Source organism: Notolepis coatsorum (genome assembly GCF_963971535.1).
Source record: "Notolepis coatsorum genome assembly, chromosome: 20".
NCBI classification, from domain to species: domain Eukaryota; kingdom Metazoa; phylum Chordata; class Actinopteri; order Aulopiformes; family Paralepididae; genus Notolepis; species Notolepis coatsorum.
This window is the reverse complement of record NC_140184.1, coordinates 35384410-35456498: the sequence shown is the minus strand read 5'-3', so window position 1 is coordinate 35456498 and position 72089 is coordinate 35384410. Positions and strand designations below refer to the sequence as shown.

Sequence of the window (72089 nt, the reverse complement as noted above, 5' to 3'; positions counted from 1 at the left end):
CCCACACAAGCGTGCCAGTGTCCTTTGGCTATTGAAGAGGAGAAATATTGACCTTGCTCTCCTTAGTGAGACGCATTTAATGGTAGGTGACGTGTCAAGACTGGCAAATCGGCAATATCACGTTATCTCCGCATCCTCAGCCGATGATAAGACGAAAGGAGTAGTCATAGTTACAAGACGTAACCTTGATATCAAAATCTTGGATGTATGGTCGGACACGGAGGGAAGGATTACTATAGCAAAAGTTGAATTTTTGCATAGGAAGATGGCTATAATAGCATTGTATGCTCCTAACACATTTGATTCAGCGTTCTATAATACAATCACGAAGAATATGTTGGAACTTAATGGATACGCTCTCATTGTGGGTGGCGATTTTAATGCGTGCTGGGATGCGGAGATGGATAGGTCTGGGCCCTCTGAAACGAGCGACCAGAAACGGGCCTCTAAGGCCCTCAGGATGTGGGCCAAAGACACGGGGCTCTCAGACCTCTGGCGCTTATGCAACCCCACCCTCAGAGATTACTCTCACCTGTCAGCCAGACACAAAAGCTTCTCTCGAATTGACTATGCATTCGCGTCCCCTAATATGTTTGATAGTTTCGATGTCTCATTGGTTCCCTTGGCTCTCTCAGACCACAAGGGGATTTTCCTTACGGCAACCTTTGGCAGGCTCTCCGCAAGAGCTCCCAGATGGCGTTTTAATTCGACCTTGCTAAAGAACGATGACTTCTGTTCTGAGTTCAGGAGTAAACTAGCTGAATTTTTGCAGATCAACGTTGGCACAGTAGAAGACCCTAGGGTCCTGTGGAACGCATTGAAAGGATTCATCAGGGGTCATGTCACACTATTTGCCTCCAATTTGCGAAAATCCCGGTCAAAAAAGCTAGAAGGACTGGAATCATTATATGCGGACCTATACGCATCCTTGCAAACTGACTATAATGAACGACTAAACACACAACGTAAGATAGTCAAAAAAGAAATAAACTCCATACTTAAACAACAGTCTGAGTTTTTGATACACAGGACAAGACAAAATTACTATTTTCACGGCTCCAGACCTAGCCATCTATTGGCAATGAAAATACGATCAAATGATCATTTCTCAGATATCCCCTCGATTAGGACGAGCCAGGGTGCAGTCACTACTGATTCGAAAAAGATCAATGACACTTTTAAAGAGTTTTACTCACAGTTATATAGCTCAGAGGGTAATCTGGATGACTCTAGATTTGAATCGTTCATTGGCGGGCTTGAGATACCCCACATTTCTGAGGAAGAGGCCAAGGAACTGGGGAGACCGATTACTCTCGCAGAATTGAGGGAGACTATTGTTGAAATGCAGAGGGGTAAGGCGCCAGGCTGGGATGGTATTCCACCCGAAGTGTATTTAGCTTTCTGGGACCAACTGGGTCCATTGATGCTCGATATGATCAATTACGCTATCGAACAAGGGGAGTTCTCAAGAGATGTCAATATGGCGTTGATTTCTTTACTTCTCAAAAAGGACAAAGATCCCAATGATTGTGGTAGCTATAGACCCTTGAGTCTTCTCGGGGCCGATTTAAAGGTGTTTGCCAAGGTGCTGGCCCGTCGCCTGCAGAGATTTATGTCTGTATTGGTACACTGCGATCAAACTGGTTTTATCCCGGGGCGTCTGGCTGCAGATAATCTTAGGAGGCTGTTGCATGTAATCGATAACAGTAAAGACAATACAACTCCATCCACAGTTCTGTCTTTGGATGCCATGAAGGCGTTTGACAGACTTGAGTGGTCATATCTGTGGAAGGTACTTGAGGTCATGGGTCTTGGAAAGAGTTTTATTCATATGATTAAAGTCCTGTATGCCTCGCCGTCTGCGATGATACTGACAGGCAAAAACTGTTCCACACTCTTTCCAGTCTCCAGATCTTCTAGACAGGGTTGCCCTCTGAGCCCGGGACTGTTCGCGCTTTCCCTCGAACCTCTGGCCCAATTTATTAGGCAATCGGAGGACATCGTCCCCATAATGGTCAACAATACTCCACACAAAATTGCTCTCTATGCGGATGACCTGCTGATTTTCATGGACGACCCCTCCCGGTCGGCCACAAAATTATTGAGGATAATCGACGACTTTGGTAAATTGTCAGGTTTTAAGATTAACTGGAACAAATCAGCCTGCCTACCTCTTAATGAACTGGCCAAGGCGGTACGACTACCAGCTGATATCCCCATAGTAGAACATTTCAAATACCTGGGCATAGAGATATTCCCCACGCTGAACCAAACTACTAAGTACAACTTCACGGGTACTTATGATAAAATACGCCAGGATCTAGACAGGTGGTCGTCCCTTCCTAACTCCTTACAAGCCCGGGCTTCCATAATCAAAATGAACATCCTGCCTAGGATAAATTTTATTAGCTCAATGCTCCCCCTGCCCCCTCCAATAGACCACTGGCGCAAGGTACAATCGATGGTATCTAAGTTTGTCTGGAATAACAAACGCCCGAGAATCAAAAGGGCTACTACTCAACGTAGGAAACAAGATGGGGGCCTCGCAATCCCTGATTTTAAACTGTATTTCTGGTCCTTTTCACTGAGACCTTTGATGTGCTGGCTAGACCCTGTAGAGGCTGTGTCGTGGCGCTCCTTAGAAGCGGCGGCGGTGTCTCCGCTAAGATTACAGGATGTAGTGTACTCCACTGTCTCTATTGCGAAATGCCGGCTGAGGTATGGACCGATCATAACTCACGTGATCCAAACGTGGCGTAATGTACAGAGGTCGTGTGGGGTTAAATGCCCTTGGCACCTGGACTCTCCAATTTTTAATAACCAGCAATTACTTGTTGGACACAAGCCGGTTAATATTCCTCAATGGCAAAGGAGGGGAGTGCATACTCTGGAGGATATTTATGATAAGAACGGCCTCCGTGCGTTTCAGGACTTAAGAGAATTTTATGATCTACCCGGCGAGTCCTTCTTTCTTTACCTTCAACTAAGGTCAGCACTGAGGGCGCATGGCGTACCGTGGGCTCAAGCCTTGCACCCACACCCCTTCCTCAGGCTCATAGTGGACAGGACGACATCCAGAGGGTTTGTCTCCGACTTTTATACGCTCTTAATTCAATCCACGTATAAAAATTTATCATTGGATACAATCTGGCGTGTGGATATACCGGAGTTGGACCCCGAGTTTGACTGGGATGATGTTTGGGCAAATGTGGCATTATCTTCCCGCAACCCCAATCACCAGCAAATTAATTTTAATTATATTCATAGGACCTATCTTACACCTAGGAAGCTATTTGCTATGGGACTGATAACCGACTCTCGGTGCACTTTGTGCTCTCAAAAGGCCACTGGCACTTATATGCATATGTATTGGGATTGCCCACCAGTGGCCCGCTTCTGGAGGTCAATAACGGACAAACTTTCAGATCTGTGTGGCTTAACTATCCCATTCACAGCTGTTACGCTACTCCTGAACGATATAACGACACTACCCGCGTCCGTACAACTGAAAAGGGTTGTCCTAGCGGGCGTCACAGCAGCGAAGAAGCTAATAGCAATGAGATGGAAGGAGCCTGAGAAGCTTACAATGATTAACTGGTCCCTAACTCTATTGGATGTGATTTATCTTGAGATATCCACGGCCCGGGTGATCGGGGTAGGGCAGGCTGGAATTGACCTGTGGTTCGCAGCAGCTGAGAAGGTAAAGACCGCAGTGTGCGGCTGAGCGGGGTTGGGGCGCTTGATCGGGGGGGTCCGGCGGTCTCTGGGGAGGGGGAGGAGGAAATGTCTTGTCTGTCTTGGTTTTTGTCTTGTCCTTCTTAACTTTGACTGGGGGGATTTTAGGGGGGGTTGGTATTTAGCTATTCTGCGCTATATGTCAACTCACATGCCATCTCCCCAAGAGACTAATATTGACAGACTGATTGACCTGTCAACCAACTTGGAGGAAGAATTTCTTTCTTCTTACACTTTACCTTCTGCAAGTTTGGCAGTCTTGAACATGTGTAAGGGACCTAGGCTATCTACAGTAAATCTGCGGCAACACTCTCATAAACAATCTTTTAAGTCACTCCACTTTGTAAAGGTGGGGAAAGGTTGCCATGTTTTGAAGACCCTTTTTGTTATTGAAGTAGCCATCTATATTTGATAGGTTGGACGCTGTTTCTTTTTCTTTTTGTCTTTATAATTTATTATTCTGTATTATTATTGTTTGTTATTCTCCTGTGAAAGTTATGTTTTTTGTTACTGTGGTTATTGTGTTGTCCTGTTTCATGTAATTAATAATAAAAAAAATTTGATCAAAAAAAAAATAATATATATATTTTTCTTTTTATGTCACTCAAACCTACATTTCATTGTGGTAAACCTCATATTTTTATATTCAGAGGTAATTATATAGTTTACACTGTTTATTTTTCTCATATTTCTCATATAAGCTGTCGGGTCATCTCACCCGTTCCTGGCGGGAATTAATGGCATTTTCTCCATGGCTGTGCTAGTGTTAAGGTGAGTGTTTGTTTAAAGTGAGTGTGTACATGTGGATGTGTGTGCACTGTGCAGTGAGTGTAGATCATAGGTGTCAAACTCATGGCCCGCGGGCCAAATGTGGCCCGCCACGTCATTTGATGTGGCCCCCAAGAGCTCTGGCAAATTTTTTTTTTTTTTTTTTTTTTTTTTAAACATTAATCTTGGGTTAAAAAATTGCAGCGTTAAAAGAATTGTGGGTTAATGCGTTAATAAAGCTTTAACTTTGACAGCCTTAGTTATTACACATTCTTACACATACATGTATGTTGAACATCTGAGGTATTGATGAAGTAACAAAGGAAAAAAGCCAAAAGCACTTACTCCTCAGACATTCTTTGACAATTTTACAGCCCAAAATACAAAAAAGATCCAGGCGGAATAGGTAACAAAGGGTTGAAGAAATATTGTCTGAACTGTCTGATGCAAACTGGCTGTGTGACATAACCAAGCATCTCGCTCAATTGAATAAGAAGCTGTAGGGACGCAAACAAGTCCCACCCAAAACTTGACCAATATAGTTGTGAACTGAGACAACCCTTATTTTGTTATTTTTTAGTACAGTTACAGTTGTGTGTTCATGCAGACACATAATAGCAATTTCATTACGAATTGAAAATGGGGGACCCTGATGTAAACAAGTCGAAAGTCTTTCTCTGGTCTGCATCCCCATAACAATTGTGTGTATTGGGCGGCTACGTGGCGTAGTGGGCAAGGCGCTCGCCACGAAATCTAGAGGCGCTGGGCTCGGCTGTTCGAGCCCAGCGCTCCACATTTGCTTTCAGTTTAGCTGGTCGTCCGTACTAATACACATTGGCCGTATTAGGGGGTGGGAAACTGATGGGTGGGGATCGGGCGTTGTGGACAGCGACTCCTACAGGTCGGTTGGTGCGCCTGCGCAGTGGAATCAGGAAGTGTCGGGGGCAGCGTGAGCCTCCCACGCGTTACTCCTCGCCACTGAGAGATCGAGCTGCGCAGGTGAAAAGATGCGACTGCTGTTACCTCAAGTACCGGAGGGGACTTGTGCTATGTATGACTTAGTCCACATTGCAGCCGGCTTGTGGGAGGCAAGAAACAGCGTTCGTGACAGGGGAGGGTTGAATTGGACGATACGAAATTGGGATGGGAGAAAATATATAGAAAAATGGGAGAAAAAGTGGATAAAAAAAAAACAATTGTGTGTATTGAGCTGTACTGTACTGTACCCATTCTGCAATCTGTTAATTAAAGTTAATTAAACTATCTTCCATTAGTTGGATGTATGGCCTCTGCAAGGTTGTGTGCAGCCATTTGTTTTTGTAACATCTGCTACATCTGTCCCACGTGTTCTTTGCAGCTCAGTTGTTAGTTCTGCCCCTCTTGACTGTGACAAAAAGGTTTTGAACAAACTTAATGTCATAGCTTGTATTTGATGATATTCTTCTTTGTTATTTACTTGAATGGTTTGATCATTGATTGATGGAGTATGGGGTTCTGATAAACTAAAAGTATTTGTTAAAATAACATAAGCTAACATATATTTTTACATCTATGCAAATGCATATGCAATATGTATAACTTGAATAAGTAATAAATACAGAAACAACATGTTTAACAATATGTAAATGAGTAGCTAAATTTATTTTACATTACATTAACATTTATACGGTCTTTGGCCCTTTGAGGGCAACCATAATGCTGATGTGGCCCTCTGTGAAAATGAGTTTGACACCCCTGGTGTAGATGATGGGTTGTTACATAGTGTCATTGAGCATCCTGATGGCCTGGGGATATAAGCTCCTTCTGAGTCTCTCTGTACTGGCCATGAGACTCCGGTAGCGCTTGCCTGACTGCAGTTCAAAGAGGCAGTTGTTTGGGTGACTAGAGTATTTGGTTATTCTCTTAGCCTTGGCCCTGCAACGCTTGTTATACATGTCCTGGAGAGTGGGAAGCCCACCTCCAATTGTGCGTTCGGCTGAACGGGCCAGTCTCTGTAGTCTGCTTGTGCGGTGCTATTCCCAAACCAGGAGGTGATGTTACCAGTCAGGATGCTCTCTATAGTAGAAGTTCTTAAGGATCTTCTGACTCACTTTGAACTAAGGAAGTAGAGGCGTTGCCGTGCCTTCTTCACTACACTGTCAATGTGTGTGGTCCAAGTCCTCGGATATGTGGACTCTGAGGTACTTAAAACTGTTCACTCTCTCGACCGGTGCCCCGTCGATGCTGAGGGGGCTGTAGTCCCTGGCCCCCGACCTCCTAAAGTCCACAATCATCTCTTTCGTTTGGCTGACGTTCAGGGAGAGGCTGTTCTCCCGGCACCACAGAGCCAGGTCCTCTACCTCTCCCAGGTAGGCCCTCTCGTCGTTTGCAGAGATCAGGCCCACCGTCAGCAAACTTGATAATTGTGTTGCTGTTCCGCTGTGCCACACAGTCATGCGATTAGAGGAGGGGGCTCAGAACACAGCCCTGGGGGGCCCCTGTGTTGAGAGTGATGGATGAGGTGTAGTTACCTGCTCTCACCACCTGGGGTCTTCCTGTCAGGAAGTCCAAGACCCAATGGCAGAGGTCATAGTTCAAGCCCAGGTCCCTGAGCTTGGCTACGAGTTTGGAGGGGACTATGATATTGAGTGCTGAGCTGTAGTCTTTTGTCCAGGTGTGATACTGCTGTGGTGTTGGGGAGGAACAGATGTAGCCCTTCACAAGCCTTCTCAAAGCACTTCATGGCTATGGAGGTGAGAGCTACAGGGCGATAGTCGTTGAGGCAAGTGGGCGTGGATTTTTTGGGTACAGGGATAATGGTGGACATTTTCAGACAGGTGGGGATGACAGACTGTTGAATATGTCAGTGAATACCAGGGCCAGTTGGTCGGCACAGACTTTTAGGACGCGGCCGGGGATACCGTCCGGTCCTGCTGCCTTTCTGGTATTCACTTTCTTAAAGGTCCTCCTCACCTCATGTTCTGTTATCCTGAACACTGAGTCTCCATCGGCAGTGGCCCTGCTCTCCATTGCAGTGGCCTGTAGGCTGTTGTTGTTATTCACAGCCTCAAACCTTGCATAGAAGGTATTGAGCTTGTTTGCCAGGGAGATATCATTGTTCAGCATGGGGGGGGGGGGTGCCTTTGTAGTCTCTCATTGTTCTGAGTTCTGTTTACCCCCAGTTTTAGAGTGGCAGTATCTCATGGATGAACTGAGAATTTGATGATTGGTCATTACAACATAATTGTAATTTATTTTTAAATAAATGCTGTTTATTGCGTTGATTTCAGTTGGACTTTAAAACTAAGGTGACAATGAAAATTATTGAAATGTTTACGTCTTTATCTTGTGATACAATTGTCATGGTCCTATTTCATTCAAAACAATAGTCTATTTTATTTTACTTATTAATACTGCTACAATTAATCAACTTAAAAATATAGAGTATGTGCATATATATATATATAAATATATATTTATATTTATATAAGTATTCCAATATTAGCTAACCACCCAGTTCTCTCTCTTACCTGATTCACATTAATTTACATACATATGGAATGACAGGAAACCTGATTTAGTTAGTAAAAAAAATACAAGTGTTCTTGCGAGAGCTGGTGGCGGTGAAGCTCTAATGAATGGGTCTTTCATCACTTACAGTGGGTTGTTTGTGGCTGTCACTTGCACAAATTGAGGTGAGATGTGGGGAAAGAGGGAAGAGCTCGGATAAAGCAGCTCAGCGGAGCTGCCAGCAGGGGGTTTTTGAGCTGCTTCAGGAGGGGTAGGGGGGATTCCGGAGGCACGGCTGAGAGTAAACACAGTATCTCGTAAAAAGAAAAAGAAAAAAAACACAGGACTCTTAATCATGTAGCTTTATTGAAATGCAAAGCCTCACTCCTTCAATTCCTCATGAAAACCCAGCACGATTAAAAGGAAAATACATTACATGCACAATTACACCAGCTAGATTCCATGTTTAAACACCAGCCAATATTTTACTTATTAGATTATATAATGAAGCATTATTGGTGTCATCATGAGATATGGCACAAGGCTGGTGAAGCTGGGCAGATTAATGACAGTATGTGAACCACCAGCTCAGAGACAGATTGAGGATGGCTGTTAGTATTCCATCCAATGGTTCCCATCCATCGATCGTCTCTTTAAATCCCAAACACTGGCTGGAGTTAAGCCTATACCAAACAGGCAGTGTGAGTGAGTATATCTTAAAGGTAGAATCTGTGCTGCTGCCAAACAGCAACCTCTAGGCAAAAGGGCCCCACTTGTTACCCGCACTTTGTTAAAAATGTTTTGCTTTGGTTTGACATTGTGGGTTTGTTGAGTGGAGATAGGGGATGGGTTGCTATTGCTGGCCACACCTCAATAATAGGTTACTACATAGCTATATATAATACATTAAAGCGATACAGTATATACAATATTATATTACAAATATATATATAGTAAATTATAGTATGAATTACTTATTATATTGTTGACGTAGAAAAAATTACTTGCCTTTATTCAGCATTGCTAGTTATAGTTTTGTATGAATAGATGTTTTCTTTTGAGGCTACTGTACTGTAAACCATAAATAAAATGAGATCCCCAGGTCTTAGTCATGCTAAGTGCCAGATAACCATCAGCTCATCACAGACAACCAACAAGTTTCACTGGGATTTTCCTTTGTCAATGTCATACTCCAAGCTCTCTACCACTGAGCTACACAGGACCACCAATTCAACCCATGCCATAAACATAACCAATTATAAAGGATACTACTGCGGTGGATTTAATTGAAATTGAATATTGTTTTAAGAGTCTCTAAAAGGCCCGGGCGGCTAGGTGGTGTAGTGGGCAAGGCGCTCGCCACCAATGCAGGAGACGCTGGGTTCGAGCCCAGCTCTCCGCATTGCTATCAGCTTGGCTGGTCGTTTATACTAATACAATTGGCAGTATTAGGGGGTGGGAAGCTGATGGGTGGGGATCGGACGCTGTGGACAGCGACTCCTACAGGTCGGTTGGTGCGCCTGCGCAGCAAAATCAGGAAGCAACGGGGGCAGCGTGAGCCTCCCACGCGTTACTCCTCGCCGCTGAGAGATCGCGCTGATCAGGTGAAAAGATGCGACAGCTGCCTCCTCGTGTACCGGAGGGGACACGTGATGCAAGGCTTGGTCCACATTGCAGCCGGCTTGTGGGAGGCATGGCCTAACAGCGTTCGAGACAGGGGAGGGTAGAATTGGACGATACGAAATTGGGATGGGAGAAAAATAGAAAAAATGGGAGAAAAAGTAGATAAAAAAAAAATTAGTCTCTAAAAGGCCAATACAGGTTCAACAATATAATCAGAAACACATCAGTCTTTGCTTCTCTTGGTGACAACAGTGCAGAGACATTCAGCAACTTACAATAATCACCACACAAATATTTCATACTATACATTACACATCATCTGATAATCATGATTCATTGAACGAAGGTATTAAATGGGGTATAAATGGTAATTCTTACAATGATAGATGAATTATGTGTTAAGCTTATAAGCATCACCTCTGAGTTGAGAAATACCCCCACTGACTGTTGGAACAAGACTACAGATGACACCAAGCAGCACCAACACCAACGACTTGTGAAAACAACCTCAGACATACTGAGAAGTTTTCGCCGCCTCCGGATCTCAGTCTTTACTCAGCAGGCAGTGAAATAGAGAGACTGCTCATCTCAGGCCATCAGTTTCACTAAATAAGACCACCACCAGGGTCTGGCAAGGGTTTGGCTCCAATCTAGCACTCAGCTAAGCCAATGAGAGATCTCTCGCTCAAAGACTTCACATTACATTTGTGATATTTAGTTTAGCAGCTATCTGGGCCAGGGCCCAGGAAAAACACAAAGAATTATTTGTGCAAAGAATCCCTTTTGGAAAAGGAGGTGATCTCATTGATTGGCAATTAGATTGGCATTAATATAATGTATAGGCAGTCATCAGTTTATCTAAGGCACAAAGCTGAATTGTCAACATAGCATTTATTGAGTGAATAAAATAACACGTTCGTGGAACAGAGGTCCCTGGGACTACTTTCAGAAAATATCGACCGGACAGGATGGAGAATCTTTCTAGAGTACAACTAATCACTGTTGGTGTTACAGATGTTCTACTTTCTTCCTAGCAGACACCTCAACTAGTTTGTAAAGTACAACTATCTGCTGTACAAGGCGTATGGAGATTATACCGTTTGTAACCACAACATATAAATTAATTACTGATAGATGAGTTTGTATTTTAATGTCCCTGAAAAGTGATTAAAATATCCAAATCTACATATCTCAAGGGTATCTTGAATAATTCTTGATTAATATTAAGCAAATGGCCAACCTTGTTATAATTCATATACACACATTATTTCAATATTCATGTGATTTTGAGTAGGGGTAATTTATCAAGGCTACTGTGATCTACTGTTCTCCATTATGTGAATGATCTTTGTATCAACCTGTCTAATGCTGCTTACCATTTCTATGCTGATGACAGTCATTTATTGCTCATCTCCCCGTGTCATGCAAACAATGGAGTTCTTGCAATCTGCCTTTGATATTGTTCAGTCCCATTTACCCAGCTTGTGTTAAATGCTGACAAGTCAAAGTATATGCTCTTCTCAAATGGGAAGAGACTCCCAGCTGATCTTCCCACACTTGTTACTGCTGGAGGGACTGAAATCGAAAGAGTTGCTTCCTACAAGTATCTAGGCATTACAGTGGATGAGAACCTTAGGTTTAAGTCTCACATAGACAAACTTGTATCGAAGCTGAAGCTTAAACTCGGTTTCTTTTTCTGAAACAGGTCCTGTTTTTCACTTAAAGTGAGAAGTCACCTAATGTCGACCACCTTCTTACCACTACTCGATTATGGTGATTTACTTTACATGCATGCACATGATCAGTACCTCAGAAAGCTGGATACTGTGTACCATTCTCTTACTTACTTACTTACTTACTTACTTAGGCCCATCGCTCCCAATGGATGTACCATTCTGCCTTACACTTTGTTACGAGATGTGGCAATCGAGTGCACCATTGCACCCTATATGCCATTGCAAGTTGCCCATCTCTACAAACATGCAGAATTTCACAATGGCTCTCTTGTGCACAAAGCTCTGCTTAGGCTGGTTCCCTCATACCTAAGCGTACAAGTATGCCCTTCGTTCCCAAGATGCTCTGAAATTGGATGTTCCCTATATGAGAACTGAATTGGGAAAAAGGGCTTTTAAATATGCTGCTCCTTCATCCTGGAACAAGCTACAGGAGGACCTAAAATTGCCAGGACTGGTCACCCTCTGAGAATTTAAAACCATCTTAAAAACCTATGAATTCAGTTCCCTCGGACAGTGCAACTGTGTTTGATAACTTGCCTGAAATTGGATCTTGCTGTGAATGTTTTATCTGTATTTTATTCTGATGTTATTTATTATGTTGAAACTTCCTGCTTCCTTGCTTGGCCAGATCGCTCTTGAAAAAGATATTTTAATCTCAATGATGCTTATCTGGTTAAATAAAGGATTTGATTGATTGATTGATTGAAGGCTCGTCTTGAAAACCAAAACCCATTATTTCATTGTCTCCTTTTCCCAATGCATGTTTAAGTTGTGGCTGAGTTGTACAGGCTTATTATGAGGATAAAATCTGTGAGAAACGACAATGATAAGATGATAAGACTTCAACATCAAAATGCAGCTGGAGTTGTCTGTGGTCCTGGCGTAGGAGGCCAAGGAGCCTACAGTACAACCCTCCACAAGTGTGTGCAGGGCGATGTGGCACCGCAAACGCTGGGACCGGCCTGCTTGCCTTGGGCCACGCATTTTTGTATTTACCTTGATGTGTGAAAACAGTATTGCTCGTGTGGAGGAGAGAGATTAGCAAAGAAGGTCCTCATATAGGCTATAGCTATATATTTGTAAAGATTGTAAGATGCCACAAAATCCATTGTGAGAAATAGCCCAGAACATTGGTTTGGACACCTAGGAACGCGTAAAAAATAAAAACGTTCCGATTAAATAAACCAGAAAAGAGAAGCAACAAGGCGGGAAATCGACCATGTATCATTCACTCTCCTGGCTGTCTCTCCATATTAAACACCAGGACATGGATTGCAATTAACACAATGACAACAAGGTAATTATAGCAAGCTTCGATCACTCCTCCAGCTGTCTCCATGTTTCCACATGCACACGGAGCTATGAACGCTATAGCCCCTTTCGGGACTGTGATGCACGCCAACATGGTTGGTCGAGTGAATACACCATCCCTTATACGACCATTGAACCACCACTGTCTCGCTTTTCTCTATCAAAACGCTTGTCGTACAGGTGTCGCAAAAAAATTTCAAAGGTACTCACAGTTGCACAAGGGTTTCGGACAGACAAACGCTAGGGTTTGAAAGCTCAGCGTTGCTAATAAACATTTAAAAGATCTTTTTTAAACTGGTCAACACGGCTCGAAACGGCTTTATTTACGGCTTTGGATGATCACAGCGCACTAGCGCAGGTGCATCAGGCACCCAAAGCCGGAAATAAAGCCAGTTTGAGCCGTGTTGACCAGTTTATAATTTTTTTTTAAACGTTTATTAGCAACGCCAAGCTTTCAAACCCTAGTGTTTGTCTGTCCGAAACCCTCGTGCAACTGTGACTACCTTTTCTTTGCGACACCTGTACGACAAGCGTTTTGATAGAGAAAAGCGAGACAGACTTAATTGTAGGATTTTCAATGGCCATATAAGGGACAGTGTATTCACTCGTCCAACCATGTTGGTGTGCATCACAGTCCCGAAAGGGGCTATGAATGCTGCATCCTCGCAAGCACCTCTGACACTTTGTCACAGAACAGTCATTTGGTCAGTGATTAGTAGAACTTTATAAATCTTTTCAATATTTACTATGTTGAACATTTCAACATTTGTAAAGTTGTATGTTCATCAACCTCAAATATTTTACTTTTGAAGAACATGGATACCATGTTAAACAACAGATTTAAATGGACAGCTCTTAAACAATACTGCCCCCTGCTGGTAGAAGCTGTAATGAAAAACCTGTGTGATGAGGAATGGCAGAATTAAATGTCAACAAATTTGTATTGAAATAAAGGAAATAATCAGCAGTGTCCTCTTAAGATTCTTTATTTAAACTATTATAAATACATTCATCTACAAACACAACATCTCTCCATATGTAAAAGCTTAAGGCAAGCATAACTATTTACAATGAACATTCAATAACTCTCAAAAAAGAGCCCCAACATACAATCAAGCCATATACTATGACACACTGACACAGTATGAAAATATCTACTGCTCTCCACTCATATACTATAACACAGTATGAACATGTCTACTCCTCTCCATTCATATTTTAATAATGATTGTCATATCAACTGAAGGTTACTTGGAGGAATGGATTCCAGTTGTAAGAGTCACAGGCCAGCCTGAGGTCATTGGGATATTTGGCTGGGGTCATTGGGGGGTGCAGGCTTGATCTAATACCAGGGCTGTCTGGTCGATTAATGGTCATAGGATTTTGGAAGTAATTTGGTTGACTAATCGATGAGTTGATTTGACAATTACTGTATATACAATAGTGTTTCCCATATGCAATCATGCAGGACTTCTTTAAACACTGTGCTTGCCAGAGATGTGCTTATTATTATTCTGAATATAATAAACATAACGATTACTAACTGACTAATAAAGTAGTGGCCGAAGTACTGTATTTCATTCCTCCACCACCTTTGAGGAGCCTAGCCATGCTGGTAACATCAAGATGGCAGCATGTAAGCAAGCCTGCCACAAAGAGACTGACCCCCTACAAACCTGCCACAAAGACTGACCTGCTACAGACCTGCCACAAAGAGACGGACCCCCTACAGACCTGCCACAAAGAGACTGACCTGCTACAGACCTGCCACAAAGAGACTTACCCCCTACAGACCTGCCACAAAGAGACGGACCCCCTACAGACCTGCCACAAAGAGACTGACCCCCTACAGACCTGCCACAAAGAGACTGACCCCCTACAGACCTGCCACAAAGACTGACCTGCTACAGACCTGCCACAAAGACTGACCTGCTACAGACCTGCCACAAAGAGACTTACCCCCTACAGACCTGCCACAAAGACTTACTCCATACAGACCTGCCACAAAGAGACTTACCCCCTACAGACCTGCCACAAAGACTTACTCCATACTGACCTGCCACAAAGAGACGGACCCCCTACAGACCTGCCACAAAGAGACTGACCCTCTACAGACCTGCCACAAAGACTTACTCCATACAGACCTGCCACAAAGAGACGGACCCCCTACAGACCTGCCACAAAGAGACGGACCCCCTACAGACCTGCCACAAAGAGACTGACCCCCTACAGACCTGCCACAGAGACTGACCCCCTACAGACCTGCCACAAAGAGACGGACCCCTACAGACCTGCCAAAGAGACTGACCCCCTACAGACCTGCCACAGAGACTGACCCCCTACAGACCTGCTAAAGAGACTGACCCCCTACAGACCTGCTAAAGAGACGGACCCCCTACAGACCTGCTAAAGAGACTGACCCCCTACAGACCTGCCACAAAGTGACTGAACCCATACTGACCTGCTAAAGAGACTGACCCCCTACAGACCTGCCACAAAGAGACTGAACGGTTGAACCCATACTGACCTGCCACAAAGAGACTTACCCCCTACAGACCTGGCACAAAGAGACTTACCCCCTACAGACCTGCCACAAAAAGACTGACCCAATACAGACCTGCCACAAAGAGAATGTGTTACAGATGAGCATCTGGATGTGAGTCCCCAACTGGCCAAACATTAGGTGTCTAACTGGCCAAACATTAGGCGTCTAACTGGCCAAACATTAGGTGTCTAACTGGCCAAACATTAGGTGTCTAACTGGCCAAACATTAACTGTCTAACTGGCCAAACATTAGGTGTCTAACTGGCCAAACATTAGGCGTCTAACTGGCCAAACATTAGGTGTCTAACTGGCCAAACATTAGGTGTCTAACTGGCCAAACATTAGGAGTCTAACTGGCCAAACATTAACTGTCTAACTGGCCAAACATTAGGTGTCTAACTGGCCAAACATTAGGAGTCTAACTGGCCAAACATTAGGAGTCTAATTGTCCAAACATTAGGTGTCTAACTGGTCAAACATTCTTGGAGTTGCAGGCTATGTCACAGGTCACGTAGATCTAGTGTTGCCCGAGACATGTGATCTAGCACCAAGACACCCCTGTCTTTAGAGAGAAGGCTGTCTCTGTGTGTGCTGAGTGGGAGGATGCAGGATCTTGGGCAGTGGTGTACAAGGTTTGTTCAAAACCCATCATGGAGGCTCTGCTCTTGCCATATTTAATATGTCAACACTGACTGACAAGCAAACTATTTTGAGAGCTGAGTAGCAGTCAGCACTGTGACGGGAGTAGGCGGGGCTGTTGGGTGTGTGTGTGTGTATAGGCAGTGGTGTGTGTGTGTCACTGTCAGAGGCAGTGGTGGACGTTGATGGTTAACATTTTCATCCACTGTTACAAGTGTGGACTAGGTCTGGCAATGCACAGTCTGTTGTTGATTATTTGGTTGAAAATATACCTATTGATTAAAGCTGCTAAGAATAATTATCCTCTCAGGTGGAAGTGGCCATGGATCCTATCAACAGCCAATAGTTGCCTACAATAACCTAATCGCTCTATGATCATAGTTAATTAAAATATCAATCCCTGACCATAAGTAAATGGGCTATAATGTATCCTAGTGTTTAGATGTGAAGCAGCTCTATGACCTCTATGTCACTAAAACTCACTCACAGCTGTAGCAGCTGCTCACTAACACGAATGTCTGTCGCTGAGTGATGACACGATTGGGCTGCTGGATCAGGTGACCAACTGGTAAACACAGAAGTGGAATTGGCCACAATTTCGAACATTGACCATACAGACACGGTCCAGACATATACTAGGTTTTAACCTAGTCTTGTTGTATGTTGTTGCATCTGTTTTTACTAAAAACTGAACTCCCATTTGAGCACCACAGCTCAGGCCGCTGGCCAGCAGATACTGTGGCCTGACATGTGCTCTCTGGTGAAGGACAGGAAGACCAACTGTAAAGGTAGAACTGACCCATACCTTTTATGGACATCAGTCAAAATAGCCCAAATGATAATATGCCATGTCCAGGTTTGCAGGTACCGCTAGAGCTGAGCCCATTTACTAAACCGAGTGACATTGGTCCGTGACAACAGCAATATGGTTCAATTAAAAAAGTCACAAGTGCTGTATTTGACATTCCATATTTGTAGATGGCTTGGAAAGAACATGTGAAACGCACAGAAAGGTTTGAACTGTCTTTTGATGACCAACAACTCACAAACCTAAGCCTCTGCATCCTGTTAGTCATCTGGAAGAATGATACTGTTGTGCAACTCCTAGCTAAAACAAAAGTCCAGACCTTGAGGCTTCATACTTTAACACAGTAGATATGAGCTAAGAAAACAGAGAGAGCTTGACTGGTGTTCAGTAACCTTCAGTTGCTTCCGTAGAGAGTGACCCATGACAAAGCTGTGGTGTAGGATCCTAGGTCCCTAGCTAATTCAGTTCCTCTATCTTACTCTTAGAGGCTTTGGGTTTGGGGCCATTTGCCTCTTCGGGTTCTGGGGAGCCAGGGGGGTCGCTGGGGGTATTATCCACATCAGCCTCCGGCTCCAGGGGCAAGGGGGGGGCTTTGGTGGCTCCTGCAAGACAAAGAAACATTTGGGTTGGAACACCTCATGCATATACTGTAGATGATTATGACCCAGCGCTTCTGAATGGCTGAGAGAAAAACTGATGGCAACATGAACATAAATGTTGATAGAACATCTTTGTTTTGCTTTCACCTTGTATCACCAAACTATAAGCCATCAGTGGACTAATGGAACTCCTGACAAAACACGTGTGGTCCTGTGTAGCTCAAAGGGTAAAGTTCGTCATGCCCTAAACATGGCACTAACACTGAGAGGGTTAGTGGTTCGATGTCCACTGGGGCCACCCATACTGAAAAATATATCTAGTCATTCCGTTGTTTATGAAAGTGCTATAGAAATGCAGCCTTTCATTCATTCAATGGTAGTAGTGTGTTTGAGATGTTAGTAGTGAGCCGCGGGATCTACCTGTTGGCAACTGGATGTTCTTGTTGTAGCCTGCAGCTGAGGACATGGCCTGGCCGAGGGCCTGGTTAGTGCCCAGGGGAGTCCCCGGGGGTTTGGTGGAGGCTGCTGAGCGGGGCTTGGACTTGGGGTCTTTGGCCGCCTTGGTCCACACCAGACGCTCCACCACCTGCAGGGCATCACCCATCCTCTGAGCCATATCCACCAGCTGAGAATGACAAAAACACAGGGGTAAGATTAGGCAACACGCTTTCGTTAGAAAACATAAATAAAGTACTACCACAAGAAAAAAGGGACATAATGTACGTTATGTTATAGTATTGTACAAGTGATATATTTACATTTCGTATCGGCAAAAGTCCAAAACAAACACAGCGACCGGGAGTTGAACCGACCGCATGATTGTGGTGGCGGGCGAGTGTTCTCACCACTAGACTAAGCCATCCACCCACCTTGATACAAACACAGCAATTACTATGATGGTTCATTTGAAATATTTAAAATGTTTTATTGTTATCTTTTTCCCCCTTCTTTTTCCATTTTTCTCCCATCCCAATGTTAGTCGTTATGCCAATTCCCAATCCCCTTCCTGGTCGTTGCGCACTCTACCCCCTACCGTCGGTCCGGGAGGGCGGAGACTATCACATGCTTCCTCCGACACATGTGTACCTAACCCAGCCCACCGCTTCTTTTCACCTGGCAGCGCGGACTCTCACTGGGAGTGTAACGTGTGGAAGGTCACACTACCTCTCCTAGATCCTTCCCTTGCTGTGCAGGCGCCCCGACCGAACTGTAGGAGTCGCTGTTTACAACGACCAGTACCCACCCTCGCCGGGTTTCCCACCCGCTAACACTGCCAATTGTGTTAGTATGGACGGTCGGCCAACCCGGAAGCACCACAGCTGGATTCGATCCCACTGTCTCTGTGGTGGTAGACAGACGCTTAGTCCGCTGCGCTACCCGGCGGCCCTTCATTTGAACATTTAATGGTTATGGTTAAGATATAAAGTTAGGGTTAAGGTTAGGGTTAGTTTGGGTGAGGCAGAAAAGTGTGTCTCGGTAGTCTTGAGGTAAAGGCACTTGCCTCCCATCAGCAAGTGCCCCGGTTTAGCTTCCCAGCAGGGGAGCTAAAATATTTTCTGAAAACTTTACCAGTTTATCATTTTGGAATATGTAATATATGTACTTATTTATAATACATACATATTGTACATTTTCATAAATACGTCAATATATTACTTGTGGCTATAACATAACATACAATATGTACCTTTTTCCTGTGGTCAATTAGTACTTTATTTACATTATTTATGTAAATAAATAATTTTATTATTATTGGGCTGGATTAGGAAACTTGTTATGACAAGAGGACCTTTCTAAAAATACGAAACAGCTGAGGTACTGGCTCAGAGTGGATTATTCACTAAATTCATGAATCTGTGCATCTGTCGAACACACATTTGGCTTAGGTCTGATTTTATTTTAAAGAAGCAATCGGGTGTCCAGTACCTCGGGATCGAACTCCACGTTGCTGTCGGTGTCTCTGAGCAGGTTGACTTTCCTCTCCATGTCCTGGTACTGCTCCAGGGCAGCCTTCTTGTCTCCATGGTTGTAGAGTAGGATGGCAAAGTTCAGGTTTACCAGAGGGTTGGACCTGCACGCGGTTTGTCAGCATTGAGACTCAATACTTCAACATGGGCTTCAACAAGATTCACTTCATTTCAAAAGAGAAACTGAGTGAAAGTGAGACTCACCCATCCAGAGTCACTGCTTGTTCGTACGATCTGGTGGCGTTCTCCACGTCATCCAGGTTGGTCAGGGCCACTGGTGAGAATGAGTTACAGAAATTGAAATAGAAATGTTTAACTTTGAATAAAATCAAATAAATGCTGGCTAGTGTAGTGTACAATGCTGTTAAAATAGAGAGTGGCATGCTACTGGCGGGCATCGCTTTTGGTTTTGTGACAGAGCCTAACGTACAGTAGGGAATCTCAGCTGCTGAGACCGAACCCATTCCTACAATTTAGGCTTACATTTGGCCTGATTTGTTATTCTTGGTTGAACAGGAAGAATCTATATTAGTCTGATTCCCATGGCTGGGTGACTTGGTACCTGCTAGTAGCATGTACAGCTCTTCCATTCGGGGGTTGAGGTTGATGGCTGCCCTGAGGAAGTGGAAAGCTGAGGCATACTGCTGCATGGTCAGGTGCACCAGACCCAGGTTGTACAGAACCTTCCAGTCAAATGGAGACAAGTAGTTGGCCCGCTTCAGGCAGCTGATGGCCTGGTAGAGGAAGGAAGATATGGGGGACAAGTCAATTACTGTGGACTGTGGGGCATATGAGCCATACAGTATTTAGCCATCCATGCTAATCAAAACATCGGACCATGCACTAGTGACATTTCCAATCTGATCCCGATGGACAGCAGGCCATGCAGGGCTAAATTAAAGGTGACGGTTACATTTCAGTAGCAGATTAAAACTACAGGCCATTTCATAATCTAACATGCAGCAACTTTTAACTGCTCATTCATACACCTTCATTTAGTCCTAAATACACAAAGGCTTAGTAAATTATTGACAGCGTTACTCACAGCTACATATTTCTTTTTGCCAAAGAAGCACATGCCAATGTTATTCCAGAGAGGGGGACTCTCAGGCACAGCGCAGGCTGCCACGCGGTACTTGTTCATGGCCACGTCATAGTCCCCATGGGTCTGCATCATACTGCCGGCAGCCAGGATAGCCTGGGAATAAATAACTACATGTCATATCATATCATAATAGAAACCTCACAAGACATACAGTGAGACAGGTGGCCCTGCACCACAGGAGAGTGGCTGACTTTTTCCTGTTTTCATTAGGAGTCATTAGCCCAATATAGATACAGAGTGTATACCACAGCTTGTTGGCTGTTCAGTTGCCCACTTACCGTATAGTTGCTAGGGTCATAAGTAAGAGCATTCCCCAGATGCTCAAAAGCTTTTTGGTACTTCCCAAACTGTGGAAAAGGCATAGATTAGCAGATAATCCATTACTTTTTTAATGCCTCTGTCACGTAAAGGTTACAGCATCTGTTAACAATGAGCTCCATGACCAATGTAAATACAGTGCTCGTGACCAATAGCCCACCATTATATTTAGCTGAAAAGGGTCATTTAATGTACACAGATAGAAATCAACCTACCTGTAGATACAGCAGACCCAGAGTAGTCAGCAGTTCCGTATTTTCCGGAGAGAACCTGTGAAGAGAGTAAGATTTGCTCATTGTCATCTATGCATGTAATCACACATAATGACTGGACTTAAACCTGTTTCATGCTTCTTGTGGTCAGTGCGGTCCACGCGGCGAGTGGCAATTGCGGCCTGGGAAACTGCATGTGGAGGGTCCGTGGAGCTCCGCACCTCTAAGATTTTGTAACAATATGGACGGGGGGCCGCACAGACCGTGTTGCAATGATTGCCGTTGCTATGGTGACAGAATGTGCACCATTCGTGCCGCCCCAAACAGTTTAGACCGTGTTGACCACAAGAAGCATGAAACAAGTATTAGTCTTCGGGGAACATGGTTGAGATTCTTGGAATCTGTGGATTATTTAGTGGGGTTTGATTCAGCATAATTATGGAACATTAATTGTGATGTATGGGAAGACAATCTGGCATAAAGAAATACCAGAGAAGAGGAGGAAGGGAAGAGAGAGAGTGAGAGAGCAAGAGAGAGAGAGGGTGAGAGAGAAACAGAGAGAGAGAGAGAGAGAGAGAAAGAGAGAGAGAGAGAGAGAGAGAGAGAGAGAGAGAGAGAGAGAGAGAGAGAGAGAGAGAGAGAGAGAGAGAGAGAGAGTGTTGGAACCAGTGTTGGAACACTTGATTCATTAATTTACTCCCAACAGGAGACAGTCATAATGAGCACACTGACTGTCACCCCTTATTTACAGCACTATTCAACACAGGAACAGTACTGTAGAAACATGACGTTTTGTGGTGTGTCAAAATGGCCCAGGTGTAAAAGCGCCAAGTTAGAATTTGTGAATCTGAGGAAGAGCACTGATTGAAATGAGCGCTAATGACTAGAAAACTGATTTTTTTTTAGAAAGAAAGAAAGACACAAAATTAAGAAAGAAAGCCAAGGACATTACAAGGAAAGTCTCCTTGATTGAAAGGTTGCCTTATCCTCTTGCTTTATAATGAAAAAGCCATGCCCTGGTGATGTCTTGAATTTTAATAAAATGTTCATGAATGATAATCATTCAAATGAATCCTTCTACAGTCTGTGTCTACCAGGATCGCTTAGAATAATTCAACATGCTATGAATTTAAATACAAATCACAATTGTCATGCTTGAGTGGCTAGAATGCCTTTTTAGACCAAATGTAATTCAAGCATCTGCTTTCAGAGAAGTGTCACTTTTCAACATAAGCCTGTTTTCCACAGACCCTCTGAACATAATCCAGATGATTCTAGCTCCTACTTACTCCACTGCACTCTTGTACACTTCGATGGCCTTGTCAGAGTCACCGGCCTGCAGATGAACCTTCCCCAGTGTCATGAAGGTCCTGTCATGTTTGTTCAACTGGAGAGCCAGGTTCAGATGCTCCTCTGCCTGGGAGAGAGAGACGAGGTCTGTCATAAAGTAACTGACCAGTGGGAAAAACTGAACAAACAAATAGTGTGTATATTGTTGTGGGAATTCAAACTACTCACATTTCTGAAGTCTTTTAGGAAAGAATAGCACACACCAAGATTATGGTTGATCTCCTGAGGGTGAGTAAAGGGTAAAATCAATGATGAGGCTGCCCGTCACCGAATGCTTCGAAGCTTCAATCGATGCCAAAATCAAGAATTCTTCTCAGATGAGGACATTAAAGTCATCACAACTTTCTGTGTTTACCACATTTCTACCACATAGCTCTCATTTAAAGACTGCATTGAAGAATTAAGCTTTGATTATTCGCTGATAATTACTAATGAAGCTTCGAAGGCCAACACTGGTATTCAGGACAGTCCTGGGGGCCCAGACATGGTGCGCCAGCCAACACGGGCATCAGGTTAACATTATTTTAGTTACAGGGTGGCTCTGTTGAATACTTGATTGTGATTGGCCAAGAGGTACACATTTATAAATTAATGAATGTATGTATTTTAGTTAAAGATTTGTGTTATTTACTGGAATACTGATATTTCCATTACATACTCACTGGGATGAGAGCGGTTGTATTTCAGGTATTAATCAGACCCTCAGGTGTTACTGGGGGAATGAAAATACTGTATTGCAATAGGTTTGGATTTTGCACAGCTAATAATAATATATAATAGCTAACATCCTAATTAATACACAGCACTTTTACTAAACTTTGTTGTTGTTGCCGCGCCATTTTATAAGTTAGAAAATGTACTTGCGCAAGGCGCTCGCCACTAACGCAGGAGATGCTGGTATCGAGCCCAGCTCTCTGCGTTGCTACCGGCTTGGCCGGCCGTCATACTAACACAATTGGCAGTGTTAGAGGGTGGGAAAGCCGGTGGGTGGGGATTGGACGTTGTGGACAGTGACTCCTACAGGTCGGTTGGGTGACGCCGGTGCGGCGGAAACAGGAAGTAGCGGGGGCAGCGTGAGCCTCCCACGCGTTACTCCTCGCCACTGAGAGTTCGAGCTGCTGCGGTGAAATGATGCGACAGGCTGCCTCCTTGTGTACCGGAGGGGACACGTGATGCAAGGCTTCTATCCTCACTACAGCCGACCAGTGGGAGGCATAGTCTAGCAACGTTCAAGACAGGGGAGGGAAGAATTGGAAATACGAAATTGGGATGGGAGAAAAAAATTGAAAAATGGGGAGAAAAAGTGGATAAAAAAATATGTACCGGTACTTGGCCATTACATTCTAAATGCAGTTGAAGGTATTGCTCAGTTGCAAGGCTTGACACCTAGCTTACAAACGGTAGGCAGAGCAGCAACCTAACATTCCTTACCCAGTCTTTCTCATTGAGACTTGCTGCCTGATGATAGACCTCAATGGCTGCCTTGTGCTTTCCAAGCAGAAAACTAAAGAAGGTTTTGAGAACAACAGATCAGATCAATAAACCCAACAAAGTCATGGTGAGAGTTAAAGGTCCCATGTTGTGAAAAGCTAACCTGTTCAGTGCTTGTAAACATACATGTGGGTCCCTGATGGGCCTACAGTACTAATACTCAGTACTCATACACTACTAATACTCAGTACTCATACTCATTACTGCACCCAGCCCGTATTCAGAAGCTGTTCCTGAATCTTCTCTTTTCTATCTAAAGTTTTTTTTAACCTAAAATATGTTTCTGATGACATTTTTAGTGGTAGGTTTGACATGATATTGCTGGATTTTGAGTCATATTCGTTTGAATGGTACAGGCTCGTACAGCATTGCTAGATGTATGATAATTATCGCATTTGAACGATGAAGGCGGCTCGCTCATTACAGACACAGAAACAGCCTATTGAGAACAGGACTGAGAACAGCCGGGTATAGAGTGCTAGAATGCATCATTTGAGTGGAGGTCTTTTCTTTCAGCAAAAAACGTAAAAGACATGTTTAGGGGACCTCAAAGACCTTAACTTGTTGAAAAGGACTACAACACAGGACCTTTAAGAAAGTCTAAATGTCTTCTAAGCATTAGCGGAAAAATAGTTATTAGTGGTGGTCATTTTACCTCCCAATATAGAAACCCCTACATCAACAGCCTTTTATCATTATATCTGTACTTCAACTCCTGGTTGCGTCTATATTAATCCCAGCCCAAGAGTGCTTCGCGTTTCTCTGATTGGCCACGACGCCCATGTGACCGCGGCGCGCGGCAGAGCGGAAATAGGCTGCTGCTCCGGCGAAAGAAAGACAGGCATTCTATTGCCATGCTCTGCGACAAACTCTAACCTTAACCAACTCCGAAAGAATGCCTAAACTTAACCCTTAACCTTAACTAACTCCGAAAGAATGTCTAAACTTAACCGGCGAAAGAAAGACAGGCATTCTATTGCCATGCTCTAACCTTAACCAACTCCGAAAGAATGCCTAAACTTAACCGGCGAAAGAAAGACAGACGCTAGTTACGTTTATATAGAGAGATGATAAATTAATTAAACTTAAAAAAAAGAAAAAAAAAATGTGATTCGAACTTGTCACCAACGCACCGCAGGCTCCACAGCAAGCTGAGGAACGAGTTGAGCTAACCATCTATGTTAAAACAAGGGGGATTACGGCTGCATAATGCCGCAGCAACTATGCGCTCTGCCGCTCCGCTCCGCTCTGCCGCTCTGCCGCGGGGCGTGCTAGGCGTTGTCGTGGCCAATCAGGGAAAACGCGGAAGCACTCTTGGGCTGGGATTAAAGAATAGGCCTCCTGGTTCCCTCCCCTTGTTAGACGATCAAAGGCAGCTGCTGCACCCTGGGCTGTGTAAGAAGGAAGGTACTACTAACAGTGATCTGGCCACTTGTTTCAGGTTGTCAGCGTTGCTAGGATTTAGGATGGCACAGCTCTGGAACAGCTCCAGGGACTCCTGGATTTTACCCTCCAGGCGCAAGATTAGTGCTGTGGCAAGAGAAAGAGAATAAGATGGGCTTTTCATTTGCATGAGGAAGAGGAATTAAACAAACACATTAAAAAATCTAAGGCACAGCAGTGGGTCCATATTTTGGGAAAGTAATAATGCGTTGGCAAGCTTGGGTTTTAAGTGGGACAGTGCCCTCTATTGTAACTGCAGTATGGTAATTTTACATAGTGCATGCTAAATATGTGAGGAAAATAAATCTGTGAGGAAAAACAAAGAGTAGGATACACACGTGGCTTACCTTGAACATATATGGCATATTCACACACACCATTGGTCTCCTGCAGCTGGTCTTTGATGATTGCCTAGGTTAACACACAAGGAAAACATGATTTCTATAAGTCAAGTATGAATCTTTTTGTAATTGGTATATTGAAAAAATAAATTGAGAAAGGGTATCAAGCTGGTTGAGCTGCACATCTAATGACTACCCACTAGTAGCCCTAATTTGAATAGTCACCCCAACTCAGGTCAGAGATGACACTGTGGACAAAACAGGCCTCGTTAGACATGAGGAGGAGGAGGAGGAGGAGGAGGAGGAGGAGGAGGAGGGGGAGGAGGAGGGGGAGGGGGAGGAGGAGGGGGAGGAGGAGGAGGGGGAGAAACTCTCTTGCTGCCAAACATTCACCATCTTCAAGCTGTCTGAGTGCATGAAGAGGTCAGTTCAACCAATACTGAACACACTCAAGCCAGGGAACAACAGAGAGGCACCACAGGGAACAACAGAGGCACCACAGGGAACAACAGAGGCACCACAGGGAACAACAGAGAGGCACCACAGGGAACAACAGAGAGGCACCACAGGGAACAACAGAGAGGCACCACAGGGAACAACAGAGAGGCACCACAGGGAACAACAGAGAGGCACCACAGGGAACAACAGAGAGGCACCACAGGGAACAACAGAGAGGCACCACAGGGAACAACAGAGAGGCACCACAGGGAACAACAGAGAGGCACCACAGGGAACAACAGAGAGGCACCACAGGGAACAACAGAGGCACCACAGGGAACAACAGAGAGGCACCACAGGGAACAACAGGGAGGCACCACAGGGAACAACAGAGAGGCACCACAGGGAACAACAGAGAGGCACCACAGGGAACAACAGAGAGGCACCACAGGGAACAACAGAGAGGCACCACAGGGAACAACAGAGAGGCACCACAGGGAACAACAGAGAGGCACCACAGGGAACAACAGGGAGGCACCACAGGGAACAACAGAGAGGCACCACAGGGAACAACAGAGAGGCACCACAGGGAACAACAGAGAGGCACCACAGGGAACAACAGAGAGGCACCACAGGGAACAACAGAGAGGCACCACAGGGAACAACAGAGAGGCACCACAGGGAACAACAGAGAGGCACCACAGGGAACAACAGAGAGGCACCACAGGGAACAACAGGGAGGCACCACAGGGAACAACAGGGGGTGAGGTTCTTACTTTACAGGTCTCATAGTCTTTGCGGATAAAGTGTAGGTGGATGAGCCAGTTCCTCCTCTCCATGATGGGAAGCTCTGGAGCTGAGGAAGAGGAGAGTAAACCGTGAAATCCCCAGATACTTGACGGTTTACCTAAAGTCATTTAATTTGGTAGACAGACCTAACATGAAGGGGATTCAGGTTTGTATCCATTCCCCTGTACAAAACAGATGTCGGAGAAATCGATAGGTCAGTGTAGCCTCATTAAACCAACATATAGTAGACCACCATTATGCAGAAAAATTATCTACATTTGTTTTTATTCTATTTGATAGCCTAATCCTAAAAAACCTTTCCAGTTTACGGTACATATTTTCATCCGACACCTAATATTTTCCCCCACAAGCTAATTATATTTAGCATAATAAATGTAATGAATTGACATGGCACACTGTAAACATCAGCATGTGAGCTAGCAAGCTATATAGACAGACAGACAAACAGACTGTCTGACAGGAAGCAATCGAATACAGAAACAGCTTTAGAAGGGTGAGATACAGTAACTACAGGAAGAGGGCAACAATGCTTGGAGTCTTGCTCTATTGTATTTCAGCTTTTGTTATTCTAAATCAAGTGACTTCAATTCCAGTTAATCCTGTTATCATGTAACACTACTTTCCCCAGCAACTAAAAATAAGATACAACTCTATATGAAATTAAGCTGAACTAGGCCACTGCCACTGATATTGGGGGATATTGTGATTAACCGCTATAGTGTAGAAATACAGTGTGATTTACACTAAAGCTGCCCTCTGTTTGCCTCACAGCCAGATAGACAGAGCTGTCTCTCCATCCGCTCCTTTGCTGAGTGGTAAACTGCATGGTCCTCCTCACACATATTTCCCGCATCAAGTTTGGGAATTGGGCCTATTGGAAAGGACTTAATCTGCTTTCCTCCTGCTGAGACAGCAGTAATATTCTTGTCTCTGGGTTTCAGCTGTGGCCTTGTGGCACTACAAAGTCCACATTTACAAAGCTGGGCAGATTTGGAGAGCAGGAGGGAGGGAAGGAGGGGGGTGCACATGTGTGCTCATTCCAGGGGAGTAGAAGGCAGCTAGGAAGAGGAGCACAGTATGGAGTCCCCCAAATATAACCCCCTGAAAGGTTTCAGCCCAAACATGGTGCATTTCTCTCATTGTTGCGTGTGATCTGGCTAATGCTAAGACAGATTGGCTTTATTCTGTTTACTACAACAATCTGGTAAGAGAGGATGAAAGCAGTTTTAAGGGAGGGAGTGCTGAGCTTCACACAACACATGGGGAGAATATCCAAACCACATCAAGAGATGGTTAGCTGGAACTTTCTGGCAACAAAGACTCTGTGACATGACGGAAGAAAGTTGTGGGGTGAAGACCAGGCAAAAAAACAGTGTATGCCAAAAAAGATTATGAATTATTTACTGTGTAATAAATGTCACATTTTCACACAAGGGAGGGAACATCTGGGAAACGGCTCCACAGTTCAAACATAGTAAACCCAGAGCGCCCTCTGCAGGATGGTGATGGTGAAGCCACCCTGTTGGCATCCTTTACTAGAAAGAGACTAGTATGGTTTTATAGACCACTACACTTCCATGTTACATTGAAATCGGGGAGGAGATTGCGGGGGGAGCAAATTAATGAATGTGGATGAGAGCCGTGATGTAAGTGGTTGCAGATACGGCTGTGGGGGTGCTAGAGACATGATCGAATAGACGTTTATGCGCCTCAATCTCCTGAACACGGCGCGACCCATTCCTAATCGATCAGAACTAAATCGGCAGAGAAAAAGCCCATTTTAAAGCACCTATTCCGCATGCACATGCGCAGATTGCCCATGGAGTCTGGACGACGCGAGATGACGCACGAATGAATGTAGACTGTTCCATCAGAGGGGGGAGCTTCGGTGGCCAGTGTCCTTTCAGCCGAACAGGATAATGAAAAAATGATCCCACTAAATGGCCAGACGCGTCTTATGGCGACATCTACAATTACCTCATTGAGTCTCCAGGTAGACTAATGTTTATATTTAAGTGCAGCGGTCTGTAGCCACTGACATTACCACAGAAGCTCCCCCCTCTGATGGAACAGTCCACATTCATTCGTGCGTCATCTCGCGTCGTCCAGACTCCATGGGCAATCTGCGCATGTGCATGCGGAATAGGTGCTTTAAAATGGGCTTTTTCTCTGCCGATTTAGTTCTGATCGATTAGGAATGGGTCGCGCCGTGTTCAGGAGATTGAGGCGCATAAACATCTATTCGATCATGTCTCTAGCACCCCCACAGCCGTATCTGCAACCACTTACATCACGGCTCTCATCCACATTCATTCATATGCTCCCCCCGCTATCTCCTCCCCGATTTCAGAATCCCGGAAGTGTTGCGGTGGTCTATTGGGGTGATATCATTAGGATCCCTGTTATGTGACAGTGAGAGACCTAGGGCTAGATCCACAAATAATGGATTGCACGGAGCAAGTTGCACCCTTACTTACAATACATTATGAATTGAAAATGGGGGGAGGGGCGGAGCTAGGCGATCATGGAGTAGACGTGTTTCACGTGAGCTCCCTTCTACCGTGCGGAATATACGTTTTTCCCCATTAGTCTTTATTTTATTTTTATTTGTTTTTTGTCTGCTTGTTAAGTCGTCGAGTTTCAACTACTGTCGTCAACTTTTTTCGACTTTCTGCGATGTCGGTGGTGGAAACCAGATCCATGAGCGCTCCAGCCAGCAAACTACCACCGGGCCTGGCCGCACCATCGCCCGGTGTCGGGGAGATAAGCGAAGCTGTGCTCTCGGTCATGACCAAGCTCCATGCAGAATCTGAGACACGCTTCGCTGAAACACAAAGAAAAGTGCTGGCGGATTTTTGTGATAACCTTCATCGAGAGATATCAGAGGAAATAAGGTTGGCGGTCGTCCCGTTGATAGACAAGATGGAGTCGCTGCACGCTGTCTCCTCGGCTAATGCTATCGAACTAGCTGCGCTAACGACGGAGGCCTCATTACAGGGCGAGAAGATGGCGGATCTGGAGCTCTCCCTGCTGGCTAGGCAGGCCGAAGTTGCCAAACTACAGTCGGTAATTGTGGAAATACAGTCCCGGGAGAGACGCTACAACATCAGGATTGTTGGAGTACCGGAGGGCAGCGGGGAAGGACACTGTACATTGGAATACTGACATACATTTGACATGGAAACTGTACATTGGAGGAGGTTGGGTAGGTGGGGTGGGGTTGGGTGGGGCTGTACATTGGAATACTGACAAAGCCATGCTTGGTCTTTATTGTACAACTGGGTTAGGACATTTGTAGGGGCCAGTTTTGAATTGCAGTCTCCCGTAGGTGTTCTTTGAGAGTGTTTTTGAAGGTGGGTAGTGATTTACATTCCTTTACAGCTTTGGGTAGGGCGTTCCACATTGTTGTGGCATAATTGCGAAACGTGTTTAGTCCCTTGTTTGAGCCGAATCTGGGTTTTACATGATTTGTGGAGCTCCCTCTGGTGTTGTGATCGTGGTATTCACTGACCTTTGGGAAGTATTTTGACATGTACATGGGTACCTTGGTCGTGTAGTGTATCTTGTAGACCAGGCCCATTGCAAGTTGCTGTACTCTGTTGTCTACTCTAAGCCATCCTAGGTTGGCAAAGTGTGCAGGGGTGAGGTGGGTTCTAGGAGTCAGGTCAAGCAGTAGTCTGACTAGTTTGTTTTGAGATGTTTGTAATTTGGTTTTTAGTGCCTTTGAGGTGCTTTGGTACCATGAGGTGCAAGCATAGTCGTAGTACCCTTGAATGAGTGCTCCTGCCAGAGTCTTCAGGGTATTCTTGTTTACCAGGGAGGAGATCCGGTACAAGAATCGAGTTCGTTGATTGACTTTTTTTATTACATTGGATGCCATTTTGTCACAGGAAAGATTAGCCTCTAGGATGGAACCCAGGTAGGTAATTTCATCTTTCCTTGTGACAATATTGTCACCCACTGTAACTGAGAAGCCGTCTGTTTTGCTGAGTTTGTTATTTGAACCGAAGAGAATGGACTCTGTTTTGCCCATGTGTAATGATAGTTTGTTGTCGGCGAGCCATATGCAGATTTTGCCTAGTTCCGAGCTGAGGGTTTTTTCAACCTGTAACTTGTTCTTGTCAGAGACCAGCAGGGCTGAGTCGTCCGCAAACAGGAACAAGTTGCAGTCACAAGCTGACGACATGTCATTTGCATAAATTAGGAACAGTAGTGGTCCTAGTATGCTTCCTTGTGGAACACCACAGTTCACTGTGAGGGGGGGGATAGGGTACCGTTTACCTCCACCATCTGTTCTCTCCCCTCCAGGTAGGATTGTATCCAGCTCACTGATAAACTATCAAAACCAATTGCTTTTAGCTTGTCAATCAGAATGGTGTGATTGACAGTGTCGAAGGCCTTTTGTAGGTCTAGCATGACCATGCCGCAGTATTTGCCCGCGTCCACCTCTTGCTTGATGTGGTCGTTCAAATAGAGAAGGCATGTGTCAGTGGAGTGGGATGTTCTGAAGCCAGATTGGAATTCGTAGATTAGATATTTATCCGTAAGGTACTTTTCGACCTGTTCGTATACTATTTTTTCCATGACTTTCGAGATGGATGTAAGGATAGAAACAGGGCGGTAGTTGCCTGGGTCTAATTTGCTGCCCTTTTTGTGCAGGGGTGTTACTCTCGCTATTTTGAAGTCCTTGGGGACGTGTCCCTGTTTTATGGAGAGGTTTATTATGTGTGTGATGACTGGGGTGATGGCGGCTGCTGAGTCTCTGAGGAATTTGGAGGGGATGTTGTCATGGCCAGTGGCCTTGTTCGGTTGGAGGGCGCTCAGTTTATTGAGTACCTCATCTGTAGTTACCATTTCCAGTTTGAAATCGTCTTTGTGGACGCCTAGGTTCTTGTAGTATGCTACTATGTGATCTACCCCATACTGCCCTGAGTGGGAGGGTAGTTTGTTTACCAGTGTTGTGGCTATGTTTGTGAAGAAAGTGTTAGTAATTGGCTACATCCAGTTTGTCTGTGATGAGCGTGTTGTCCGTCTTTATGTTTATGTTTGAGAACCTGGTTTTAAGTTTTTTACTGCAGCCTAGTTGATTATTGAGTAATTTCCAAAGTTCACGTGGTTTATTTTTGTTTTCCTCAGTTTTGTCATTGATGACATTTTTTTTGCCGTTTTTATCATGGAGTTTACGTCATTTCTTAGTCTGTTTCTTTCTAGTTTGAGTTCAGTCACGTGGGCTTGGAGTTCACTGCTCGTGCTTTTGGTAAGCTTTGACTGACTTTTATGAAATTCAGAGCATTTTTTGTCTCTGGCTTTCATAGCGGTCAGTATTTCAGTGTGCATCCACGGCTCAGCGCGATTTTTTACCCTGGTGGTTCTTAGGGGGGCCATGTTGTTTAGTATTGTTGAGAATTTGGTTTTGAAGCCAAGCCAGGTTTCTTCAACCAGTGTACCATTGAGTTCATCTGACCAGTCCAGGCTCTTCAGTTCAAGGTTAAAGGCCTCGCTAGAGTACGTTTTGAGGTCTCTAGATGTGACCATTTTGTGACAGCCAGCCTTTTGCTTTGGCTTTTTGCGGGAACAGAATATCATGCTAACTGTCCACTGCCCATCCAACTAGCGGGGCTTCCCAATGACTTCTGTTACTTGCTAATGCTGACCTCATGGTCGTACTTGTGTATCGCCTCTTTGGAAGCTAACGAGCTAGCTGAACAATGTACATAACAGACTCTAACGTGCTATCCGGAATGAACTACCCACCCCAGTTAGGACAGCCGAAACACGTCCAATCTTTCGCCGTCGACTAAAGACGCACTTCTTCAACCATTATCTGAAAAAAAAAAAAAAAAAAAAAAAAAAAACCTAACCCTAACTAACCATACTGTCATGCACTTGTCCTAATAAACTAACCTACACTGTAGCACTCAACACTTTGATGAACATTGTTACTCAGCTGATAGAGTTGTGCCCTTCCTGATGGCTTGTCGTACAGAACTTGTAAGTCGCTTTGGATAAAAGCGTCAGCTAAATGACTAAATGTAAATGTAAATGTAAATGTATCCGGATTCATCACTAGCTTACGCGCTAGCCTCGGGCTAGCTAGCGGGCTGTGTCTAACGTCTGCGCTGAGACATTCGAGACCCGTTAATATTTACGCACTTTAGTTGTTGTTGCTGTTTAAGTGTCATCGGTTCGCACAATTCAACAGTGATTGGGTCCTTAACTAACTTCTTGTATGCTTTTATTTTTATATCCAGGCTGTTTTGAGCTTTGGGCTCCGGTAGGAGAAGATCGGTTGAATATATATATAAACAATATATGATAACAGGTTGTGTCAGGTATTGCTTATTACCATCCCCGGGTTAATGAATGTGTTTAATTCTATTCTTACAAAGGTTATGTCATTCCAGCCGTTGTGCCTGATCAGAGGGGCACTTACAGGTGTGCACTTTGACCATAACCCCACTTTTTTCCCTTTCTTATTATTGTCGTTGTTTAAATGACATCTGTTTGCACAATTTACCTGTGATCCGATCCTGCCTTAGACTATCTGCTGGTATGCTTTAATTTAATTTTGTTTTGAATTTTCCTTTATCCATTTGTGCTATACCATTGCAACGTTGATGCGCAGACTTGGAAGTAGATGGTTGCAGGGTTGATGTTGAGTTATTATATAATAATGGCTATTTTTTCCATTATAGTTATCTCATGTTAGGGCCAAGGCTCACAGTGGTTTTCGACCGATATCTTTATTGAAACAATATATGATAACAGGTTGTGTCAGGTATTGCTTATTACCATCCCCGGGTTAATGAATGTGTTTAATTCTATTCTTACATAGGTTATGTCATTCCAACCGTTGTGCCTGTTCAGAGGGGCTGTTACAGGTGTGCACTTTGACCATAACCCCCTTTTTTCCCTTTCTTATTATTGTCGTTGTTTAAATGACATCTGTTTGCACAATTTACCTGTGATCCGATCCTGCCTTAGACTATCTGCTGGTATGCTTTAATTTAATTTTGTTTTGAATTTTCCTTTATCCATTTGTGCTATAACATTGCGACGTTGATGCGCAGATTCGGAAATAGATGGTTGCAGGGGTGATGTTGAGTTATTATATAATAATGGCTATTTTTTCCATTATGGTTATCTCATGTTAGGGCCAAGGCTCAGGTGGTTTTCGACCGATATCTTTATTGAATTTTATTTTTATTATTATTTGTGTTTATTGGACTAGTGGGGGTTTAATCAGGGGTTTATCTAGAGGGGGGTCGGAGTGGGGAGCGTCTTATTGGATCCATGACTCCAGTGGGAAATTATAGGAAGATGACCATCCTTAGTGGATGGGGCATAGGGAGGGGATTGGAGAGTGGGTATAGGAGGGCTTATAATAGGACGGGTGGGTTAGGGTTTAGAGTAGAAGGAGGGGGGGTTGTAACTGGGGTGGTATTTTTATGTGTTTTATGTACTGTTGTCTTATATGTGTGTAATTGTTCCTCCTCTGAACTCCTGGGATTGACCGTCTGGGCCCGCCTGGATCAGCGCCTCTGTACTCAGCCTGGCTGCACTGGTATGTTCTCTACGCATTTAGACAAACTCGACCATGGCTAAATTGAATATTTTAATTTGGAACGCAGGAGGTCTTAACGCCCCACACAAGCGTGCCAGTGTCCTTTGGTTATTGAAGAGAAGAAATATTGACATTGCTCTCCTTAGTGAGACGCATTTATTGGTGGGTGATGTGTCAAGGCTAGCAAATCGACAATATCACGTTATCTCCTCATCCTCAGCCGATGATAAGATGAAAGGAGTCGTCATAGTTACAAGACGTAACCTTGATATCAAAGTCCTGGATGTGTGGTCGGACACGGAGGGAAGGATTACTATAGCAAAAGTTGAGTTCTCTCATAGGAAGATGGCAATAATAGCATTGTATGCCCCTAACACATTTGATTCAGCGTTCTATAATACAATCACGAAGAATATGTTGGAACTTACTGGATATGCTCTCATTGTGGGTGGCGATTTTAATGCGTGCTGGGATGCGGAGATGGATAGGTCCGGGTCCTCTGAAACAAGCGACCAAAAACGGTCCTCTAAGGCCCTCAGGATGTGGGCCCAGGACACTGGGCTCGCAGACCTATGGCGCTTATCCAATCCCACCCTCAAGGATTACTCTCACCTGTCTGCCAGACACAAAACCTTCTCTCGAATAGACTATGCATTCGCATCCCCTAATTTGTTTGATAGTTTCGACGTCTCATTGGTTCCCCTGGCTCTCTCGGACCACAAGGGGATTTTCCTTGTGGCAACCTTTGGCAGGCTCTCCACGAGAGCTCCCAGGTGGCGTTTTAACTCAACCTTATTAAAGAACGATGATTTCTGCTCTGAGTTCGGGAGTAAACTAGCTGAATTCTTGCAGATCAAAGTTGGCACGGTCGATGACCCCAGGGTCCTATGGAACGCATTGAAAGGATTTATCAGGGGTCATGTCACACTTTTCTCCTCCAACTTACGTAAATCCCGATCAAAAAAACTAGAAGGACTGGAAACATTATATGCGGATCTATACGCATCTTTGCAAACTAACTATAGTGAACGACTAAACACACAACGTAAGATAGTCAAGAAGGAAATAAACTCCATACTTAAACAACAGTCTGAGTTCTTGATACATAGGACAAGGCAAAATTACTACTTTCACGGCTCCAGGCCTAGCCATCTATTGGCAATGAAAATACGCTCGAATGATCATTTCTCGGATATCCCCTCGATCAAGACGCGACAGGGTACAATCACTACTGATTCGAAAAAGATCAACGACACTTTTAAAGAGTTTTACTCACAGTTATATAGCTCAGAGGTTAATCTCGACGACTCTAAATTTGAATCGTTCATTGGCGGGCTTGAGATACCCCACATTTCTGAGGAAGAGGCTAAGGAACTGGGGAAACCGATCACCCTTATGGAACTAAGGGAGACGATCACTGAAATGCAGAGGGGTAAGGCACCAGGCTGGGATGGTATTCCACCCGAGGTGTATTTAGCTTTCTGGGACAAACTGGGCCCATTGATGCTCGATATGATCAATTACGCTATCGAACAGGGGGAGTTCTCAAGAGATGTCAACATGGCGCTGATTTCTTTACTTCTCAAGAAGGACAAAGATCCCAATGATTGTGGTAGCTATAGGCCCTTGAGTCTTCTCGGGCCGATTTAAAAGTGTTTGCCAAGGTGCTGGCCCGCCGCCTGCAGAGATTTATGACGGTATTGGTACACTGCGATCAAACTGGTTTTATCCCGGGGCGCCTGGCTGCAGATAATCTTAGGAGGCTGCTGCATGTAGTCGATAACAGTAAAGACAATACAGCTCCGTCCACTGTTCTGTCTTTGGATGCCATGAAGGCGTTTGACAGACTAGAATGGTCATACCTGTGGAAGGTACTTGAGGTCATGGGTCTGGGAAAGAATTTTATTCATATGATTAAAGTCCTGTATGCCTCGCCGTCGGCAATGATACTGACAGGCAAAAACTGTTCCACACTTTTCCCAGTCTCCAGATCTTCTAGACAGGGTTGTCCTCTGAGCCCGGGACTATTCGCGCTTTCCCTCGAACCATTGGCCCAATTTATTAGGCAATCAGAGGACATCGTCCCCATAATGATCAATAATACACCACACAAAATTGCTCTCTATGCGGATGACCTACTGATTTTTATGGATGACCCTTCCCGGTCGGCCACAAAATTATTGGAAATAATCGACGACTTTGGTAAATTGTCAGGCTTTAAGATTAACTGGAACAAATCAGCCTGCCTACCTCTTAATGAGCTGGCCAAGGCGGTGCGACTACCAGCTGATATCCCCATAGTGGAACATTTTAAATACTTAGGTATAGAGATATTCCCCATGCTGAGTCAAACTACTAAGTACAACTTCACAGGTACTTATGATAAAATACGCCAGGATCTAGACAGATGGTCGTCCCTTCCTAACTCCCTACAAGCCCGAGCTTCCATAATCAAAATGAACGTTCTGCCTAGGATACATTTTGTTAGCTCAATGCTCCCCCTGCCCCCTCCAATAGACCACTGGCGCAAGGTACAATCGATGGTATCTAAATTTATCTGGAATAACAAACGCCCGAGAATCAAAAGAGCTACTACTCAACGTAGGAAACAGGATGCGGGCCTCGCAATCCCTGATTTTAAGCTTTATTTCTGGTCCTTCTCACTGAGACCTCTGATGTGCTGGCTAGACCCTGTAGATGCTGTATCTTGGCGCTCCTTAGAAGCGGCGGCGGTCTCACCGCTAAGATTGCAGGATGTGGTGTACTCCACTGTCTCTATTTCGAAATGCCGGCTGAGGTATGGACCGATCATAACTCACGTGATCCAAACGTGGCGTAATGTACAGAGGTTGTGTGGGGTTAAATGCCCATGGCACCTGGACTCTCCAATTTTTAATAACCAGCAATTACTTGTTGGGCACAAGCCGGTTAATATTCCTCAATGGCAGAGGAGGGGAGTTCATACTCTGGAGGATATTTATGATAAGAACGGCCTCCGTGCGTTTCAGGACTTAAGAGAATTTTATGATCTTCCCGGCAAGTCTTTTTTTTTTTACCTTCAACTAAGGTCAGCGCTGAGGGCGCATGGCGTGCCGTGGGCTCAAGCTTTGCACCCACACCCCTTCCTCAGGCTCATAGTGGACAGGACGACCTCCAGAGGGTTTGTCTCAGACTTTTATACGCTCTTAATTCAATCCACGTATAAAAATGTATCATTGGATACAATCTGGCGGGTGGATATCCCGGAGTTGGACCCCGAGTTTGACTGGGATGATGTTTGGGCAAATGTGGCATTATCTTCCCGCAACCCCAATCACCAGCAAATTAATTTTAATTATATTCATAGGACCTATCTTACACCTAGGAAGCTATTTGCTATGGGACTGATAACCGACTCTCGGTGCACTTTGTGCTCTCAAAAGGCCACTGGCACTTATATGCATATGTATTGGGATTGCCCACCAGTGGCCCGCTTCTGGAGGTCAATAACGGACAAACTTTCAGATCTGTGTGGCTTAACTATCCCATTCACAGCTGTTACGCTACTCCTGAACGATATAACGACACTACCTGCGTCCGTTCAACTAAAAAGGGTTGTCCTAGCGGGTGTCACAGCAGCGAATAAGCTAATAGCAATGAGATGGAAGGAGCCTGAGAAGCTTACAGTGATTAACTGGTCCCTAACACTATTGGATGTGATTTATCTTGAGATATCCACGGCGCGGGTGATTGGGGTAGGACAGGCTGGCATTGACCTGTGGTTCGCAGCAGCTGAGAAGGTAAGGACCGCCGTGTGCGGCTGAGCGGGGTTGGGGTGCTTGTTCGGGGGAGTCCGGGGGTCTCTTGGGAGGGGGAGGAGGAAATGTTTTGTCTGTCTTGTCTTTTGTCTTGTCCTCTTGAGTTTAGCTGGGGATTTTATGGGGGGGCAGCTATTTAACTATTTCTTCACTGTTTGGTCACTTTTACACGGTCTCTGTGAGTCTATGGAACACCTCTACAGGTTTTTGTTTTGTCATGAAGGTTCATTGCTCTGTTTTCGGGTCGTGTTCTCAAAAAGTGGTCCTTGTGGTGAATTGGAGATGTACGTTTTATTAATATAGGGTCACACAGCCGGGAATCGGGGCTGAACACTGGGAAAGACCATTTATTGGATAGTACCCCTTGGATTTAAAATTTAGAAGGTTGAACTCTGTTTTCTTTTCTCTTTGTCTGTATAAATTGTTATTCTGTATTATTATTGTTTTTGTTATTTTCTTGTGAAGTTCTATGTATTGTGATTGTGTTTAACACTTTAAGTGCCGAAAACGTGTTTAGGCGTCTTTCCTAGCCATGCTAAAGTTGCCGAGGACGCCCTAACTCGTCTTTAATATCAATATTTCAAAAATCTGTGATCGGAATCATATTTCCCCTCTGCAGCCTTCACACACAGTTCTGAGCTCCTCTCAATCCTCTAGCGGTTCAAGAGCGCCATCTGGTGGCCGATCGGCAGAAGCGCCAAACAGGAAGTCATGTGGATGAAGTGGTGATCACCCATATTACTTCCGGGCACTCGCTATAGGTCCCGGGACTCGAGCTTGACACAATACATAGCGATCCGTTGCCAATAACTCGATAAACAACATGATTTGGACGTATATACTATTATACAACCTGGAAATGGACCGGGTATTTCGACATCCCATAATGGAAAACTGTCTACCCCACGCTGATCGCCCAACGGCCCGAGGAGACTGGGGTGAGTTTTAGCGTGTAATATTACCGTGTTCGATACTAACTGATCTGATGAACATATGACCCACATTAGATGAATGGTATAACGCTGCCCACGGAATTATAAACGCCCCCTCGCCCATCCTGTCAACATCAGATGACGTGTAGTAACTTCCAGAAGTACGTGCAGTTGGAATTTTTTATATCGCGCCGATTGCTATCAAACTGTATTTCATCATCAATATAATGCATTTGGGGCTATAGATCACGTTCTGGAGAAAGCTGCAGAAAGAGATGAAAACATACTTATACCTTAGACCATATTTTAGTATGAATATGTGAATGAAAAGTTTAACGTTGCTACACCATGAACAATACATATAGGACCTTGAATGGGCCCTAATAATGGCAATCTAGCAATAGAATTTAAAAAGTTATAGCCCTGCAAAGAAGGGGAACTTCTCCATGTTAAATAGAGCTGGCAACGGATGGTATATCATGAATTTTGCCTTAGGCAATCAAAGTGTTAATGTGTTGTCTTGTTTCATGTGAATAATAATAAAAAAAATTGATCAAAAAAAATGAATTGAAAATGGGGGACCCTGATGTAAACAAGACGAAAGTATTTCTCTGGTCTGCATCCCCTTAACAATTGTGTGTATTGAGCCGTACTGTATTGTACCCATTCTGCAATCTGTTAATACAATTTTCATTCAATCAATCACCGTGCAGATTGATTGATTGAATGAACATTTTATTAACAGATTGCAGAATGGGTACAATACAGTACGGCTCAATACACACAATTGTTAAGGGGATGCAGACCAGAGAAAGACTTTCGTCTTGTTTACATCAGGGTCCCCCATTTTCAATTCATAATGTATTGTAAGTAAGGGTGCAGCTTGCTCTGTGCAATCCATTCTTTGTGGATCTAGCCCCTAGTCTTCCAGGGGTCTTGACCTTTTAAACCTTTGCAGAAAAAATCATTAAGTTTGAGTGTGTCATTTCCGATAAGGTTAGAGAAGGAGACTGTACCTTTGGGGGCCCGTCGCTTCTTGGGCTCAGTAGCCACAGGGAGCTGAAAATAAAACAACATTGTGAGCATATTGATGACAATACAAACATGACTTGAAAATGGTATCATCACATAAATGCTACTATGAGGTATCTGAAGTCAGCTTTTGGTCATAAAATTGCCTAGTTATTAGCCTAGTGTGATATCTGCTTGAATGGATATCGACCGTTCCTACTTAAAACAGATCTTTCAACCAAGTACTTTTCATAAAGTACAATACTGTATCCTTCATCTTATTCTTTGTTTAACACCATAACACATGTTGTAAAAACACTGTACAACTGTACAAGCAAAACTGTACATTGGAATATTGACAAAACCATACTTGGTAATTTACTGTACATTGGAGGGGGTTGGGTTAGGACATGTACAGGGGCCAGTTTCGAATTGCAGTCTCCCGTAGGTGTTCTTTGAGAGTGGTTTTGAAAGTGGGTAGTGATTCACATTCCTTTGAGTAGGCTGTATGACAGTGAAGATTAGGCTGTAGGATAGTGAAGACAGAGGACAGTGAAGAGTAGGCTGTAGGAGTGAAGACAGAGGACAGTGAAGACAGAGGACAGTGAAGACAGAGGACAGTGAAGAGTAGGCTGTAGGACAGTGAAGACAGAGGACAGTGAAGACAGAGGACAGTGAAGAGTAGGCTGTAGGACAGTGAAGACAGAGGACAGTGAAGACAGAAGACAGTGAAGATTAGGCTGTAGGAGTGAAGACAGAGGACAGAGGACAGTGAAGACAGAGGACAGTGAAGACAGAGGACAGTGAAGACAGAGGACAGTGAAGACAGAGGACAGTGAAGACAGAGGACAGTGAAAAGTAGGCTGTAGGAGTGAAGACAGAGGACAGTGAAGATTAGGCTGTAGGAGTGAAGACAGAGGACAGTGAAGACAGAGGACAGTGAAGAGTAGGCTGTAGGAGTGAAGACAGAGGACAGTGAAGACAGAGGACAGTGAAGATTAGGCTGTAGGAGTGAAGACAGAGGACAGTGAAGACAGAGGACAGTGAAGACAGAGGACAGTGAAGAGTAGGCTGTAGGAGTGAAGACAGAGGACAGTGAAGATTAGGCTGTAGGAGTGAAGACAGAGGACAGTGAAGACAGAGGACAGTGAAGAGTAGGCTGTAGGAGTGAAGACAGAGGACAGTGAAGACAGAGGACAGTGAAGACAGAGGACAGTGAAGAGTAGGCTGTAGGAGTGAAGACAGAGGACAGTGAAGAGTAGGCTGTAGGACAGTGAAGACAGAGGACAGTGAAGATTAGGCTGTAGGACAGTGAAGACAGAGGACAGTGAAGACAGAAGACAGTGAAGATTAGGCTGTAGGAGTGAAGACAGAGGACAGAGGACAGTGAAGACAGAGGACAGTGAAGACAGAGGACAGTGAAGACAGAGGACAGTGAAGACAGAGGACAGTGAAGACAGAGGACAGTGAAAAGTAGGCTGTAGGAGTGAAGACAGAGGACAGTGAAGATTAGGCTGTAGGAGTGAAGACAGAGGACAGTGAAGACAGAGGACAGTGAAGAGTAGGCTGTAGGAGTGAAGACAGAGGACAGTGAAGACAGAGGACAGTGAAGATTAGGCTGTAGGAGTGAAGACAGAGGACAGTGAAGACAGAGGACAGTGAAGACAGAGGACAGTGAAGAGTAGGCTGTAGGAGTGAAGACAGAGGACAGTGAAGATTAGGCTGTAGGAGTGAAGACAGAGGACAGTGAAGACAGAGGACAGTGAAGAGTAGGCTGTAGGAGTGAAGACAGAGGACAGTGAAGACAGAGGACAGTGAAGACAGAGGACAGTGAAGAGTAGGCTGTAGGAGTGAAGACAGAGGACAGTGAAGAGTAGGCTGTAGGACAGTGAAGACAGAGGACAGTGAAGACAGAGGACAGTGAAGAGTAGGCTGTAGGAGTGAAGACAGAGGACAGTGAAGACAGAGGACAGTGAAGACAGAGGACAGTGAAGACAGAGGACAGTGAAGACAGAGGACAGTGAAGAGTAGGCTGTAGGAGTGAAGACAGAGGACAGTGAAGATTAGGCTGTAGGACAGTGAAGACAGAGGACAGTGAAGATTAGGCTGTAGGACAGTGAAGACAGAGGACAGAAAGGGCCAAAGTCTGCAGCTTATATGTCAATACCTACTCAGCTTTCTGTGTTTCCTGAAGCCAAAGGGCGTCAAGTTACCACACATTGGATCATGATAGGTTTGACCTATTAGTGACATCACACATGCAACTCAGATTTCAGGGAAGTACAGAGAATCCATCTCCATCTCCCTGGGGGAACAATTAATGAAAAGGAGTTCTGCACAAATAACAAACTGTATTCAAAGTCACTTTGCACACACTACATGCTGTGGTTGATATGTTATAGTCTAGAACTGAGGTACCTTATCATGGTTCTGTTGCCACGTTGCACACACTACACCCAGTAAAGAAAAACACAGGGTACAACTGGATGCTAAATACTGGGTCCATCTCCAATAGCTCAAGAAAGCTGGGTAAGGCTATTGACTATTGTTTGAGATACGTGCTCTTAACTCATTGACCGCCGGGGATTAGACGGGTCCCGTTCTAGCACTACCACGCTTTAAAAGATAGGAGTACGTCACCTTGTTTGTAGAGCTATAACCATACATGTCAACCCTCCCGTTTTCCCGGGATTCTCCCGTATTTCAACCTTCTCTCCCGCCGTCCTTCTCTCCCGCCGTCCCTGTTAAAATATTTTCCTGTATTTTTCCCGTTTTTTTATACAAAATGGCTGCAATTCCCCTCCGTGACGACAGGTGGCAGGAGTGTAGATTAGAACGTTAGCACAGGAAGTCAGACCGGAAGACGGTTGCCGACAAACTTCTTCTTCAGATTTTTATTGGCGGTTGGCACTAACGTTTTGGTGCATTACCACCACCTACTGAAATGGAGTGTGGATCTAGATGGATTATGCACATGATAATTACTATTGTCTACTCTATATCCTACCACTCTAACCTGTACTATTTAGAAACTTAAAAATGGCCCTATACCCCACATTCCCTGAGCTCAGTCAAACTGTCGGGCAAAGTGGGATTGTTCCCGGAGAGCTCACTCTCGGCCGTGGTTTCTCAGTGTATTTCTCAGGGTTCTCTCCCTCAACATGCGAGTAGGGTGAAACAACCATAGATATAGATATCTATGGAGACAACACCATTCTTTAGTCCAAATAATACACTTATACTATATTATTGTCATTCGTTTAATGTAAAGTCAGTCTTACATTGGCACTGCTTTAACGTTGCATTTACCCATAATCCATTGCTGTATTAGACCCTTGTGCCAGTATAACTTTCGTGAAGTAATGAAGCGCAAATGTAAAGTTAATCAATACACAATGAAACAATATCTTTATCTATATCACATGTCAAAACTACTTTAATAAAACAAGATTTCCGTTTTTCATTTCTACTCATTCATCCAAAACAAGACAGCAATTCTACTTCTGCATGCACCGGGAGAATTGAGCTCATAACACAGATTTGGAGTTGATAGAATGGACATTGCTGTTCTTAGGAAATGTTGCACATGGTGGAAATAATGGAAATTAACATTTTATTTTTATTTATTTTTTTATTATCTTTTTTCTCCCTCCTTCTTTTTCCGATTTTCTCCCATCCCACTGTTAGTCGTTATGCCAATTCCCAACCCCCTTCCTGGTTGTTGCGCACTTTCCCCTACTGTTGGTCCGAGAGGCCGGAGACTGTCACATGCTTTCCTCCGACGCATGTGCAGCCAGCCGGCAGCCAGCCTGGCCGCGCAGATTCTCACTGGGAGAGTGTAACGTGTGGGAGGCCGCACTACCTCTCACCAGATCCTAGCTTCGCTGAGCAGGCGCCCCGACCGAACTGTAGGGTTCGCTGTCCACAACGCCCAGGACCCACCCACGGCTCCCCTCCCCCTAACTCAGCCAAACAAGTTAGTATAGCGATCAGCCCGAGCCAAGGCAATGCTGACTCTCCGGGAGTCGAGACCGCAGCCTCTTGCATTGGTGACAAGCACAATCTCCGCTATGCCACCTGACCACCGGAAATTAACATTTCTAACATTAACATTTAGTGTATGTTTAAAGTTGATACATTGAGGCATGGTAGAATTTCACTTTATATTACAGCAGTATCCGACTTTTTAACATTACAATTAGTGTCTGACACTATAGACACATGTTAAAAGTCAAAGTCAACTTTGTCATTTTCCAATTTGTGCAAGACATACAGACAAATTCAATTACGTGCCCCCCTTCCCACGGTGTATATAGAAAGAGACAATAAACACAAAAGTAACATAGGACACAATATACAACACACAGGACTATGTACAATATAAACAGTACCTACAATTAAATTAATGAATGAATTAAATAAGAGGTAAAAGAGAACTTAGTGTAAATATTCCTTAATTTGTGTCAACGTTATAAAAATCCTATTGTATTCAACAAATTAATTATGATATACCACAATGTGCCCTTTCTATATATTCTAAATCTATGGCCTTGCGATTCCACGGCTGCGCAGTGCCGACAAGAGCAGGCGTTCCATCTCCTCTACAGAAACACTGACACTTCCATTCATTTAATGCAGGGATGTACACAGCATTTCACTTTCAACCAGGTATCTGATTAATTTCATGTAGCAATTAGTAGTTCACCCAGTCCTTGGGTACATACAGGTTTTGACCAACAGATGGAAGCAACGAGGCAGCTCAGCAGAGAGCAACTGTCAACAAACATCCTAACAGAAAATATATACATACGAGGGGGAGGAGACTACATTGGGAGGGGGCCGGGCAAAATCTCCCGTTTTTTCAAATCCCAATGTTGACAGCTATGGCTATAACTATATATTCTATATCAGTGGTCACCAACCTTTTTAAGCCCAAGATCACCTTTTTTTTTTTTGGTGAAGGCGAGATCTACCTATTGAAGCGTTGAGAGAAAAAGACAGCCAAGATTGTACTTTAAACTAAATGACTTATTTGCCTGTATTCTAATTACATGCAATGCTTTGGTCCAACATTAAAATGTCAAAGTAGAACTATTATGTACTTTCTCAGTCAGTGCTAAGTGCAGTCATCTTATGCAGCATCACTTTTCACATTAAAACAAAAGTAGAACTGTAATGTGGACTTTCTCATATTATTAACATTGACAAACATATTTACAATTAGCATTTTATAAAGTAGAACTGTAATGTGTACTTTCTTAGTCAGTGCTAAGTGCAGTCAGTGCTAAGTGCAGCATCAGTTTTCACATCAGAACAAAAGTAGAACTGTAATGTGGACTTTCTCATATTATTAACATTGACAAACATATTTACAATTAGCATTTTATAAAGTAGAACTGTAATGTGTACTTTCTCAGTCAGTGCTAAGTGCAGTCATCTTATGCAGCATCACTTTTCACATCAAAACAAAAGTAGAACTGTAATGTGTACTTTCTCAGTCAGTGCTAAGTGCAGTCAGTGCTGCTAAGTGCAGTCAGTGCTAAGTGCAGCATCATTTTCACATCAAAACAAACGTAGAACTGTATGTGTACTTTCTCAGTCAGTGCTAAGTGCAGCATCACTTTTCACATCAAAACAAAAGTAGAACTGTAATGTGGACTCTCAGGGTAAGATCTAAAAAAAAAAAAAAAAAAAAAAAAAAAAATTAATTTTCATGGAAAGATCTACAGGGACAGTCTCAAAGATCGACCAGTCGATCAAGATCGACGGGTTGGTGACCACTGTTCTATATTATAGCTATGGATACAATACTATGGCCCATTTGACATCACCTATCTATCGTTCAATATGTGAACAAGAATACATTTTTTCATCCATACGTTCCCGTGTTATACCGTGGTGAATATAAGTATAGTTATAGCGTGGTCTGGGGTAATTCCCGAAAGGCTGAGTAATACTAGCTAGCCTTATACGTAAATTCTACTATAAACGTTGGCATTTATTGCCTGGACACGCTACTATTCTGAAATCAAATCTATATAGTAGGTATTATGTTTCATCATGAATGCATGAAGGGGGGGGGGGGGGTTTATGCTTTGATCGTCACCAACGGCATACGTTGTGGAGTAATGTTACACACACCTGTTGCGATCCGGGTGAATACATGGTTGGATCAACGCAGGATCGATATCGTATAGTCCTTACCTTCACTAGGATGTACCCCAAAAAGAATATTCCAATTATCTGATTGCGATTCCAAGTATTGGTGTCCATCGTGTCGCCAACATAATCCACCACACATCATGCATCGGGAGCATTTGACCCTTCTCAATCCGATCGTTATAACCGCTCCACTCGCCCGACAAAGAAAAGTGAGCCTGTGACATTTGGCCATTACACAGGCCAAGATACAAGGTTTCAAAGGGTGCTCAATACCGCCGTCTAGCTGGATGCGGCCGGTATTGCACTTTGGCGATCTCAGACTCATTCTCTATGGTAACACCAAGTATGAATAATGAATAAAAATATTGAAAAACTATCAAATAACGTATATATATATATATATATATATATATATATATATATATATATATATATACGTGGTTGGCGTTCAAAGGATGGCGCCCAATAACGTATACAGTATAAACGTTGTTGGCGGGGAATGAGTTAAGCTATAGCAAAATGAAAGTCACATTAACTCATGGCTGCCACGCTGTTACCGGGATATGGCTATGCGCTGCCACGCATTAAACCAATGGAGTCCGTCACCTTGTTTGCAGGGCTATAACTATATTCTATATTCTAGCTATGGGTGCAATATTATGGCCCATTTGACATCGAGTATCTATCGTTCAATATGTGATTTATTTTTTATTTTTACATCCATACATCCATACATATACCATGGTGAATATAAGGCCATGCTAAATGTATTGTTTGGTTCCGGTTGGTGACCGAAGCTGCCGATTTAGGTGCGACCCAAATTTATTTTATGAGTTTAAAAATATATATATTTCAATCGTTTTTTTTTCTTCTTTTTTTAAACAATAAAGTTGAGTTAAATCTTAGTAAAAAAGTGCAGTCCATGTCAATAATGAGAATATATAAAAACGCAAGTATTTCACAATATTTGCACAGCTCTCTGACGTCAGGATATTTAGTGAGTAGTATTTAGGGGTGGCATTTTTAATAGTACTACCTTTGTACATTGTACTTTTGTAGTACAGTGTCTTTGTATTTTAACCTTTAGTATTATGGATAATGCTGGCAGAGTACATGCATCCATGTTGTTGTGAAAATTTTAATTAAATAAAGAAATTCCCTATCCATAGTCGCTGTGGACATTTTTTTAATAAAAGATTTTATAAAATAAATTCCCTACCTACCCATGGCCTTAACTGACAACCAACAGGAACCAAACAATTTATTTTGTTAGGCCTAAGTATGGTTTTAGAGCGATCTAGGGTAATTCCTGGGAGGCTAGTAATAGCCAGCGACGTGTATTATACTAAATCCATTGGCATTTCGTCCCTACAAACGCTACAGTTAAAAAATCAAATGCATATGATTGGTATTATGTTCCATCATGAATGCATGAAAGGGGGGGGGGTCGTTTCTGATTAATTGATTGTCAATAACGCCATTCGTTATTACAACAACATATGCTGATCAGGGCAATGGCTATGAAAACAAGGCACAATCAAGCTAAAATTGACGTTAAATTGCTCTTACCTGTGGCCGGTGGGATTCCAAAAAGAATATTCCAATTATTTGATTGCCATCTGGTAGATCGTATGTCCATTTGGCCCACAACATAACCCACCACAGCATAATGAATCGGGGGTCCCAAAAACGATTCAATGCGATCGGGTGAAGCCCTAGGTTCATGTTAGTAGAAAAGAGCGCCCAGAGCGTTTAGCATGTGGCACAGCCCAATACACAAGGTTTCAAATGGTGCTCGATACGATAAAGTGCCGGTATTGCACTTTAGTGATCTCAGACTCAGCCCCATGATAACACCAGGCTTCCTGGATGGATAATGAATGGAAATATCGATTAAAAGAAAAAACAAGCAAATAACGAGTGTAGCTGAGGGGTACAATTCCCTGACTGTATTGTTAGATATGATATTTAATACCACTACCACCTCATGTACTTTAACTTCTGGCCACCCAGTACAAGATATAAGTATGATGAACACTTTCCCACCTGATGAAACGAACCAACACAAATGTACCAAATCGAATATTTAATACAGCAAAAGGTGTATACAACATTCACTTAATTACATTTATGATTTGAAATATTGAATATGCACTTTTATGGCAAATTAGTATTCGTAGGTAAATCAACATTGAATGTCCAATCTCTGGTTGCGCAGGGAGTAAGTATACAACCTGGAATATTTAGGAAACGATAGCGATGGTACTTAAATGATTATAGCTGGATACACTAAGGGGGGGGGGGGTCCCGCTGGTTGTAAGACAGTAGGAGGGGGGGGTTAGAGAAGCCGCTGGCGGTATCCCATCTGGCCGACGGTGTCTTGGGAGAATCCAAAGTCTTAGACACAGTGCCCACAGAACCTCGGGCCGCAGACGAATACAGCTGGACCCTCTGTGGAACGGTATCTGCCGGTCCACAACGGAGAGACGTGGTGCGACCTCACGTGTAGAGCGCCGCCTCACCTGGAGTCCTCTCCGGGGGGTAATTCCAACACTCGACAGTGTTGGCCTTTATCCATGGAATAATCAAAGCACACAAAGCATAATCCAAGAGCCGTGGAAGGCTCGCCGTCGTCGGGTAGAGTAATCCAATATACAGGTCCAGTCGCTCTTGACCCGGAGCTCCTCGGATGCAATCACCACTAGGGGTCTGACCAGCCTGGATAAGCGTCCAGATAACGTCAGGAACGATGGGGGTACTGATAACTGTAGAACTCGAACCGAACGATGCACCATACATAAATAGACTATTATTAGCTTAATAGAATACGTCCAACTCGACGGTATGGTGCCAAACTATGACCATTCAACTATTAATCTACACGATATCTCAATGCCTATTCTGGGCCAAGTAGGCCCTACTACACCGCACGTGGGTCGTGGGGAGGCCTTTGCGTCTGTCACTCTGTTGGAGGGTAAAGAACTGGACTAAAAGAAAGTTCTACTTTACGAGCGCCATATATATATGCGCTATGAACAAATAGTACCATTCGTATTTCGCCCGGCATATTACTGCGCGGAACCGGGGGTTGCCTCGACATGTTAGGCGGCACGATTGAACTTGGACCTAGGGGTATGGCAACCTGGCGCCAGGTTCTCGTCCAATGGTAGAATGAAACTATTATGGGCTGTTTAGTAGAAACAGGGATATTCAATGCATATTGTACAAGGAATATACAGGGGATATCAAACGATATACAAATACAATTAAATATATATATATAAATAAATATACATATTCGGTTTAATCTGATCCTTCACAACAACGAGTATACTCGTTGTTGGCATCCAACGATTGGTGGCCAATAACGAGTTTAATCGTTGTTGGCAGTGAATGAGTTAAAGATGCATAACTATTCTGACCATTAGAGGGCCACACGTCGCCAATGTAAACAAACAAACAAAACGAAAGTCCTGTCACGTATAAACTAGGGATGCATGCACCGATCTGATATTGATATCGGATATCTGCCCCAATATGACTAAAATAGCTAGATTGGGTATCTGGGATAATTAACTTTTTTTTAATGCTTTATTCAATACATTTGATTACAATATATATATATAAAGCTAAAAGAAGAATACCTTCAAAAGAAGGGGCCGCACACTCCTCAGGACTGGTTTTTGCTTTTTTTATTGCACAACGCGTTTCGCTTCTGCTTCCTCAAGTGCTACATAGCACATGTACAGATGACATTTATATCTGTGTGTTCATTTGTTACATTTTGTTTCACTAAGTTAGCAAAGTAACGTTTTAAGTCAAGCCTGATGTTGCCTTGCACAAAAGAATGATCCCAGTCTCTTCCACACAGTGAGGCATACAGTTTATTAATTCAACAATGGGTATCGGATCGGTACTGCCCAGGTATCGGTATCTGTATTGGGACTGAAAAAGTCGGATCGGTACATCCCTAGTATAAACATTGAACTGCCTTACTGGCACAATATTGTTCAAAGTAAGAGATTTGCTGAAAAAAATATTGTTTTTGTGCATGGATTACAATGTAATTGTAATACTTACAATTCAACAACATTGTTGTTTAACAAGGTAGGTACACTTCACATACAAACATAATACTGTTCTGACAACACAATATTAATGTAATTCACAGGATTTATTTTTTGTTAATGCATAGGTTTATAAAATAGGTGGAGCTAAAGCACAGGCTGGGTTTTGTCAACAAAGAAAATAAATTATGGAACAGACTGGCCACTAATCATGGTATATACATTTATTTCAGGAGGAAGCCAGCATCATGACACACACACCTCTTTACAATAATAATAATAATAATAATAATAATAATAATAATAATCAATTTTGACAATCTCAAAGTGCTACAGGTTAAAAACATGTATTGCAACAAAAGAAACATATCAGAATCTAAAATAAAGCTCTACTAAAAAGGTGGGGTTTTAAGCCACGTTTAAAAAGCATCCACACATCTGTGGTGTCCTCAGATGGTTGGGGAGAGCATTCCACAGACTGGGAGCAACCGAACAAAGAAAGTTTGAGAAACCGTTTGACAAAGTTGGCAGTTCTAGAATGGAGGTTATGTGTGGCGGTTTGTGGAGTGAGAAGTTCCTTGAGGTGGGGGGGGGGGGGGGGGGGGGGGGGGGGGGGGGGCATTACCATGGATGCACTGGTAGGTGAGGGAGACCTTGTACTCAAACCTGAGAGAGACAGGAAGCCACTGAGTGGAGTGATTTGAGGAAGGGGGTGATGTGGTTGCATTTAAAAACACTCATCAGGATCCTAGCAGCACAGTTTTGCATATACTGGCGGTTCTGGATGTTCTTGTTAGGGATCACAATGAGGAGTGCATTGCAACAGTCCAGCCTGGAGGTGATAGAAGGAGGTGTAGGAGCCGTAATGTAAGTTTCAGTATTATCTTTGGTGTTGTATTATTAGTTGTACTGTCACTTTAGGTGGTGGGCGTGGCGGTAATGGGAGTGTTCTTATGGAATTTCATTCACTTTTCACTGGGTTGACAGTTTGACGGAAAGAGGGGACTGGAGCGCATCATTTCTTTTGAACGCAAGAACGCAAGATAGTTTATAGGAACGTGACCATGAACGCAAGATAGTATCATTAGAACGCATCAGTATCAGTATATTAGTGTATGTAATTAAGTGTATTTTGTTTGTTTCATGAAGCGAAGGAATAAAGGCTTGAATAGCATATTCTGGACGTCCTCTGCTTAGCCCCTCGGCGCGGCTTGTTTATGACAGCCTACTGCCGCAACAGAAGGTCTTGCACAGTTTATTGATGTGATTATCATTAAGATAGTGAATTATATGAGTTCCTTGAATGTGTGGAACATGTTTGTTATGTTTGCAAAGAAACTCCATGTGTATTCTCACCAATGCCATCGCCATTACCTGTGATTATCACAAAAGCTATCAATGTTCCATATTCTTACCATAGTTATTCTGTCATTGCCAGAGACATCTGTATCATTGGGCTTTGCAACCCACCCTCCCTCCCTGCTCCCTATATAGTAACTCTTCTCCCTTCCATTCGGTCAGATGGGGGGCTTGCCAGTTGCCATACCACAGCGCAATGATGGGTCGTGGCCCTCATCCCTTGCACTCGACTCCCCTTGCTTCCCCCCCTTGCTCACTCCCTATGCATCAGACTAGGGGTGTAACGGTACACAAAAACCACGGTACGGTACGTACCTCGGTTTTGAAGTCACGGTTCGGTACGGGTTTTCGGTACAGTGGGGGAAAGTTTGGCTTTCCATGTTCCACTCAGGGGCGATGTAGTGTGCAGTAACTAATTGTACTTGTAGGGCTGTCAACAAATATTCTATATTGAAATTAATAATTAATAGTTATAGTGTACGCATAGGTGGAGTTTGAACTTGACGCCAGGGGGTGCGACTGCTTGGCGACCTATACCCGCGCGGGCGCGCGCGATTTTTTTTGACCTTTATTTTATTATTTTAGCGTTTTTACAATGCCCTAACCCCTAATTTTTTTTTTTATTTAGGTAGTACAGCAGCACACACACACACTCACACACACAGCACTACGGGGGATCATTTTTAACTGACTTAGGCTCTAATTATTATTATTCATAGAGACTCTCGAGCAATAATAATTATTACAGCCTCCATTTTTCGTGGACGAAAAATATACCAGGCTATAGATATCAATTTTCCCGAAATAACGCTACCTGCCTCGACAAAATTCGTGCATTGGTTATCCAGATACATTAATTATCATCTCAGAATAAGTGGCTTTGTATCGCGCTGCTGCTGCTGCTGGCCGTGCGTTGCCGTTAACCCTTTCACTGCCACACTACAGAAGGTTCGCCTTATAATGTGACATGATTACTACTATAAAATGAATGTATTGTAAAACAAAACATAATAGAATTCAGATTTGTTTCTCACAATTATTATAATTTTATTAAAATAAAAATAATCTTGATAAAAAAAAAATTAAAATAAAAATAAAAAAAGGCAATTTCACCCCCGGCCACCAGGGGGTGCAATGCACCCCCTGCACCCCCATAAACTCCGCCCATGAGTGTACGGTACACTACACACTGAAACGGTTCAGTTCGGTACGGATACGCGTACCTTACACCCCTACATCAGACCTAGTCAAGCGTACACTACACCCCGTGCATCCATGCCATGTTTCTTAAAGCACATAGCAGCAGCAATAACAAGATATTGCGCTGAGTCACACACACACACAACTTGGAAATGCAACTTGGAAATGCACAAACACGAACCGCCGCTTTTCACGCCGTCGCCAAGCCAGCTGTACTCTATCACAACAACTCTTTGCGATACTGCTAGCAGTGTTGTCTTCCTGCAACAACTCATGCCTCACAGGATTTCAGAGCCAGATTTATGTTTCAGTGGCACAAACAAGCAAAAACTAAAAAATCAAGCACCCTCAAAAACCACTTGTGTTCAGTTGAAACCGCGAGTACTTGGGTAATTGATTACTCATGCCCATCTCTAATATCGATCCCTCTACCATCTGGCCATGCTTCATTCTCATATTGCCAATAAATACTTTGTACCTCATTCTTGTCTTGTCTTGTGTTGTCATTGGTGCAGGCTGAACTAGTGAGAGCAACAATGTGCACAGTATTCTATCACAAAAGTTTTGGTTTGAATTTTCATAGAGGCTACTAAAGTTTCACAGGTGGTCTCTTTTCTAACCAATCAGAGAAGCTCAAATGGAATTTATTTCTCTATCTACTGGCAATGGGGACCATGTAGAATAACCACTAAATCAGTCAATGAAACTTGCTCACAGTAGACTGATTAAGAATTACACATTGTAGCGTCACATTAACGTCATCAGCTCACTATTAGATATTTAATGTTACCTATGGTGGGTAGCTATTCTATAGCTGAAGTTGAAATTGAAATCTACTTTGTGTGCAGCAAATTTCAGTTAGCTTCAGTCAGCTTGTACAGACAGGTCAGGAGCTTGACCCCATTGACTTTGTATTAGTTTGTGGCTACCTAGCCGAAGGTACTGAGAAACAGCATGGATTGTGCTGAGAAAGGTCTACCAATCAACATAATTTGGTAAGTAGGAAATAGATCTAAATCGTCAGAGTAAAAAATGCTATTACCATAATATTATTTTCTTGCTTTGTGTGTTTTTTTTTTAATTTATTGAATGCATGTTTTCAATCATTTCTTAATCATATCAAGGCCCAGCTGACAGCTCATTGAGGCCTCCCTGTTGAGAACCACTGGCTGACTCCAAGCTTCGTGGAAATTACTTTATCTTCGTTCTCTCTCTCAGACTCACAGTAGTAGTGAGTTTTGAATAATTGTATAAGCCCCGCTAGCTACAGAGCAATGCGAGCTCTGGTTAGAGCTAGGGAGGAACTGATTGATTGATTGATTGATTGATAACTTTATTAACAGATTGCAGAATGGGTACAGTACAATACAGTACAGCTCAATACATACAATTGTTAAGGGGATGCAGACCAGAGAAAGACTTTCGTCTTGTTTACATCAGGGTCACCCACTTTCAATTCAGCAACAGTTACTTACTTTTAACATCTAACGGTTAGCTACCGAGCTTTACGTCACAACTGCAGCAGGTAAAGTCCAAGGACTTACCACCTTGGTAACGTGAATGAATGAATGAATGAAAACTTTATTTAACAGATTGCAGAATGGGTACAATACAGTACGGCTCAATACATACAATTGTTAAGGGCATGCAGACCAGAGAAAGACGTTTGTCTTGTTTACATCAGGGTCCCCCATTTTCAATTCATAGTGACATTTATGACATACACAACATACATGACATTTATGGCAGTATTACGTTACAGTAGATAGTTAGCCGACTCTTTAAGCATTGTTATGGTCAACGCGCACAAGCTGTTAGCCTAAGTTAGACGTCGAAAGAGAGATTAGCTAGAATTTGATTGCAAGGGAAGTTATTATTAGCATTAGCTCCGACTTAACGACGGTAATGCATAATGAGCACTGTTATATAGCCAGCATTAACGTTACATATGGCGTTTTAAGAAAGCTGCAATTGACATAATATCCACAGACGAGGCAGCGTTAACGTTATATAAACCACGTATAAACACGCTTGACAGTTACAGTATCTCACTCACCGCCGATACATGTTCCCCTTCAGCCATCTTGCATGGTAGGATAACTGAAGAAGCTGTTGCTATGGATACAGAGTAGGAAGGAGGAAAGCAGCTCCCTCTAGTGACAGACAGTACCTAAGTTCATAGTTGTGGTCGTATAGTTCAAAAGACAAGTTGACTACATGTTGCATGCTATCAGATATCAAAACGTGCCACCCATTGCTTATTATTATCATCTGTGTTTGTGAGCTAACATTTAAAAAAAAATCCTGTATTAATGATGAAATATTGTGAAATATCTATAGATTATACCCCCCCCCCCCAATTAATTGTCTTTCTTTCTCTGTTGTTATGCAGCAATGGTTTGGGATGTCCCCCCTTATAACTACAAAAACTACAATGAACTTGCAGAACTTTCTTTTGAGCTATTCAGATTGAAAGGTAGGAGCTTTATATTGAGCACTGTTTTCCTATCAAAGTGGTTAGAGCTGTCTTGCTAAGAAAACCAAGACTCGTGTATTTTCTATGGGTATATGACCCAGTCTCCCTCCCTGACTGCATACAGCAGATGTTTTATGACATTCTGAACAATTTCACTGCAATCAGTCGATTGAGTGAGAATAGGTCAATTATGGGTCTGGTTCCCCCAGTTTTCTTGAGTACCAATAAATATTTGGTACTTCTTGGTGATGATGACCTGCTTTGCCAACAGAGATATAATCTCATTGGCCAGGGCTGTTGCAGCAGCAGGGTCTGATAACAGAGTAGGGTTCAGGCCAGTGGATGGAGGATGGGGACGAGCCCCAGACTCAGCGTTCTCTCTAACCATCCCACTTTATTGCATTTTTGTTGCCATATGTGGTAAAAGTCGCAAAACAGTCGGTCCTTGCTGCCGTGAGCTGTAGAGAGTAGACAGCTGCACCCATGGGAGACCCAGACAGAAAAGGGGGGTTCGAATGTCATCAACCTCAGAGAGGAGAGAACGATGGTCCCCGGATGAGCTAGGTCCTCTAACAGAAACCTGGTGATCACTAGCTCTGCGGCCCAACACAGTAAATACTGTAGATGGTAAATGGTGCATTTATATAGCACTTTTATCCAAAGCGCTTTACAATTTGTTCCTCACATTTTACCCATTCACTCACACATTCACACACTGATGGCAACCATGCAATACTAACTTGGAAGGTGCCCGGGAGGAGTGGGAATCGAACAGGGAACCTCCGGATTACCAGGTGACTGCTCTACCACCCAGTATAATCATTACTATAGAATTACCTTGAGACTGTAACCATGTAGCTCTGGTCCTGTCTGGAGCCCTGTAGCTCTGATCCTGTCTGGAGCCCTGTAGCTCTGATCCTGTCTGGAGCCCTGTAGCTCTGGTCCTGTCTGGAGCCCTGTAGCTCTGGTCCTATTTGGAGCCCTGTAGCTCTGATCCTGTCTGGAGCCCTGGAGCTCTGGTCCTGTCTGGAGCCCTGTAGCTCTGGTCCTGTCTGGAGCCCTGTAGCTCTGATCCTGGCTGGAGCCCTGTAGCTCTGATCCTGTCTGGAGCCCTGTAGCCCTGATCCTGGCTGAAGCATGTCGATATCGGTCTGTCAGGTACATTAAATCAGCAGTAGCCTACTGTCTTCAGTAAAAAGCGTCCTCTTCTATGCTGTGGCATGCTGGGGGGGCTACATCAACTCGAGGGACACCAACAAACTGAACAAGCTGGTGAGGAAGGCTAGCTCCGTGGTGATTTGATTTTTTTTTATTTGTTTGAAGTTTATTTCAAATATGCAACATAACAAACAAACATCAAGTACATATATAGCCTTAAGCCGTTCAAATAATAAATATTAAAAAAAAATCAATAAAAAATAACAAAGAACAAACAAAAAAACCTTTTTTGTCATTTACATATTTGAAAAGGAGTGGGAAGAAGCATACACTTATTTAATCCCACCCCTATATACTCATCAGAACATATTTTATTTACTAATTCATACATTACTAGACTTATATTGAAAATGAACTTAGTTTAATAATACATTTTTTAATAATACCTTATTAATATTTGCCAAACTGTATGTTACCCTGTAAAGTTCCTCTAGCCATTTTTTATACATATATACCTACATATGCACCATTTGACTGTATTTTATTTTAAACTGTTTTATGTTTTGACATTGCTTTAACTCCACAATCAGACCGTTCCGTCATTTTACTCCGCATATTGAAATGGTCGTTTGAAAACTGTATCTTTTGAAATTAAATGTTCCCCTTAAATTGTAACCCCCATCTTGCAACAGTCTTTGAATATTTCCTGGGAGTTTATAATTTTTTACTTTGTACATTATTTGTGCAGTTTGATACATTACAATATCAGTAATTCTTTTATAATTTTTACTGTAAGAAAAATGAATGAGTATGTTCCAGATATCCAACCTTGTGAATGATGCACACAGCTCTTTTCTGTAGGATGGTTAATGGGTGTAATGAGCATTTATAATTATTTCCCCAGACTTCAACGCAGTAAGTTAAATATGGTGAAACTAGTGAACAGTAGAGAATGTGAAGTGATTGATTGAAAACTTAATTAACAGATTGCAGAATGGGTACAATACAGTACTTTTAGGGATAGTGTTGTCGAGGACCCAATTGCTGAACAGGACGAGGAGAGAATAGGCAGACGAGACGTGGAGCCAGGGGTGAAGTGTAATCAAAATGAGCTTTTACTTAGTGAAGGCAGCAGCAAACAAAACAAAGAATATCTTACAAAGAGAGCATGTACAAAAAGGGCACAACAAAAAACCTCTGCAAAGCAAGTGTAACGGAGGTACCGCAGTATATCCACAGTCACGGGTACAAGTAGTGACGTGGCTGTGGATGGTAAGCGGTACTGCAAGTAAACTCACTCCCCAGAAGCATCCAGACCCGGAAGCAAAAAGTGAATTCACTTCTTGCTTAGTGGTCTGTGATGCCGCCCGCGATGCGGGCGTCCGGGGTTCAACTCCCACTCAGGGCGATCCCTTAACAGGGGTCGAATCGACTAAAACACAACGCAGACAAGATCACACGGCTACATGTGGTGCCGTTAGACCCGGATGCCCTGGGTGGAGTGAGTTTAGGGGGGTGAGTGTAACGGAGGTACCGCAGTATATCCACAGTCACGGGTACAAGTAGTGACGTGGCTGTGGATGGTAAGCGGTACTGCAAGTAAACTCACTCCCCAGAAGCATCCAGACCCGGAAGCAAAAAGTGAATTCACTTCTTGCTTAGTGGTCTGTGATGCCGCCCGCGACGCGGGCGTCCGGGGTTCAACTCCCACTCAGGGCGATCCCTTAACAGGGGTCGAATCGACTAAAACACAACGCAGACAAGATCACACCGGCTACACAGGCAAGGAAAAAAGGGTAAAAGCTGACTACAAATAAACACTAACAAACAACGAACTGCAACACGAAAAACAAAGATGGAAACAACTGAAAACTAGACTTACTGAAAACCAACGACAAGGAAACGAATGGGAGCAGCAACACGAGGGCAGGAAGAAAGCAGTTATATTACCTCTGGCTCGCGTCTCGCTCTGCCATTGAGATATCATCTCCATGCACATATTGTGCATGTGAAAAAGTTGACACATGCACGTCACTTGCACGTGACCACGCCTACTCCTGTGTGTTCCTACAAAACACAGGAAGTGGTCACGCTTACACCCTTCCTCATCTTTTTCCACGCGTGGATTTGTTCATATGCACTTTCAACCAGTGGAACGTTATTATGAAGCGAAGGGAGAAATTGAAGCATGTTGGACTTTCGCCAGAGTTTCCCCAGCCCCCGGTTCCTCGTCGGCGCGTCCATACGGAACGGCGACCCTATACTGAACTTTCCTCGATTCCTGACAGTGAACCGAGGGACTTGGCGCGGCGTTCGGCGGTCGAGCCACGGCGCGCACAGATAGGGGCGTCAGCGGCAACTCGTAGTACTAGCATTTTCACTACTGCTCGTTGTCCCGTGAGACAACCGGGCGGTGTGATAGCGCGGGTGAATGTGGTCAACATGACACATTGTTAAATGTTTTTCCAATGATCATGGCGCGCGCGCAGCTACTGCTAATTCTGTTGTTTTTGGGACGCCGCTCCCATGTGTCCCGCCGGGGCTGTGTTCAGTTTTCCCACCGCTTAACCATTACATTACTGAAGGTCAAACGGTATCTAATGTTGCGGGTCTGGCTGAGGCTTTTCTACCCTTTACACGGGTGGACGGTCTGACGACGGGGCTCAGGACAGGTGTGCCGTGCTTAGAGAAGCAGGTGGCATCGGTCCTTTGCCCTGACATGGTAGAGCGGTATCCCGCCCCGGAAGCCGACGCCAAGGGGCGAGTCGGCCCGGCAGGTGGCTGAGTGGGCTGATGAGGCTTATACCGCCGCAGTACAGAATTTAGCAGCAACTAATAACATTGCTCAATTGGCTGCTTTTCTGTCGAAAATGGTGTTGGTGATGGGGTCTTAGGGCCAGCTAACGTCAAAACCATCGCGCAGGGTTTTGAGGTTATTCAGCCGCAGGCAATAACCGCGGGGGGGGCTAGGATGCTGTCGACTCCTATTCACAGACATCTGTGGTTGGAGCAGTCTCCCCTGGAGGAGGAGAGGAGAATTCTCCTCCTCAGGGCCCCCCTCTCCGTGGATGGACTTTTTGGTTTGTCGACGGAGCCGCGGGCGGCTTTTGACCGGGGCCCCACGCCGCCCCACACCGTGCAGTCAGAGGTGAGAGCACGGTCTCGCCAGCGGCTGCTGCGAGACCCCCGACCGGTGGCCATGTGTCCCCCGCCTGAGATAACCTGGAAACAAAGAGAACAGGCTATCACGGTGCCGACAGCCCTCGGCGGCCGAGGGATCGGCTGTATTAGATGGGCGGGCCCTAAAAAAGCGTTGCCATCTAGCTGTGTCTAGCGAGCTCTCCGTTCATTCCCCCCCGCTACACTACGGGATTCAGGGCTCCTCTGGCTGCGGGCCGCGTTCTTCCAGTGAAGCGCAAGCGGCCCCACATATCGCTTCTAATGAAGACAGGGGCTGATATCCAGCTGCTAGCTAGGCTTGGGTCTGTCTATGAGAATGCTGTACTGTCAGGAGGCTCCCGCACCACACGTCCTGCGTGTGCGTTTGGTGAGCCTGGTGTTGTATGTGACGACGGAGCAGGGTTCCCTGTATCTAAATTTTTTTGTCAGAGTGGGAACCCCTAGGCCCAAGGAGGTTGCAGCGTGGGTTCCCCCAGCCCCGCCCTCGCCAGGCCGGGTATTACATTAGTGCCTCCCCCGTCCGGACTTCCAATCCTAGCAGCGGTAGTGAGTCAGGCACATGTAATTTGGGTGGTAGTAATATCACTACAGGGCTACGGTGTGTAGAGACCCACCCTATCGGGCAGTGTGAGGACCACACACCATGCATGTCCAGCCGCAGAGCAGGCTATCCCCAGCAAGTACATTTCTGTGCAAAAACGGGACAATGCTCAGCGGGGGCACTACCTCATTCATCAGGGGTGATGATCGCTCCACCCGTGTCAGACCGCCCCTTTCTGTCGGGGTCCCCCCTTGGGTGCAATTGCCTTGTTGGTAGAGTCAGGGTGCAAAATCCCGACTCCGTGAGATACCTTGCTTGCGCGGTTGGCGAAACCGGGGTTTGCAATGCACAGCGGGAGGGACTGGGCCACCTGTCTACGATTCTTAGCGGTCCAGCGCCAGTTGGCAGCGGGGGCGCTTTGGGATTTTTACCACGTATGGCTACAGAAGTGCCATATGTCGGTGTGGATGGAGAGAACGCTGAGGGTGGGGCTTGTGTTACAGTTTGCACACCCCCACCCTCTGTTTTTGGGTTTGATACAGACTCTATTGTCAGAGTCCGCGGCAGTGACAGCTCTGGCCGACGAGATCCGTTCTCTGTCGGCGAAGCAGGCCATCCTCGTGGTCCCATGGGAGGACGCGATGAGTGGCGTTTACTCCCGATATTTTCTGGTGCCCGAGAAATCGGGGGGGTGTCAGACCCATACTGGACCTGTCCCATGGAAGGTTCAGAATGTGACCGTCAAACACCTGTTATGCGCTGGCAGAGTGGTAGACTAGTTCACCTCCATAGACCTGAAGGATGCATATTTTCACATCCCGATCTTCCCTCCTCACGGGAAATACCTACGCTTCCTGTTTTCAGGGAATAGTGTACGAGTACCAGAGGCTGCCGTTCGGCTACTCTCTGGCTATTCGCACCTTCACCAAGTGCGTAGAGACCGCGCTGGGACCTCTGCGTCATCAGGGGATACAAATTGTATTCTACCCTAGACGACATTCTGGTCCTCAGCCGGTCAGAGGAGATCGCCAGGTCTCATACCAGGCAGGTGGTGGAACTCCTCACCAGCCTGGGTTTTGCTGTGAACTGGAAGAAGAGTACTCCTCTTCCCAGTCAACAGGTGGAGTACTTGGGCTTAATTTTAAGCTCAAGGTCTATGAGGGCAACCCTCTCAGAGTGGCGGTGAGAGGATATTCTCGGCGCGCTCTGGAAGTTACGGCGCTGTCCGTGATGCGCCTGCTCGGTATGATGGCATCTGCTCAAACTGTGGTCCCTCTTGGCCTCCTCTTCATGAGGAGGATACAGAGGTGGTTTTTCAATATGAAAATAGACCCTGTGAGAGGCAAGTGGAAGCAGCTGAAGGTTCCCATGTCAGTACTGGGGGACCTCGCCCACTGGGGGGGGGCCTGGGACCCTCACCAGCGGGGTCCCCATGGGCAGCAGGCTATCACACGTCACGGTCTTCACCGACGCCTCCCTCACGGGATGGGGGGGGACGTGTCAGACCGACGCAGTAGGGGGCAGCTGGCAAGACCATGCTGCCCGGTCTGCACTACATATCAATGTGTCGTGTGGTGGGCGAGCATGTTCTGGTCAGGGCGGACAGCACGACGTCGGCGTCGTATATCAACAGACAGGGAGGAGTACGCTCCCCCCGTCTCCACCGGGCGGCGGTCGAACTCTGGCTATGGGCGTCTCTCAATCTGTGCAGCCTGAGGGCTCTCCACATCCCCGGCAGGGAGAATGTGGGTGCAGACGTGATGTCGCGGGCGGTCCCCACCCAGGCGAGTGGGGACTATGTCCAGACATAGTCAGGCAGGTCTGGGACCGATTCGGGGAGGCCGCGGTGAACCTGTTTGCGAGCAGTCAGTCCTACCAGTGCCCTCTGTGGTTCTCGGTCAGTCAGAAGGACAACCCCTCTCTGGGAGTGGATGCCTTCTCGATGTACCCGTGGCCGCCCCGGGATTCTGTACGCGTTCCCACCCATACACCTGATAGCTCAGCTGTTGGAGCGGGTACGTCAGGAGCGCAGGACTTTGATCCTGGTCGCGCCGGACCGGGGCACAGCTGTGTGGTTCCCGGCTCTGATTCAGCTCTTGGTGGCCCCGCCGTGGCCTGTTCCGCAAAACACAAAACACAAAACGCAAAACACTGTTTCTGCCTCCTGTTCTGGGGCAGCCTCTAATGGCTTGGCTGCTGAAAGGGTGAATCTGGAGGGGATGCGTCTTAACTCTACTGTGGTTAACACCATCCAGAACGCGCACGCTCCGTCCACTACCGCGGTTTACGCAGGGAAGTGGCGTATGTTTCAAGAGTGGTGTGAGGTTGGGGGCCTGGACCCGGTGTCGTGCCCCCTGGACTCGGTTCTGTCCTTCCTCCAGTCTATCCTGGATAGGCTGTCGGCCTCGACAGTGAAGGTATACGCCGCAGCTATATCGTCTTGTCATGTGGGCTTTGAGGGCAGAACGCTGTTCAGCCACCCTCTCGTGAGACATTTCCTGTTTGGCGCACGGCGTCTCAAGCCTGTGGAATGTGCTCTGTCTCCGAGCTGGGACCCCGTTTGAGCCTCTTGAGCAGGCGCCATTGGATCGACTGTCTTTCAAGACCGCGTTCCTTCTGGCCATCACCTCCGCTAAACGCGTGGGTGAGCTGTGTGCTCTCTCGGTGCGGTCAGAGTGCCTGTCTATTCAGGCCGATAACTGGTTAACTTTTTCGCACGTTGGTTGTAGTTGACTGCCCCCCCCCCCCCCTCGTTAGGATGGGCGGGTGGACGGGACTCCCCTCCCCCCCTGGTCAGGGGCTTATGGGCCCTCAGGGGGTGCATTTGATCCACGCGTTGATCTCAATGGCAGAGCGAGACGCGAGCCAGATGTAATATAACGAAGGTTATCCTATAACCCTAGTTATATGAATACTGAAGGAGCATCTCGCTCTTCAGCGCCCTGAGGACCCTTGGATGTTTTTCACGCATGGAATTCAGACTTGGAAGGGTGTAAGCGGCGTTATTTTTTTTCGTAGCCGCATTTTGCGGAGACGCTCTCTGATTGGCCACTTCATGTGACATGTGCGCCCAATCGTGTGACGCCTGTTTCTACATTGGTTAAGCTTAGGCACTCTTTCGAAGTTGGTTAAGGTTAGAGTTTGTCTTAGAGCAGGGCGATAGAACACCAGCCCTGATTCCAAACTCTAACCTTAACCAACTTCGAAAGGGTCGCCTAAGCTTAACCAGTGATAAACTAGGTGTTAGGTAGTTTGCAGGCTGTTAGACCCGGAAATGGGCAAAGACACAGCTCGTCACGCGATTGGGCGCACATGTCAGTGGCCAATCAGAGAGCGTCAGTCAGTGGCCAATCAGAGAGCGTCTCCGCAAAATGCGGCTACAAAAAAAAAGAATGCGTGTAAGCGTGACCACTTCCTGTGTTTTGTAGGAACACACGGGAGTAGGCGTGGTCACGTGCAAGTGACGTGCATGTGTCAACTTTTTCACGTGCACAATATGTGCATGGAAATGATATCCCTATGGGTTATAGGATAACCTTCGATACAAGTGACATGAAACATGAAACATCAACAGGAACCGAAACAATGAACCGACAATGGAGGACAGGAAACACACAGCATATATAGAGGGAACAATTAACACACGAGACACAGCAGGGTAATCAGCAAACGAGACACACATGGGGACAGAAACAGACTGAACACACAGGGGTAAGGACTAAAGATAACACAAGGCCAAAACACATTGGAGACAACACTAAAGACAAGAATACACATCTAAAAAAAGCACGGGAGCACACAGGGTAACAACATGACAAAGTACATTAATCACTAAGGACAGACAAGAATGCAGGGAATGACATGACAGAAAGTACATAAATCACAAAGGACAGATAGGACAAGGAAGTGGGTGAACATAACTAGAGGTAGTAGCGACGGAAGTCCACAGGATGGCAGCAGAGGACAGTTTCTGAGAGGCTGGCAGTTCATGAAGCCAGGATGGAGCGTGATTTTTTAATGTAGCCTCTGTGAGCGAAGACATTGCAGCGAAGAAGAAAAAGACGCTCTCCTATTGGCTAACCCTAACCCTAACTCTAAGCATAACCACGTCGAAAGAATGCCTAAGCATAACCACGTCGAAAGAATGCCTAAGCATAACCACTTCGAAAGAATGCCTAAGCATAACCACTTCGAAAGAATGCCTAAGCATAACCACTTCGAAGCAGAGAATATGTACAAGGCGGAAAAGACCGTTCGGAGCTAAACCAATCAGAGAGGGTCTTTTCTTCTTCGCTGTACGCGGCCTAGTCAATCAGAGAGCGTCGTCGGAAACAGAGGCTACGGGAAAAAATCACGCCAGGATGGACAGGAGGGGAGGGGGAGTAGGAGAGGGAGTCTGGCCGCCTATAGCTTATTCCCAGCGGAAAAGTGCTGCCGAGTGCTTCCGCGTTTTCCCTGATTGGCTGCGACACGCCCTGCGGCAGCGCGGCAGCTGCAGAGCGGAGCGGCAGAGCTTGCGGCATTATGTAGCCGTAATCCCCAATGTTTTTCATTTGATCGCTTAGCTCAACTGGCAGCGCTGCCTTGCTGCGGATCCTGCGGTCCATTGGTGACAAGTTCAAATCCCTTCAATTTTTTTTTTTTTTTTTTTTTAACATGCATTCTTTCGCCGGTTAAGTTTAGGCATGTTAACTTTAAGCATTGTTTCGGACTTGGTTATGGTGGCGCTGTTAAGGAGCTGGTTAAGGTTAGAGTTTGTCTTAGAGAATGGTAATATTCTTTCGGAGTTGGTTATGATTAAGGTTAAGGTTAGGCATGGTTAAGGTTAAGGTTAAGGTTAGGCATTGTTTCGGAGTTGGTTAAGGTTAGAAGGGTTAAGTTTAGGCGCTGTTAAGGAGCTGGTTATGGTTAGAGTTTGTCTGCCGCGGTCACATGGGCGTCATGGCCAATCAGAGAAAACGCGGAAGCACGCGACGCACTCTTCCGCTGGGAATAAGCTACATGCAGTCTGGCCAGGGAACGGTGAACCGTTACAAGTACGGCTCAATACAAACAACTGCTAGAGGATGCAGATCAGAAAAAGACTTTCATCTTGTTTACATCAGGGTCCTCCATTTTCAATTCTTCAAGACATTTATGACATACAAGACATACAAATATACAGTACTGTGTAAGAAAAAGTGATCATAAGGGCAGCTACGTGGTGCAGTGGGCAAGGCGCTCACCACGAATACTGGAGACGCTGGGTTTGCCTGTTCGAGCCCAGCGCTCCACATTGCTTTCAGTTGGTCGTCCGTACTAATACACATTGGCCGTATTAGGGGGTGGGAAACTGATGGGTGGGGATCGGGCGTTGTGGACAGCGACTCCTACAGGTCGGTTGGTGCGCCTGCGCAGTAGAATCAGGAAGTGTCGGGGGCAGCGTGAGCCTCCCACGCGTTACTCCTCGCCACTGACTTGTGCTATGTATGACTTAGTCCACATTGCAGCCGGCTTGTGGGAGGCAAGAAACAGCGTTTGTGACAGGGGAGGGTTGAATTGGATGATACGAAATTGGGATGGGAGAAAATATAGAAAATGGGAGAAAAAGTGGATAAAAAAAATATATATATATCACTGATTCTTGAGAGTTGGGACAAAACATGTCCTACATAGAAAAGTCTAATTTATATAAAAAATAAAGAAATTCATAATGAGTGATATACTCACAAAGTTACATCTAAAGGTATTGTGTATACTGATGTTATGTTTTAGCACATATATTTGTTTTTTGGGGGATATTTGTTTAAATGTATAATCTGTGGTTAGAAGCTCCCATGTTAATTATCTTGTCCTCAGCAAGGGGTCACATTATTGACCAGCCCAAAAAAGCTTGAAAGACCTCTCCACTTGTGAAAACATACATATCAAATCAAAGATAAGGGTTATACATGTATAAAACAATGCATGCCATGAAAGTCAAATAATATTGTCCATAGAAATCTACCTATCAAAGTTGTGTCCTCAGTTTATGTCAACTCTGTCAGACCTTTTCATAAACCTAATTAAATCAGGCAATAGCATGGCCAGCTCTATCCCTGAGGACCCATTTTCCTTCCCCTGAATGTGGTGAATGCAACACTACCACCCATGGTCTGGTAAGTTTTACACTTTTTGATATTTTAGACAAACAATGTCAATATTCCGATGGTCACAGCTGGAACATGTCAACACCGTCTCTCCGTTATTATACTTTTAAAAAACAATAGTGGACTGAATTCAAGTGTTTCAGTGAGATTATTAATACAGCTAGCAACTGCCAAAAAACTAGCTAGCTGTAGTGCACAATACAGGCTTGGAGGGAAAATGTGTGCCCTTTTGTCAACTCTGTCAGACGTCAATTCCATCAGATTTTGTGTCTGATGGAGTTGACGTGTAAGCTGACGGAGTTGACAAATCCATCAATAACCTCATAATATGCTATTATTATACTATTTTTGAACATGGTAAAGGATTTAAATGTTATTTCAGAGTTGTATCTGCACAGAAGTGTGCATATAATAGCATGCATTACAATACACTTCTGACTTTTAGAGCATGGGCAGGCTGTGGTCTGCTTATTGAATAATTGTCTTACTTTCCCAGCACATGTGTTAATAAATAAATATAAATATATCACTTGTCTACGTTGATTGATTGATTGATGTAAAATATGGTGCAGTGTGTAGTTTTCACTACCAAACATCTACACTCTTGCCTCTTATAGAGCGGGGAAGGAGTTCCATGTTGCCCTATCCCAGAAGGGATACAAGACAGAAGAAAACAGTTATTCTTGTTATTATACTGTTTACTTAGATCATCAGAGCAAAGGTGCACAGTGGTAAACTGTGGATATTTCATCTTAATATATTTATAATAATTCTTAATATAGGACTGGTTCATGTGTGTCTAGATTGCTGCATCATCCTTTCTCTGACTTTCCATCCATAGTGTAATACATTATGGTATGGAGTAATCAACAGGATAATTCTTTGCTAGTCAGTTGTCACAATCTTATCAGTTGTAATATACCCTAGGAATATTGGAATGACTGTCTTCTTGAATTTTCTCCCACTGCTTCCACTGAACATGGATTTTGTCTGCACAAGCCAAGCCAGTGTGAAGATGTTTGCAATATCTAGTTGTAGAAACTACGCACTGCAGCTTTAACATCAATCAATCATGTTTAGTAAATACACACCTGATTTTATAGTCTTATTCTAATACATTTTTATTACTTTTGTATTATAGGAAAGCATGGCTAGACAAAAATTGTCAGTTGAGGAGCGAAGCAGAAGAAATAGAGAGTACCAATGAAAGAGAAGAGAAAGATATACAGTGACGAAGAGAGCAAACATGCCTTGCAAGAGCAGGAAAGACAAAGGTGGAAAAAGAGGGTTCAAGACAAAAAAGTAATAGAAATAGACAAGATGGGAGACAGGGCTCAGAGGTATCGGAGAAAATATTGGAGAGAGGTCCAGAAAAGGTGCAGATAGAAAAGGTCCTGTGAAGGTGCGGTGCTGGAGGCAGACACCCCCCCCCCCCCCCCCCAGATCAGGATATTCTAGATAACAATGCCAGACAGCGCAGAGAGTCTCTCAGACAGGAACAGAAACAAAGTAAAACGCGAAAAAGGCATTCAAGAGAAATACAAACTTTAAAAGAGAAGATTACAAATGTAACAAAGCAACAAAACAACCTGAGAAAAACAATAATGTGCTGAAAAAAGGCTACAAATACATCACCACTGGACTCTCCAGGCACGGAAACAACGAATATGCTATCAGGAAGCAAAGTAAGGAATCAGAAAATCCAAAAGGCCCTGCTATTCCACCACATCCTCAGAAGAGAGCTGAAGACAAACAAACAAACTCCTGGCCCACAGCGCCAAAAACCAGCACTGAGTGTGTCATCAGGCACGATTCTTAAAAAGTATCGTCTTCTTCAACAAATGAAAGACTTTGGGTTAACCTATAAGTTAATGAGAGAAAGGGAGCATCCTCAGAAAAAGCCAACATTCATACAGGGTATAACACAGACTGTCCATGATTTCTTCCTGAACTCTGCACGTGTGAAGATGTGTGACGATGGATAGTGCTAATGATGGCTTTGTCATTATAAATGATTTCCCATATCTTTTAAAATCTTTGAAAGGGAATGGGTACATTTGGAAATTTTGCAATACAAAATTATGTAGGTTAGAGTTATCCTATCCCAAAAAATGTACTCATATTTAAATTCCCCATTAAGAAACACATCATTTAGACACTTTGCATGTTAGGATTTCCTTCAGATTCATGTTGGCATCCATGTATGGCGAAGGCCCGGACTGGCCATCGGGGCGTGATTACCAAAACAAGACGCATTTCTCGGAGACGCTCTCTGATTGGCCGACGCCTGTTTCTACACTGGTTAAGCTTAGGCACTCTTCGAAGTAGGTTAAGGTTAGAGTTTGTCTTAGAGCGTGACGGCAAGTTCTTTCGACAGTTAAGCTTTGGCACTCTTTCGAAGTTGGTTAAGGTTAGAGTTTGTCTTAGAGCATGGCGATAGAACACCAGGTAGTTTGCAGGCTGTTTGACGAGGAAATGGGCAAAGACACAGCTCGTCACGGATTGGCCAAACGCGTCAGTGGCCAATCAGAGAGCGTCAGTCAGTGCCAATCAGAGAGCGTCTCCGAGAAATGCGGCTTGTTTTGGTAATCACGCGCCATCGGGAGCTCTGTCTGTCTGTCACACACACACACAAAGGGAGCCGCATGTAATTGGTGGAGGCGGGACCAGGCCATACAACTGATTGACAGTGGAGATGGCGAATGGAATGGCAGATGGCACTTCTGCAAAATGACAGGGAGAGACAGCGAAAGACAAAAAATGTCAAGCATAACCTGCGCTTGAAAATGGACAGTGAAAAAAGAGGAAGGGTCGAGCAGAGGGAAAGTGAGAAAAATACATACTGCTTACTGCTTGTATTTCACAGAACAGACCAGTCAAGATGGAAATGACTGGAAATGAAATGTTTCAACAGTGGAAAAAAGAGGAAGGTGGAGCAGAGAGGGAGGGAGAAACAAATACATACTGCTGCTGACTGCTTGTATTTCACAGAACATTCAGATGGAAATGACTGGAAATTAAATGTTTCAACACTTCCAACAGTGAAAAAAAGAGGAAGCATGGAGCAGAGAGGGAGAGAGAAAGATGCCGCTAAATGTGGCAACATTTACCAAATGTTTTCTTGCACCACAGGACCACCAGGTTAGTCAGTGATAAAAATAAACATGCTAGCTAGCTAACATAGCTAACGTTACCATGCATCATCATCATCATCCCCTGTCACTTCTCCCCCCATAAATCTTTTATTCAACTTCAGTCCTGATAACCATTTACATTTTTTATTGTTCTTGTAATGTCAGATTAGAAATGAAATACTCTCACTTTTTTTGAGTTGTTAAGTCTGACATTACAAAAACAAAAAATCCATTAGAAATCAGTGTTGTTGCTAATCATTGACACATGTAATGACCTGTAATAATCCCCCCCAGAAAAATCCACTTTGCATTTGGTATATTGAACATATTTAAATGTTTGTGTGTTTTTTTTAACAATAATTTGTGATGCCATCACAAACAATGGCATTTAAAGGGTAAACATTTTAAAGGTCCTGCAGAAGCATGCAGGGAATTAAGTCTTTGTAACAAAAATCTTCCTGGTGGGGGACCCCCAGACCCCCTGCTTAAAAAGTGGCCTGACTTGGGTTATATTTCGCACTATATTTCCTGGCCTGAATAATTCCCCCAGTCCGGCCCTGCGAAGGGGTGAAAAATTGTCAAATCTGCCATTTTGAAATCCAAAATTATGTAGGTTAGAGTTATCATATCCGAAAAATTATCCTATATTTGAATTCCCCACAAGAAACACATATTTTAGACACCCCTCATGTTAAGATTTCTTTAAAATTCATGTTTGCACAAAAGTATGGCCCGCCCTAATATGATGACCACTGGTGGCTAGCCAGCCAAGACCATCGATGTGGATACTGATCAACAAGATGTGAAAGTGGAATTTCTGCATCCCCATGGTCCAACAGAAAAAGTTCTGTTTCTGCCCAGTTCAAGACATCATAGTGAAACTAATCGGAAATGCAGAAGGAAATGAAGAGGAGAAGTGGGTGAGAAAGTGGAGATCAGGAAGTGGTGTAGAAGAGGTAGATGAAAACAGGGACGAGAAGAAGGGGTCCTGGGCCCCGTTCCCCGTACCTGGCTAACTGAGTTAGCCGGATAATATCCAGCATAGCCTGACTTAAGCCAGACCTTTCCATTCCCCGACGGCGTGTTGCTTTCTAACAGCGGAGGAGTGCAAGAATGTGACAATTTGACCATGTGACCGCGGCAACGCGGGAGAGCGGCAGTGCGGAAATAGGCTGTCTATTGCCATTCTCTAAGACAAACGCTAACCTTAACCAGCTCCTTAACAGCGCCTAAACTTAACCGTTCTAACCTTAACCAACTCCGAAACAATGCCTAACCTTAACCTTAACCTTAACCATGCCTAACCTTAACCTTAACCATAGAAAGAATATTGCCATTCTCTAAGACAAACTCTAACCTTAACCAGCTCCTTAACAGCGCCTAAACTTAACCGTTCTAACCTTAACCAACTCCGAAACAATGCCTAACCTTAACCTTAACCTTAACCATGCCTAACCTTAACCTGCGAAAGAATACACGTTAAAAAAAAAATTTGATGGGATTCGAACTAGTCAACAACGGACCACAGGACCGCTGCGCTGCCAGGTGAGCTGAGCTTCGAATGAAAATCATGGCGGATTAGGGCGGTTACATAATGCCGCAAGCTCTGCCGCTCCGCTGCCGCTCCGCTCTGCGGTTGCCGTGCCTGCCGCGGGGCATGTCGCAGCCAATCAGGGAAAACGCGGAAGCAACGGCAGCACTGCTCTGCTGTTATTAAGCAATAGGCTCCCCGACGCTCGATTGTCTAAATCACTATGACAACAGATCAAAAAGTTTGAGCCTGGTCGAGGGCAGGGTTAAGTTCAGTTAGCTGGATGAACCATGGCCACGCCCCCGCAAAGAAATGCCAGCTCGCTTCCTGAAATGATTCTCACAGTCTAGATCTATTATGCCATTCTGAATTATGTTTTTGTGCTTCGTTTGAAATGTAAAATAGGTCTGCAGTAACGCTGATAATAAATCATATTCAGCCTATGAATTTACTTTGTCCTATATAATGCACGTCATATTTATACGGATACGGCGCTCGCGAGTCGCGACACACACAGTTATTTTAATAACGGACTAAACGGATCATTGCAAATGTGAATCCCGCTGGGATATTTTTAATGAATGAAACCTATCAGGTGTTTGGCTCTGATTAGTTTAATATTCTTCGCTGTGTATTTGCTTAACGGAGCACCCGGATGCGTTTCATTCAAGCTGAAGCGACTATGCGCGGATTGTGGATATGAATTATGAGGAATCTGAATCTGTGGAGTATTTAATTGTATCACTGTGACAGTGTCACACGTTATTGTGATATTGTAACTGGGATTAAAATATATGAGGAGATGCGCTGTTTGATGGATTTGATGACGTGATGTGACTTGATAAATTGAATGAGCCTTTGACGTTTTTGATGAATGAATTTGAGAAAATGCATTTATCTTTTCAAGCACTGTTATCTGATGATGAACATGAGGTGTCACTGGTATAAACCAAATGGTAATCAATTCAATGGATGTATGGATTAGGTCCGAAACAGATTAAAACCTGATTAATAGTGTAACTGCAAGCCTCCCTCCAAGCCTCTCTTTGGAAACCATGTATTTATATAGTACATAATATTAATACCTAAGCACATACCTCTCCGTAGCTCCAGACGAGCCC

At 44.3% G+C, this 72089-nt stretch overlaps 1 protein-coding gene across 1 annotated transcript; it reads right to left on the bottom strand.

The window, feature by feature from the left end:
• Positions 1 to 15138: 15138 nt before the first annotated feature.
• On the bottom strand, positions 15139 to 54898 carry bbs4 (Bardet-Biedl syndrome 4). The gene is made up of 16 exons (XM_084337236.1): positions 54877 to 54898; positions 40038 to 40080; positions 26695 to 26774; positions 25487 to 25550; positions 25115 to 25226; positions 23637 to 23709; positions 22374 to 22427; positions 22145 to 22272; positions 20859 to 20913; positions 20604 to 20672; positions 20266 to 20418; positions 19783 to 19954; positions 19425 to 19494; positions 19180 to 19324; positions 17674 to 17878; positions 15139 to 17256 (listed from the first exon to the last, which is right to left on the bottom strand). The coding sequence occupies exons 3-16, from the start codon at positions 26755 to 26757 to the stop codon at positions 17111 to 17113; spliced, it is 1509 nt and encodes a 502-aa protein (XP_084193362.1). The 5' UTR covers positions 26758 to 26774; positions 40038 to 40080; positions 54877 to 54898; the 3' UTR covers positions 15139 to 17110.
• Positions 54899 to 72089: the final 17191 nt, after the last annotated feature.

What these genes read in the sequence shown, in the direction of transcription:
- bbs4 (XM_084337236.1), bottom strand. Translation starts at nt 26,757, where the DNA reads ATGGAGAGGAGGAACTGGCTCATCCACCTACACTTTATCCGCAAAGAC. An exon ending in ACGTGGAGTTCGATCCCGAG is followed by an intron (nt 17,879 to 19,179) that starts GTACTGGACACC and finishes TGTCATTCTCAG; the next exon opens with CTGGTGGATATGGCTCAGAG. An exon ending in GAACATCCAGTTGCCAACAG is followed by an intron (nt 17,257 to 17,673) that starts GTAGATCCCGCG and finishes TTTGTCTTGCAG; the next exon opens with GAGCCACCAAAGCCCCCCCC.